The sequence below is a fragment of the Ictalurus furcatus genome, chromosome 9, assembly GCF_023375685.1.
Source record: "Ictalurus furcatus strain D&B chromosome 9, Billie_1.0, whole genome shotgun sequence".
NCBI classification, from domain to species: Eukaryota; Metazoa; Chordata; class Actinopteri; order Siluriformes; family Ictaluridae; genus Ictalurus; species Ictalurus furcatus.
The window spans coordinates 10,686,533-10,747,480 of NC_071263.1; the positions used below are offsets into that span (position 1 = coordinate 10,686,533).

General features: G+C 38.2%; 2 protein-coding genes across 4 annotated transcripts; one reads left to right on the plus strand and one right to left on the minus strand.

The window, feature by feature from the left end:
• Positions 1-33,251: 33,251 nt before the first annotated feature.
• Positions 33,252-37,848, minus strand: eef1akmt2 (EEF1A lysine methyltransferase 2). 2 transcript variants are annotated; one of them, XM_053633827.1, is made up of 6 exons: positions 37,737-37,848; positions 36,533-36,598; positions 36,127-36,241; positions 35,938-36,045; positions 34,469-34,685; positions 33,252-33,465 (listed from the first exon to the last, which is right to left on the minus strand). In XM_053633827.1, the coding sequence occupies exons 1-6, from the start codon at positions 37,832-37,834 to the stop codon at positions 33,368-33,370; spliced, it is 702 nt and encodes a 233-aa protein (XP_053489802.1). In that variant the 5' UTR covers positions 37,835-37,848; the 3' UTR covers positions 33,252-33,367. The 2 variants fall into 2 exon arrangements, with proteins under 2 accessions (XP_053489802.1, XP_053489801.1); XM_053633826.1 differs by lacking the exon at positions 37,737-37,848 and adding an exon at positions 36,763-37,655.
• A 7,903-nt stretch (positions 37,849-45,751) lies between these two features.
• Positions 45,752-56,707, plus strand: abraxas2 (abraxas 2, BRISC complex subunit). Of its 2 annotated transcripts, none has more exons than XM_053633099.1 (9): positions 45,752-46,223; positions 50,367-50,457; positions 51,830-51,866; positions 52,615-52,681; positions 52,903-53,093; positions 53,206-53,325; positions 54,611-54,695; positions 55,437-55,554; positions 55,681-56,707. In XM_053633099.1, the coding sequence occupies exons 1-9, from the start codon at positions 46,152-46,154 to the stop codon at positions 56,145-56,147; spliced, it is 1,248 nt and encodes a 415-aa protein (XP_053489074.1). In that variant the 5' UTR covers positions 45,752-46,151; the 3' UTR covers positions 56,148-56,707. The 2 variants fall into 2 exon arrangements, with proteins under 2 accessions (XP_053489074.1, XP_053489073.1); XM_053633098.1 differs by having other exon boundaries at positions 45,760-46,223; positions 53,203-53,325.
• The last annotated feature ends 4,241 nt before the right edge of the window (positions 56,708-60,948 follow it).

Here is a 60,948-nt window from a genome sequence, read left to right on the forward strand (position 1 = left end):
CTGCACACCAGAAATCTGTAATTCTCAGTTCTTGAAAGGGAACAGGGACTGGCTCATCCTCTGAGACCAACTTATAGCATCCTGACCCAAAAAGAACCTGTTTCATGTGCTGTCTGCAAACAGCAGGGGGAGGGGGCGGGTGTGTGTGTGTGTGTGTGCGTGCGTGTGTGCGTGTGTGCGTGCGTGCATGCGTGTGTGCGCAGAGTAGTGGGAACTCTAAATCAGCTCCTACTTCTGGACAGAGGGAAATGAAGATTATTGATCCAGGAGAAACTTCCCAGTCTGGTAGCCAGCCAGCCAGCACACACACACACACACACACACACACACAAACACACACACAGCAGACGAGCAGTGGAAATTATGAAATTATGAATCATATCTGATTTGTATCTTTCAGTTTATTGTTAAGATTCTGATCCGATCAGTGGGAAAGAGAATTACGTTTGTGTTTCATTCAAGGCCCTTAGTAAATATCTCTAGCAGTGTATCTGCACATTAATTTCACCTCAATTTCATTTGTGTTTCCTTTTGAGTTTATAAGGAACAATAAGTCCTGGGAAACTGCTGTTTTACTGCATTGTATAATTTATTACTATACAATCAAGGGATGGCATAGACTGGAATGAAACCTAAAAAAAAAAAAAAAGATTGGATTTAAAGATTTATACTGTATTAATACATGTAGTATATTATGTATTATATAATATTTATTAAGGAATAAAACATGACAGGGTGGTGTGATGTGGCCTTATGCAAAGCAGAAGGCTGTTACCACCCTGGAGTGGATTATTTTTCTGTAACACAACATCCTGAAATGTTGTATTGTTCTTACCACAGCAATTTGTCAACACTGACATTTTTATCATTTAAAGAATGGCACGTTGTGCATTTGATACATTTATAGTTATATTTACCATTGTAAAACAGCCACAAAACAAGTTCCTGTTATCACTTGCATTATAGCAGCTTTAAACAGTCGCTGCGTCACCAACCTCACTAGCGAAAAAACAAACTTTGACAAAATTCAAGATGGTCAACAGGAAGTACACTTGAATTTAAAAGGTTGGTGTGTGTTCACTTCAGCATACTCCAGGGAATTACAGCAAAAAAGAACTGTGAATTTAGCACAAATTCTTCAAATGATATAAGGAAAAACATTTAAGTTGTTACAGTTCTTGACTACAAGGTGGTGCAGTCACAAATGTTCCTGGGTTACAGGAGAAAGGTTTTGGATACAGGTCTCAAGATGATGCAAGCCAAATTTGGTGAAGATTGGACAAAATTTGGAGGAGGAGTAGCAAAACTGGCAGTTAGATTTTCTTGAATATTAAATTATATTTAACATTATATTGAATATTTAAATTGATATTTAACCCGGGATGGTACAGGCCGCCGGTGTAACTAATGGAGATTGGGTGTAATATGTGCTGATCGCTTAGTGTATGTAAAGACCCTGGCAGCTGAGTTTTGAATAAGTTGCAGTTTATTAATGTTTTTTCCAGATTTACCAATGAAGAGGGAATTACAGTAAGCTAGACATGAAGTAATGAAAGCATGGACCAGGTTTTCGGCTTCTTTCAGACTGAGAAGGGGTCGAAGTCTGGCTAAATTATGCAGCTGAAGAGAAGTGCTGTTAGTTAGAAGCCCAATATGAGGTTCAGAGGGAAGGGTGGAGTCAAAAATAACACCAAGCTTGTGAACACTAGTTGAGGATCAATGGAGAATTCAGGAAGTCTAGTAAGAATAGCTTTGCTACTGACAAGTAAGTTCTATGGGTTTTTTTTTTTTTCTGGATTTATCTTAAGGAAGTTAGCCTCCATGCATGTTTTCGGACCATGGATACATGTGGTTAATGTGATGAGGAGGAGGGGACTACGAACTGAACCTTGAGGGATTCCTTGCGTAACAGGGGCAGTAGAATACTTCTATTTATCAAAAGATACAAAGTGAAGTCTGCCAGAGAGCTAGGACTGATGTACACTGATATTTATGTATATCACAATAATAGCATCTAATCATATTTACAGTAGTTGAAAATTGTTTATGTCCACCAATAATTTATTTTTTTAAGTTTTCACTCAATCGGAGTCAAAACAAAGTGCCAACTTGTCCAAACACCAGAAGAGGTAAGTAAAAGCTTTAATTAAACAAAAAGGAATTACAATTAATAATTTTAATAAGGCATGAATTAGTATCCCTTGGCTTTTAAAAAATGCTTTTTAGTAAATATAATAAGCTTAATATAATCACAACCAGTTATGACTGCTACTTTATAGTATGTTGAGTAATATAGATTAGTTATTTGCCTCATAGCCGGCACTACTGGCATACAAATTGATGTGGGTTTTCCTTTTGTACCTCATGTTTAAGTATGTTTGGCCTATAGTCATGAAACTCTGTGCATACCAAAGATAGCAGGGGAGAAAAGATTTAATTCCCTATAATTGCAACTATATGCTATTTTTTTTTTAAAGTTTAATAATGGAACTGTTACTCAATGCACATGTTTACACCAATTATTATTTAGCCCTTATATTATTGCCATGTTAATTCACTTCAAATTGAATCTGTGTAATCAAACTAATACAAAGAGACTGAATTAGAACATAACTGTAAATGATACTCTTATCTTAGTTGCAGTGCAACAGAAAGAAAATTCTTCTTAAAAGTATAGTGTTGCTTTTTGGCATGTTGTGTCCAGTACAAAAAGTGAATGTCAGCGAGGCCATATCACTCAGGTAGCAAAAGTATTACTCACAGTCTAGATTTACATTCCTGGCCTGAAGGAGCTTCAGAAAAAAATTCCTGTTCAATGTGTAAAAATTGAAAACAAGTTAAAATTAGAAACACTTTATTCAAGGTAAAGAATGGTTGAGGTGGAATGAGTGGTAACCAAAAAAACTTTGCTGTTCCAAACAAACCAATTGGTCTGAAAAGTGAGGCCAACTATTAGCACAGTATATCAAACTCAAGTGCTTAATGGATGTTGAACACTCACTGTTTGTGACTGTGGCATCTTTCCTGCAATACGTATGAGCAGGTAGTGAGTGTGAGATAAAACATAGTGCACAGTGCTTGATGGGGCTTTCAGGACAGTTTAAGACCACTTTAGTTGAGCTGTTGGGTTGGTGAGCGCCTCCACTCCTCATGCCCAACAGCTATGGATTATGAATAGTGTTGGTTTAATCATTAGAGTGAACGCCAGCTTCCTTTGCTTCCTTTTGAAATCAACAATTATGCAAAATGATGATAAAGTGCTTCCTCTTTCAGAGGGGTACCTAATCCTTTATTTCAAAGGAAAAATGAAAATTATTAGATTATTAGATGAGTAAAAATAACATAATTAAGAAGACTTGTTGCTTATTATAACCTGTGCACCACTCTTGATCTGATAAATGCATGTATAGTGTTTTGAATTGCATGTTTTTAATTGTATTGTGTTTGTTTGTGTGTAGATTGTTATGAACCTTTTTGTTTTTCATGTAAACCCCACAAACACACACACATACACACACATCTGTTATATAAAAAAGAATTGCAGCAACACTGTTTAATGATGGTGGCGTAGCAAACTACTTTCCTCTAAGTGAACAACTATTGTGTTATTGTATTATTTGTAATTAGCAGAAGATGTGAATATTAATTAATCATGCATGTAGCTTTAATGAAGTTAAGCTACAAGTGTAGCTACCTGCATTTTTCTTAATGAAAATGTTAATGTGGCAGGGTGGTACAGTGAGCGTTGCCAACTCACAGCTCCCAGTTTGATGCTGAGCTTAGGTTTCTTATGTTGACCATGTGTCTGTGTGGGTTTCCTTTGAGTTCTTTGGTTTCCTCTCACTACTTAAAAACATGGAAATGGGTATGATAAAATGCTGTAGAAGTGTTTTCACAAAATATATTGCAAAAAAAAAAAAATCATTGTCATGATTCATCGGTTTTGTTTGATTATGCTTGTTAGGGAATTTCTTTTGCGTATATATATATATATATAGAGAGAGAGAGAGAGAGAGAGAGAGAGAGTGAGAGAGAGAGAGAGAGATCTTCACTCTGTTTTTCTACCAACCAGAGTATCATCAAGATCAATTACACCATCTTTGTATCTTTTATAAAACATTTGGTTGTATATAGTAAGCTGCTTGTAGGCCAAAAAGCCTCAGCTAAGGGGTGAAGTCTTCAGTGAGTCAGACCGATCTCTGATTAATAATACTGCTATTACACATGCAGGTATTTCAGCAGAATATAGAGGGCAGTTAAATTTTATAATAATTTAGACATTATTGTCCTCTATTCAGTTAAACAGAATATCAGAAGCCCAGTCAGGTACAAAAACCTGCATTAGTAATTTTACAGACAACTTACCACAAGAGAAATGCACCCTCCAACAGTAATTAAGGAACTTTAGTGTTATAAAATGTTCTGTCATTCTGGCATGATAAAGTAAGTTGCCCACTGTGTGTAATTCAGTTCTACTTGATCAAACTGTGGGCTCAAGACAATTAAAAGCTGTGTAGATTGTAATGCTATTCTCAGGGAGGCAAACCTTTTTCCATTTGAAATCCAAAATTCTTATTATTTCTTTTCAGTTAAGGTTTTCTCCCTTAAGACCAAACACCATAATAAGCAATATCAATATTTCTACATGTTTTCTCTCTGGGACAGAGACAGCGTTAGTATGATTTCAACTAGGCACTCAACTACCCAAAATATGATAAGTCCACTTATCTACATGGCAGTGAACCGCCTCCACATTAGTAATTACTACCAATGTTGAGGGCAATCCCATCCATAACCACAGATGTGCTGTGTACAATCATTTTTTTCAAAGAATGTTAAATGGTCTGCACTTATATAGAATCGAACCACCAACCCTACAATTAGTGGACAACCCGCTCTGAAAACTTAAATATAAAGAATATATATAATATATAAAGTGTTAAAGAAAACTTAAAATATACATAGTTTCTGTTGCAGTTGTACATCAGTTTACTCTGAGATATTTCACGTTTACATAGATGATCAAGATGACAAATTGTGCTCATCAGAAATATAGCACAACAAATCAAGCTTGTCTGCTGCTGATGAATTAATGTTTAGATTATAATCAAATTAAACCAGTCACCATGAATGACTTGAGCGTATATAATTTTATTAAGAATACAAACAGCTGAAATAAGGACATGCATTTTAAATGCTTAAATCTACAAATGGAGCTGAATATGATTCAGAATATGATTAAGAAATTGAATTGAATTAAGTCAAATTTATGTTAATTGAGACGTCAAACGTTAACGTTTGACATCAACAGTGGCAAAAGAATATAAGGAACATTAATTTAAAAACAGCTCCCAAATAGCCTTTATTTTTTACTGTATTGTTATATAATTGAGTGCAAAAGTAAGAACCAATAGAAATAATTCCACTTAAAATGTTCACATGTTAATTCTAGATGTTAATTCACGAGTTAATTCTAGATGTGTCATTTTACAATTAGGAAAAATAAGGAATATAAAATTATGGAGCATGCTGTTATAAGAAAAATAACAAATGATGGGGTGCTGTGATACAGAATTACTGACACATAATTATACAAACAAAAAATTATTTACAATAATTAAAAGAATAGGAGAAAACATTGAAAACATTTTTTCTAAGAAAAATCAGTCTCATACATTTTTCAATAATAGCATTTTCTCTAAAAAAAAAAAAAAAAAAAATACAAGGAAAAGCACCTGATTCTGACTGTAAAATTTGGAAGTCAATCATTGATTTTTTTGAGGCTGTTTTGTAGCTGGTGCAGGGGATCTTGTGAAGAATTTATGGCACCATGTTCTCTGCGAATTATCAGGATATTTCAGCCCAAAACCTGGTTGCCTCTGCCAGGAGGTTCAGACTTGGCAGTGATAGATCTTTCAACAAGACATTGAGCCAAACAGGCTTCCAAATCAACACATAAATGCTTAAAGTAAAACAAAAACAGTCTCCCAGATTTGAAACGTACTGAAATCTGTGTTTTGACTTAAATATATAGCTCTCCGGACCTGCCTGATCCATCCTGGTGCCCTACTTATGGTTGGAGTTCTCATCACTTGGAAATCACTTGCTGTTGCTGAGGATGGCCTGCATGGACAGCTAAAGATCAATGAGATTACTGAGGATGGTACCACTTAAAAACCATGAAGATGTTTTTGAACTGCAACTGATATGAACAGTTTTGCTACAATAGCTTTAGGACTGCAATTGCCATAAACAGTTTTGCACTCAAGTCTCCTGGTCATGAATTTCATGGTTACACAACTGCACTTTTTGACCATGTAGTACATGGTTATAAAAGGGCATTATTCATAATTGCACTATCCGGTGTCACCCAGATGTGGATGGATTCCCTTTTGAGTCTGGTTCCTCTAAAGGTTTCTTCCTCATATCATCTCAGGGAGTTTTTCCATGCCACTGTCACCTCTGGCTTGCTCATTAGAGATAAATTTTTTAATTTGTTTCCTAAATTGCCATATGTGTGTGCAGAGTTTGCATGTTCTCCACGTGCTGCGGGGGTTTCCTTCGGGTCCTCCGGTTTCCTCCCCTAGTCCAAAGACATGCATGGTAGGCTGATTGGCATATCTAAAGTGTCCGTAGTGTATGAATGGATGTGTGTGAATGGATCATATCATCTCAGGGAGTTTTTCCTTGCCACTGTCACCTCTGACTTGCTCATTAGAGATAAATTTTTTAATTTGTTTCCTAAATTGCCATGTGTGTGCAGAGTTTGCATGTTCTCCCCGTGCTGTGGGGGTTTCCTTCAGGTACTCCGGTTTCCTCCCCCAGTCCAAAGACATGCATGGTAGGCTGATTGGCATGTCTAAAGTGTCCGTAGTGTATGAATGGATGTGTGTATGTGTTTGTGTGCCCTGCGATGGATTGGCACCCTTTAAGCGGAATAGAAGATGGATGGATGGATGGATTTCCTAAATTTATATATATATATATATATATATATATATATATATATATATATATATATGTGTGTGTGTGTGTGTGTGTGTGTGTGTGTGTATAATATATCTGTAAATCTGCTTTGTGACAATGTCCATTGTTAAAAGCGCTATACAACTAAAATTTAACGGACTTGAATATAGATGTCCACATACATAAACTTAAGAATATAAAGGAGCTTAAAATGTTCTGCATGGATGAGTATACCATGATCCCATTACAAGTGTTTCCTACCTTGTTATACATTACTGGAAAAGACTCTCTTTTGTTATTCACTACAGGGAAAGCGTCACAAACACAAACATTTGGTTGTTTTATTTTTTTCCACTCACCAAGGCTTTAAGAAAAGGGTTCACAGTAGGCGGACTCCAGAACAGTACAATCGGGACAGATAATTAAATCTTTGTTCTAGTTATTTGACGCCTGGCTAAGTGATTGTGTAAACATCAGTGTATACAAGTTTGGTGTGAATGGCCCTTGAAACTAGTGTGTTAAATATCGGCAACAGAATCATATGAACAAGCAAAAAGATAGGCAGTACATTAGTACTTTTCTCTACCTTTTTTTCTAAACTGTTGGCATGTGACAATAATGTCCAATCTGCACAATGTCATCACCATAATAACTTTGTATTTCACTCTCCGGTCATAACGTCACAACAATTGACGTTTTTCACAACACGTTTGTCAGGTAGCTAATTTGTTTTGTCAAGTGGCATTAGCAAATTAGTATATGTCAGAAGAGCTACGAATATGGCCTGTTCCTTAAGTAAAGTCATCAGTCAGACTCAAGCATTATTAGCCATTGCATATGAAAAACTATTAATTTATGAAACACTAATTGAAACACTTTAACACTATAATTGATTTGATCTTATATAATTTATTTATCAACATCAAAACCATTAAACTCTTTTGTCTTGTGAATCTGGATTAGTAAGACTTATTATTCTATTGCTGAGTTTTGTGATATGAATTTGAAAAGAAAGTAAACCTTTATCTCTGTGAGCCTTCACAGAGAGTCAAAGTGCAAAATAGAGTTTGTAGAGATGCTGGTGCTGGTTATGTTTGCGTTATCCCTCTGTCATTGCAGTGACTTCAATGAAAAGAGAGTGGATATTTACAAAGTTCCTCTTTCTTAAGTTAGTTACAAGTCGAATAGGTCAGCAATTTGAGCGTTTATGGGGCTAGGTCTGAGGAAAGAGAAAAAGGTGTAGTAAGGGTTCTCCATTACAATTCACTAATCCCTGCCATGTCAGCTGATCAATTGGGTTTGGGCTCCTAATGCCGCTCTACTGAAGTGGTGTCCCTGGGGAAGGTGAGCGGACTCTAAGTACTGATTATTCACAGTTTGCTTGCTTATGTATCCACTTGGTTCCCTAAATAATGGGACTGTAGTGATTTTAATATAGTTCACCCATTGTATGTGAATATATGTACATTTTATAATGTAATATTCATTGCTTGGGCATAATCCAATAAGTCAGAATACAGAGCCAAAGCACTTTAAATATGTACAGTTTCCATCTACTACATCTTTTCTGAATATGCCAGCTCAGTATTCCATCACTGAGAATCACATTTACAGTTGCATTCAAAATTATTCAACCCCCATTGCAAATCAGGTTTATTGTCAACATGTACAGATGTTCAGCTGTTTACAATGAACAAATCAAACAAAAGCAATTGAAATAGTTCAACACAAAAAATGCCAACAAAAGTGGTTTACCCAAATTCACCTGAAAATGCAACTTATAATGATTTCTCCAGTTTCAAAATTATTCAACCCCCTGAATAGAATCCCTCACAACAGCAAAAAATATGCAAAACAGGTGTTGTCTCAAGCACACCTGATGCAACTAATCAAGGGCTTCATTAGTTGCACCAGGTGTGCTTGAGCTGGAACACATGAAATACCTGAACTGGACAGGGACAGAAAATGTATTAAATACCTGGATGGGGAAGTAAATGGAAGCTATCCATGGCTACAACCAGATTTCTGAGAAGGCAGGTTCTGAAAAACCCTCGAGTGACTGCAAAAGACCTGCAGCAAGACTTGGTGGCAACAGGCAGAGAGGTTTCATTGAGCACAGTAAGGCTAAACACAGAAGGTTTCCATGCCAGAACTCCAAGACGTACACCACTACTGACCCAAAAGCACAAGAAAAGTCAGCTCAAAATCATATAAATAAACCACAGAAGTTTTGGGATTCTGTTCTGTGGAGCAATGAAACAAAACTAGAACTTTTCGGCACGATGGATCAGCGGTGTGTCTGGAGGAAGAAGAATGAAGAAAGAACACTCTGTCCACAGTCAAGCATGGTGGTGGCTCGGTGATGCTCTGGGGCTGATTTGCATCCTCTGGCACTGGAAACCTGCAGCGTATGGACGGCAACATGGATCCATTGAAGTATCAGGAAATCACAGGAGAAAACGTCATGGCGTCTGTGAGGAAGCTGAAACTTGGGCATCATTGGACCTTCGAACAGGACAATGATCCCAAGCATACCTCAAAATCCACTAAGGCTTGGTTGCAGAAGAAGTCCTGGAAGATTATACAGGGCCATCACAGTCACTTGACTTAGAAAATCTCTGGTGAAATTTGTAGAAGGAGTTTGCAGCACACAAACCCAAGAATATTACTGAACTGGAGGTCATTGCTCATGAGGGATGGGCTAAGATTCGACAGGCAGCTATGCAGCAGGCCATAACAGCAAAAGGGTGCACTACTAAGTACTAAAGATGCTTGCCATGAAGGGGTTGAATAATTTTGATTCTGGAGAAGTCATTATAAGTTGCATTTTAGTTGAATTTGGGGAAACTACTTGAAGCATTCGTTGTGTTGAAATTCAATTACTTTTATTTGATTTGTTCATTGCAAACTGTAAATTTTGACAATATACCTGATTTTCAATGGGGGTTGAATAATTTTGATTGCAACTGTATGACACATTTCTGTCTATGTGAAGCAATAATAGGCTTCAACAGCCAAACATGTTTAGTACTAAGATGAAATAGGCAACCCTTCTTTCTTAGAAAGAGCACAGCCTAATATGTTCTGATAGACTCTGAGCTGAGGATGGCAGAGGTGCTGCTAAGTAAAAGCAATCAAATCTAAAAGCACCTTTTTCACATCTTACCATGAATCCAACATATGACCCTGCTGATAGTGTGTCTAAATCCACCAATTCAGTCAGGTACACAAGACAATCTACTATAAGACGTTCTGAGCTGATAAAACAGACAAGAATTCAATTCAGTTCAGCTTTACAGAAACCTGGACATAAAATGTGAATTCATATTTTAAATTAATCCCTAATGAGCAAGCCAGAGGCGACAGTGGCAAAGAAAAACTCCCTGAGCCAACAAGAAGAAGAACCCTTGAGAGGAAACAGACTCAAAAGGGAACTCATCCTACTCTGGTTGACAATGAATAGTAGTAGAGTATGAGCATCATTCGCGTTTTAACTTTAAGTCTATTGTATCAAACTGAAGTTATTAACTGGTCAATGATGGAGACTTGAGTATAAACTGTTCTTAGCAGTTGCAGTCTTTAGACTATCCAAGGAAGAACATCCACAGCCGTCTTTAGGGTTTCTGTGTGGTACCATGTACAGTAATCTCATGGTGATCATTATGATATACATTACTGGGCCAGCTTCAGCAGTAGTGAGTGATTTTCAGGTAATGGATCCTCCAAGCAGAAGTGGTGCATCAGGATGGATCAGGCAGGTCCAGGAGGGTCATAAGCTGAGAACATATGATTAAGATATTGTGTATTCTGATATGCAGATCCAAAGGTCCAATGATAATATGGCCCTATGGGCTGTAATGTCACTGTGAATGGACTGCTGATCTTATTTGAATAAAACAGGGAAGGTATAGCACTGTTTAAAGGCAGGGGTTAAAATGGGGATCAGGGTGGGGGTGGTTAGTTCAGGGGAGCAGCCTACCAATGAATAGAGAAACTGTTTTATTCTAAAATGATAACATGTATTTCTTCAGTCAAGACACAAGCTATTTTTTGGGTATAGACATTTTATCATTAAAGCATGGATCATTAAAGATATATTTTTACTAGTTTGATTGATTTATGGTATCATGTCTTTTCCAAAAATGAATTATGAAAAGATATTCTGATGCCATTTTAATGCCAAACAAGGAATACTGAAAGAATAAGGTCTGACCAGCTGTAGATAGTTCAATTAAGCCCTTAGTACAGACACAGACATCATGAGGACTTGTTTTAATCACATTTCCATCATATCAATTTTGGGAACACAATATATATATATATATATATATATATATATATATATATATATATATATATATATATATAATATACATAAAATTTTAAACAGTACTGTATCCATAATCTTATCATCCATAAAAGAATACCTGACTTCATAAATCCCAGTTCAACATCTGTTTAAAGGGAACATTTGGAATAAACACAGCATTTAGAATTAGTTCAATAGGAAATCTGCATATAAAATATTTGTTGCCACCTGTCTCCACCCATGTCCTGTCACTGACGGTCTCCCTTGTGTGTCTCGATTACTTGCACCTGTTTTCTGTTTGCCCGTCTTTAATACATAATAATAATAATAATAATAATAATAATAATAATAATAATAATAATAATAATAATAACTTTGTATAGCACCTTTCATACATAAAATGCAGCTCAAAGTGATTCACATGTCAACACAAAAAGAAAAAAAAAAAGAAAAAAAAAAGATTTAACAAATCCAGAACAATCAAAATCAACAAAGAAAATAAAAGTGTAAAATTAGTATACAGTAATAATGATGATATTAATAATATAAATAATAAAATACAAAATTGAAATAATAACTAAAAGACTAAATTTAGGCTTTACTATGCCTTCTGTTTCCATTTTCGCTACTTTGGTTTCTTGACTTCTGCTAGTTTCCCATTTTTCTTGTTACGTCTTAGCCCTCCCCTGTTTGTTGACCTTCATCTTGCCGAATGTTATTGGCTTTGTCTGCCTGTCTCTCAGTAAAGATACTACACTTAAACTGCAACTGCATCTATTTCAGTTGGCCTTTTCTGACTATCATTTTTTTTATATCAATTAATTAATTTTAATAATAATTTTTAATAATAATGTCAGAGAGATATCTCCCTGCAGTTCTTGCCTGGTTTCCCACTGAAGCTAAGCAGGGTTGAGCCTGGCCAGTACCTGGATGGGAGACCTCCTAGGGAAAACTAAGGTTGCTGCTGGAAGTGGTATTAGTGAGGCGTTCTCAGGTGGTGCTCACCCTGTGGTCTTTGTGGGGCCCCCAATATAGTGAGGGGGGCACTGTAAAAACATCTTTCGGATGAGACTTTAAACAGAGGTCCTGACTCTCTGTGGTGATTAAAAATCCCAGGACACTTCTTGTAAAAGAGTAGGTGTATAACCCTGGTGTCCTGGTGAAATTCCCCCATTGGCCTTCTCTGTCATGGCCCCCTAATAATCCCCATCTCTGAATTGGCTACATCACTCTCCTCTCCACTAATAGCTGGTGCGTGGTGGGCGTTCTGGTGCAATATGGCTGCTGTCACATCATCCAGGTGGATGCTACACACTAGTGGTGGTTGAGGAGATACCCCTGCACCCCCCATCCCATACCATATAAAGCGCTTTGAGTGTCCAGAAAAGCGCTATATAAATGTAACTGTAACTAACTAGCTAATCATATAAATGGACTTTTATCCCATCCAGAATTTATTAGCCTTTCATGCCCAGTGTTCCCCGGATAGTCTCCAGATCAAACGCAACCCTGATCAGACCTACTGAAAGTGTGTGTATGATTGAGTGTGTGTGAATGAGTGAAAGGTAGCAACTTAAAACTGTTTCTAATATTTACTTAACAGCACATCAATAAATAATAATCATCATTAACATTATTGATGCCGCTTCAATAACCATTGAAGAAAAAGAAGGAAAGAAAGAAAGAAAATAGTGATGGAAACATTAAAATTGTATTTTTTATTTTAATTTTTGCATGGGGAAAAACAGTTATTAGATAAATTGGATAAACATAGTTTACAAATGTCAACACTTATTTATTTACTCTTTTAAATCCCTAATCATCCAAACTTTTGTACTACTACTGCAGACACCTTTACAAATGAAAACTGTTGACCAATGTTCTCCCTCTCTGTTAGGAAAAAGAATGCTAGTTCTGAGTCACCCATTGCAATACATTTCATGATTGAAGTTTTAAAGATCATCCAGTGCTCCTGGCTAAATAGTCATTTTTCAACAACTGCTCATGCCACTGTAAATAAAATGTCTCCTCTAGTTATTGATCAGTCTGTTGCATTGCCTTTGGGAAACTTTGCCTCACTCTGACAGAATCCCCAATATTAGAGGAAACCTATAGCCCTGGTAAACCTTTATGATCTGAGAGGGGGAAAGAGTACTCCTTGTCTTGTCTTGGTTGATATTGAAATTATGGGTTTTTTTTTAAAATACTGGCACTTTACATTTTCTGTAAATGCCTAAGTATTGCACATAAGCCACCTATTTCTATCTGTAACCAATGATTGGAGTTCAGTGTACAGGAACATACAGTACAGCAGTCTCAAAAAAAGGCTCACGCCCAACCCAAATTAACTGCATTTGCTAAAAGTCATATACCAGTTTTTAAGCTGAGAGCGCAGGATTTTCCTAACAGGATAAATGTCAGTGACCATGACCCTTTGAACTAAAAGAGGAGAGAGAAAAAGAGAGAGACTGTGCAGCCTTCAGACCCATTTCAGACCTTCCTTTTATAGGCAAGATTAATGAAAAAGCAGTAGTCCAACAATACAACAACTAGCTGAACTGTAATGACAATTTTGACAACTTTTTTTTGCCAATCTGGGTTTTGGGCTCATCACAGCACAGAGACTTATAAAGGTTATATTGATTTAAATGTAGATTTAAGCAAAATATCAGCACTGGTATTACTTGATCTTCATGCTGCCTTTAGATACTACTGTCTGGAATGGTATGTATTAACTTCAGGTTGTATGAAAAGGGGGACATTTTATTATTTTGTCATTTTGCTACAATTTGAGACAAACTCTCTTACCATGTGGGGTCCCTCAAACCTTGATTGTTGTGGCCCTCCTGTTCAAACAGTACATGCTCCTACTAGGCCTCATACTAGGCCTGTTTGAGCCATATGCAGAGCAATGTTGTAATACCTCACAAGGATGTCATGTATTCATCTGCATTCAGTGCTTGTGCAGGATACATCTTAATGGTGAAACCACCAGACGTTAAAGACAGGCATACGGCCTAGGCCTACCTGTTCATAATCCATTATGTTGGCTAAGGCAAGGCTGTGGAGCCTTACCACAGTATACCAGACGGTCTAAAATTTACTTTAACCCTTTCATGCATAGTGTCCAATTAGCCTTTTTAGGAAAATATATTTTAGCACAATTTAAGATGTAAATTATTGTAAATTAATGTGAACATCTTATTTTAATTTTACAAACATAAAACCAAAACAAAATACATATTTATATTTATATATATATATATATATATATATATATATATATATATATATATATGTATATGTATATGTGTGTGTGTGTGTGTGTGTGTGTGTGTGTGTGTGTGTGTAAAAATGTGTTTGTGGGAGACTCAATTAAAAAAAATGTTTATTTTGTTTCTTTGTTTTTTAACTGGTAGGGTTTTTTGGGGGGTGGGGTTGTGTGTCGGGGGGGGGGGGGCAGGTATTTACTACTTTGTATCATGCAACAGTCCTAAATGGTGTCAATTTGGCATGTTCAGAAATGCTTTTTTTTATTGTCTTTTTCGCATTACATATTTTAGATATGATTGTTGAAAAATATGGACATTGGAAGATTTTATTATTATTATTATTATTATTATTATTATTTCAAGCATACTGTTTAGCTTTTTTCACTCATGGACAATACTTTTACTTTTTAATATTTCATATTTAGACAGACTCAAGATTAATATATCATGCAATTGTAAGTTAAAAAAGAAAGAAAATCTGAAGAATCTGGATATGTGTATAGGTAATTTGTGCATGAAATTTACAAATGAACACTCTCAGCATAGTCTTTACACAGTGCCACAGCAACGTCTTTCCTGACCAGTGCCATGCAGAAGAACACATTCTGTGCTATGAGCTGCACATCAGCAATCAGTCCAATCCAGCAATCAGTCCAATCTGGGCGCACAATTTTGAGGGTGGCTGTCATGGCTTGTTACAAGCTTGCCAGTGGGCTATGCAATCTGGTAGAGGCTAATTCAGATTAATTTCGAGAGGCTGCTGAAGCCAGAGTTGAACAGATTGGTTCAATTGTTGGTTCACTGTCAGATTGAGAAATGTCTGCTAGACATGGGTACAAACATAGTGTTCATTCACTCCTTGGACAAGGATCGGAAGGGGAAATCACTCTTGGCCTGTAAGGAAAACTAAGCTAAAGGGCACATGCTTCTGCTATGAACGGCTTCAGTTCCTGGATCAACAACTTCAGTTGAGCCATGTCTGACACCAGGATTTCTACAAGCCTGAACATTTTCTTTGCTTTGTCATTAGGAAGTTGTTTAGTCAATCTGAGCCAAAGCTGTCTTTAGTGGAAACCAGCTAACTTTATGGATAACCAGGAGGAGTGTGCATTATGATGGAAAAAAGACTCAGCTATACTAGCAGAAAGAAGTCACAGATCCACTAGTTTTTGGACAGTGGGGCATGTGGAAGCTGACAAATTAAAATTGCTGAGGGAGGAAAAACTGGCTCAGCAGAAAGAAAGAGGGGTTAGCAGAGAAAACATGGCTCCAACCCCAATCTGGCTAATGTAGTACACTAGCTATGAGTCTCAACTTTAAGCACATTGCCACAGGCCTGCTGGTTGACTAGGAGTGGGGAAAATAGAGCGGAGGCATCAAAGGAGAGCAGCAGTCAGGTTAAAATAACAAGCTCAACAGTGGACAACAGGGGTACAATATATTGAGGAAGACCACTCAACCATGTTCGACATGTTTCGCGACAGGTTTGATAGTCAGAAGATGCATCAAAATCTAATTCAACAAGGGCAAAACAGAAGGGATAATATTGGGCTCCAAAGATAAAAGACTTAAGATGAATGCCTAGCTCAAATCTGAGGCTCTGAATGCAACAAAGCAAGGGGCTCAGATCCCAGTCTGAAATCTCAGTTTCAGAAGTAATATTAAAGCGACAAGAAAGTAACTTTCTACCACTTCAAAAACATTCATAGGGTTTATATCTGCACAAGGCATAGAAAAATGATCACTGCATTTCTCTGCAGCTGACTGGATTGTTGGCCAGTTTGTACAGAGTTTTTTGTGATTACTGCGGCCAAAAAAGCTAGCTTTTGCTGCCGCTTTTTGAAAATTTGCAATGCAATTTGCAGAGGTTTTTTGTGCTTTTTTGTGGAAAACTACTTGCATTCCCAAATATGCGGAAAATCTGTGGTAATTTTGAAAAATTGATTTTGTGTTCATTTCTGTGGTCGCAAAATCATGAAATCCTGGAGGGACTGAGTGACAGCAAGGTGTCACAATGGGTAGCTTTGCCACCTTATAGCTCCAGAGATCATGTTACTCTCTGCGTGGAGTTTCTCGTGTTCTCCCTATATTCTTGTTGAGTTCCTCTAGGTTCTCTAGTTTCCTTCACTGTCTAAAAATTTGATGCCAATGGACAGGTGTCTCATCTGAAGTCTTGTGCCCAGTGTTCCTAGGATTGGCTCTAGATCCACCACAGCCTTGACCAGGATAAAGCTCATACGACATAGCTCCAGGGTCCCGGGTTTGAATTTGAGCTTTGCTTACTGTCTTTGAATTTCGAATATTTTCCCTATGTTCGCATGGGTTTCCTCTGGATTCTCCTGTTTCCTCCAATTGTCAAAAAGCATGCAGGGAGTCAGACTGGCTATGTTAAAATGCCTATAGGTGTGAATCTGTGTATGTGAAAGGTGCCCTGTGATGAACTGGTGACTGGTGTCACTATCACTGCTGTGCATTTAGCTATACAAATGAATGATAAAATTAATCTGTTCCACGCGTAGGTATGGTGTATGGTTTCAACTTTGTTAAACATCTCTGTTTTCCTTATTAAACCTGTTTATTACCAATTTCTAATTACATCAGTGGTTTCTTTCATTTTCAGTGTGATGCAAAGTATTGATTCTGCACAAAGGCTTGTGCTATTGATTTGACCAAACACAAAACACTGTAATTGTTTGTTTTTCTTTCATAGGCATTTAACGACTACCTGTGTTTGTTTATATTACTCTAGAGGCATATTCAAAAGTTATTAGCCATTTAAATTCAGCTTGCAGAGTGCCTTGAGACTTTTGCTTAGGAATCCAGAAACAGAAAATAATTTTAAGTATCTGAAACAAATTATAATTCTAAATGGTTAAATGCAAGCCCTAAGTACTGGGTCTTAATGTTTTACCCTTCAATGAAAAATGAACTGACTCTCCATATAGCTATTGCTAATCTGTTGAGATCAGTAATGATGCCAGAGAAAATAAAAAGACATCCAGATAATGTCAGATAACACAGACTGGATAAAAGAGTTTGGACTCATGCACACCACACACCTCAGCCAGTCATATGGTGGAGTAAAATTAAAAGTGTTAGGAAACATTTTAGTTTGGCAAAATGTGAGTCTACTTTGATCAGCCATAACTTTAAAACCTCCTGCCTAATATTGTGTAGGTCCCGTTTGTGCCACTAAAGCAGCTCTGACCTCTGACCTTAGCAGCAGATTCTTTAAGTCCTGTAAGTTGTGCGGTTGGGCCACCATTAGGGAATACTGTTGTTAAGAAAGGGTGAACTTGGTATGCCAGGACCCAAGGTTTCCTAGAAGAACATTGCCCATAGCATTACACCGCCTCCTCTGGTTTGTGCATCCTGGGGCCATCTTTTTCCCAGGTAAGCAACACACACGCACCCGGCAGTCAACATGATGTAAAAGAAAACATGATTTATCAGACCAGTCCACCTTCTTCCATTGCTCCATGGTCTGGTTCTGATGCTCACGAGCCCATTGTAGGCACTTTCGGCGGTGAACAAGGGTCAGCATGGGCAAGCTGGCAAGCTGCAATGCATTTTGTGTTCTGACACCTTTCTGTTATAGCCAGCATGAACTTTTTCAGCAATTTGTGCTACTACTATTACAACTGTAGCTCTTGTGGGAGCAGACAGGCTAGCCTTTGCTCTCCAAGCACATCAATGAGCCTTGGGTGCCACTGACCCTATCGCCACAAGACCATTTTGGACATGCTCTGACCCAGTCATCTAGCCATCACAATTTGGCCCTTGTCAAAGTCGCTCAGATCCTTATGCTTGCCTATCTTTCCTGCTTCCAAAAATCAACTTCGAATACGAAATGTTCACTTGCTACCTAATATATCCCACCCCTTAACAGGTGCCATTGTAACAAGATAATGAATGTTATTCATGTCACTTGTTAGTGGCTTTAATGTCATGGCTGATCGGTGTATATTCATGTTTTGGTTCAGCGCATTACACTGAATAACAGTTGGGGAGACAAGAAAAAGCATGGACTGGTAAGTAAGTAAAGGCTTGTGTACCTCATACTGTATATCTCTCAACATTACATGCAAACCACATGCACCATGTTAGCCTAATATTTGGTTCAGTATTGGGTTTGCTTTATTTATTTATTTATTTATTTATTTATTTATTTATTTATTGCAAACACAAATAAGAATTTCCTCTGCTGTATTTTTCAAAACACTATCCATATTTAGCTTGGCCTTGAGGCTTGCAAGATAATGATGTGGTAATAGCTACATAGCCTAACAGGTTTTAGAAAATATGTTCTATCTCTTAGCAAGTGTATGGAATATAAAATAACCTAATAATGGGCTTTTCAGGTTTCTCGTAATTTTGCCAGGTTTCTACTTTCACATGTATATTTGTGCTACCTTTCCTCCTAATTTTACTATTTCAATTATCCTAGTAATAATATCCTGACTGCAAACATATACCACAGTGTGCATCTGACACACAGCAATAACTCGCTAGGGATTCACTGTCATTGTCACTCGTAGTGAATACATGCATAATAAATCAATGCTGTGATGAGGCTTGTTTCCTTCAGATGCTCATTTCGCAGACACTTTTATCCAAAGTAACTTCCATGTGAAGCAAACTCTAATCCTCTCGGATATAGCTGGGCTATTGAGGGTTAAAGGCTCAAGGGCCTAACAGTGGATTTCTGCCAGTCTCTGGATGTTGAAAAACTTTGTGTTCACTAGTGCACATCTTAACTGATGAGCTACTGCTTCCTCATTAAAGCAAAACTGCATTAAATCTTCAATCACAGTAATACTGTATGTGGTCTTACAAAGACAGCGTTTCTAATAACTTGTATCTTTGGCAACATGAATATAACTTACTGTGTGTGCCTAATTAGGCAGAAGCCATGAACAAAATAAATGGTTATGAGAGAGGTAAATCACGGCATCCTTTTGTATTCCATTGCAAGTCTTTGCTTAATTAAGTCTTACAGCTTCACTGAACTAAAATTCACAACTCTGCCATGAAATTGAGTTCGTATACAGTCCCTTCCAAAATTACTGGAACAGCAAAGGCCATTTTAATTGTTTTCGCTATACACTGAAAACATTTGGGTTTGAGATCAAAAAATGAAAATGAGACGATAGATCAGAATTTCAGCTTTCATTTCCTCATATTTACATGGAGAAGTCCCACCGGACCCTTCAGCTGAAGCCCAAGCCTGGTGAACGACCACGAGTTATTGTGTGCAGATTCCACTATCACAGTGACTGTGTTGACATTTTACGCCGTGCGAGAGAGCTCCAGCAGATTAAAGTGAGGGATTTGACCATCTCCGTTTTCCCTGACTACACAGCCAAGACCGCCCGGGCCCGGGCCGCATTTAACGAGGTTCGGCATCAACTTCGTGGTATTGAGGGCGCTCGCTATGGAATACTTCACCCAGCGCGGCTTCGCATTACATATAATGATGTCCAGAAGGACTTTATTTCAGCGGAGGAAGCAGGAGACTTTGTTAAACTTTTGATATCGGGGTGAACTGCATCATCTACCCAGCGGAGTCTTTTTCGCTCTTCTTTTATTTTTATTTTTTGCACTCGGCCTTCCAGCTTTACAGAATTCGGATTTTTATTGAAGATATTGTCGTTGCATTACTCCACCTAGATTTTGTGGACTTACTACTCTTAAAATTTACTTCTGTATTAAAGTGCTTCTCTGTTTTGAGGCTCTGACCGGGTTAGAGTTTCTGTTTATTTAATTTTATTAGTGTTATCTCCTCGGCTTTACGTGCTACACTGTTATATTATTTGTTACAAGTCTTTAAAAGGTAAGGACATTATATTTGTTATTGTGAGACTGTTTATCAGTCTTGGTAATTTTGTTGGTTAGTCCAGCTTACTCTCCGAGTTGTTTTCACATTGTGGACAATGTTCGGTTTTTGTAGGATACACTGCTGTCTCATTTGTTTATGGAGACTTTGGGTGTGGGAGTTCGGAGGACTGTGAGAGTAAGCAGAACATGCCAATGCTTTGAAGGATGTAATGTTATTTAATTGCGTATCTGTTTTTAGAGGATTTAAACCTAACATGGTGAACAAATTATATTATAGAATTCAGGCAATTTTACTGGGGTTATCTCATACAGTGTAGCAAGTAATAATCTGGAAAGACCTTTGTCATATCACAGTCTAAAACTGGATTTAAAGAGAAGCAAATTAGTAAATGAATCACATGTAAATGAATCATACGTAAATGAATCACATGAAAATGTATCACTTGAATATGAATCACATGAAAATGAATCACATGTAAATGAATCATACATAAATGAATCACATGAAAATGTATCACTTGAATATGAATCTCATGAATATGAATCTCATGAACATGAATCATATGTAAATGAATCACATGTAAATGAAATCACATGTAAATGAATCACATGTAAATTAACCATATGAAAATGAATGAATAAATTAAAGACATATTTACAGGGAGATGTGTTAAACAACTTAGAACATGGCAGCTTTTGTTTGAACCCACACATTTTTTTCAAGTGATCAAAAATATTGCAACATGTGACTGATCTGCTCATGATTCAAAACATTGAAGCTCATCAGTCAAGCACGGTGGAGGTGGTGTCATTGCTTGGGCATGCATGGAGACTGAAGGGAGACACCTCAAAACAAACAAAACTGAAAGAAGCTGCAGTACAAGCCTGGAAAAGCATCACAAAAAAAAATGTAAGTTTAAGTGATGTCAGATGTCAGTCTGATCTATCATCACATATTCATCTTTTGATCTCAAACTGAAATGTATTCAGGGTGTAGCAAAAACAATAGAATTGTCCTTGCTGTTCCAATACTTTCAGAGGGGACTGTATATAGTCAGAGAAAAGTGGACCCAATACACAGTAAGGTTACTGTATACTGGGTGCTACTTTATGATGATTTTGGATTTTTGTTGATGTTGTTAGCACAGAAGTGCAGTGCAGATTTCTTTTCTTGACTATCTACATTATATACTTGTTTTGTAGCCTAATTCTCTATAAGCACACAGTGCAAGCTCTAAAAAAAAGGTATAAGGTTAAAGAGTGTATTCACCACATTTTTCTTATGAGTTAATATAATATTTCAACTCTAAATATGAACATAAACCAGTGACTTCCTTTGTGTTTGTATGTACAGTGCTGTATTCATGTATGTCATGTTATCAAATACAGACTATGTTATCAAATACAGACTAAATACAGACTGTATCTATCAAATAGTGAGTGTTACTGATGAGTATGATAATAATTAATATCTATCCCTACCCACTGTATTTATTATATTTAAAAACTGTATTTATGAAAAAAAGGGTCTGTTATTAAAATCTGTAAAGCTCTACATTATTACATAAAGGTTGATTATTATTAGTAGTAGTATTAGTAGTAGTAGTAGTAGTAGTAGTAGTAGTAGTAGTAGTACTACTACTACTACTACTACTACTACGCAACATCAAGATTTTGAAAAGGCTCTATGTAGTGTACCTTGGGTGAAATATATTGAAGCTAGATTTTCATGATAGAATTTATCCTTTTGACTTCCAGCTTTCTACAAGTAATCATTAAGTCTTTAAGTTTTAGGATTTTGGTTTGAAACAGAAGGCATTAACATAACTCTATTGTTAACTACTTTTTTATTTGACAAAATTTGGGTAAATCATTTGACTGATGCTACAGCAGAGACGTGTAGACTCTGTAGCTGTGTTTATTGTTACTCTATAAACTTGAAAATGTAATTTCAGCCTAAATAGGTTTTTCCTTATTTTGAAACATGACCCAAATACACTCCAAGGGGGGAAAAAAGGGTTCCACGTAGATTCTTCAAATGGGTACACTCTTTACAGGGTTCTACATAGTGGTGTTAAAGTTTACTCTGCTTATGTCCTCCAGTGTGTTGGCTATATCATGACATAATTCCAATATTTTCCAAATGAAGCAAAGATTATTTTAACTCAGAATGTCAAAAGTAGTACCACATATGAAGTGTTACACATGGTTCTGAAGGGCATCCCATTTTCTTTTGTGCCCATGATATTGTATTTCAGGCTGAGATCAGAAGATAAGACTCTATACCCAGAGAGCATATGAAACCCACTCCAGCCACTACAAAAGAGGCTAGATCTTTTTGTGCTCATAATATTAAAGACGTTCAAAGTGCTTTATGGTCAGACAGGGTTTCATGTGAATTCACTGAAGGCCATGTGATTAACTATATGAATATACATTCAAGTAAGCTTTCAGAGAGATTGCTCTATTTGAATAACTAGATAATCTGAATAATCTTTGCAGAAGATTAGCATCATCCAAGTTGCACAGTGGAGTTCTGAGTTTACACTCAAAGGTCAGGCTGAACTTTTGTTACTAAAGTGAGTATTGGTATATTGAAAATATTGAGTATTGGGATATTGCAAGAGAAGTTCTATGCTCAAAAGAGTTGTAACTGAAAATGAGTATATTAAACGGAATGGACAGAAAATGTGTTTTAAAGCGATACAAATAAAGATGCGAACGGGGACAAACTATTTGGGGTTGTTGTTATTTGTTTGTTTTTTTTGTTGTTTTTTTAGAATGGTTCCCAGGCAGGGGTGGCTGGTATCAGTAGGCAAGACCTAGGGAAATAATGTATTACTCAACCAAAATAGTTTAATTGACGAGCTATTGATAGATATTAGATTTCACCCCTCCCATCTAATATCACCACTGTTGCCGCTGTTCACAGGGCACCAGGGACAAACAAAACCACGTTCATGGATGCGCAATGCAATTAGGCCTACAGCATTCATCCTTAGTAACGCCTGGTCGGGGTTGTGGTGGTTTAAATCATGCTAATATCCATATCCATATCAGTGTTTACAAGGACATAGTGATAAGGTTCATATTTTATTTGTTATAAAAAGACACACACCCTTTTTTTTGTTCAGGCCACACCCATCTCTAATTTAAATCCAAATACAGATAGTACCTTTGCGTTACACTGCTAATTCCTATAAAGCCAAACTACAGTTTTCCAGTGGAGAGAGATAAATGTTATTGATAAAGGCCCTGAGCTAAACTGTCAGAACTGAACATTAAGGGAACTTTTCTAACCTTTTATTCTTTTTTTGGTAGAAATAGAAGGTCAAATACTGTTTATTCCCTTTATTCACCTGATACCAGAATGTAAATTACTTCACATACAATGCCAAGGCAACTAGTCAGCTCTGTTAAAATAACTAAGAATCAGAAAGATGAAATTGTTAGGCCAGCTTAACAGTTAATAGGGATTAGAGTATATGTATATGAATATAGATGTGATCATATCATTAATCCATGGCAGATTTGAGAGTTTTGTGTGTTTTTGAGACACTCAAGTTTGAAGTCCAGGAGGCTGATTTCTGTAATTGAGACTGAGCTGCCTGTAAGCCGTTAATTCGCAATGTGCCTTAGTGCTGCTGTTCCTAATGAGATTACTTTACTTGCTTAGGGAGATACGAAGGAGGAACACTGGCGAGATTTACATGCTTGCAGGATCAATTAGAGGACCTGCTTTAACAGCCAATTACTCAACAGAGACATACCCTCCACAGAAGAAGTTAAATTGAAGCACTGAATCAGCAGCAATGATAAGGAGGGACCCCAGAAATGGATTTGATGAACCACAGGGCAGCGGTGCTACAGGAGGGAGTGTGATGATCATGTGCAGTGACTGAAAAACTTTGTGTAAAAGTAGAAATGTGCAGTACTCACAATATTGCAAAATATTGCATATTTTCATTCAGTTAATGCAAAGCAAGCTAAGTGAGCCAGAATATAGTCATAGCGTATTAGGATTAGAGATTTTTCCCAAAGTTCCAACACTGGAAGCTCTAAGATTTGAATTTAAAACCTTCCAGTCACTAGGGCCTGAATACTCTCACCCACTAGAGAACAGCTAAGATTAGTTGGCTAATCAACAGTTTTACTTTCTTGTATTTTAATACTTTGTTCATAGCAGCATAAAATATACAGAACATAAAAAGTCCAAGATGATAGCTGTGAAAAATCAGATAGTCAGTAGTTGGATGTACTGCTAATAAACATATAATGAAACATTTTGTCACTGTATGTGTAATCTGCCGTAGAGGATATTACACACACATTTTGTACACAGACACAATTTCACAGTTTAATAGGCTTTTAAGATTTACATTCTAAATAAGTCTTCAGAAAAGTAATAATAATAATATAAGGAAAATATTACTTTATTAATAATGTTTTACTCTTATTTATTTTATTGTTGTTGTTTTTTTTTTTTGTTAGCACATTTGCCTCACACCTCCAGGGTTGGGGGTTCGAGTCCCGCCTATGCCCTGTATGCGCAGAGTTTGTATGTTCTCCCTGTGCATCAGGAGTTTCCTCCAGGTACTCTAGTTTCCTTCCCAAGTCCAAAGATATGTGCAGTAGGCTGATTGGCATTTCCAAATCGTGCGTAGTGTGTGAATGTGAGAGCAATTGTGCCCTCGAGGTGTAGGCACCCCATTCAGGGTGTCCTCTGCTTTGTGCCCCGAGTTCCCTGGAATAAGCTCCAGGCTCCTCACGACCTTGTGTAGGTTACAGGAAATGGATGTATGGATGGATGGTTGGTAATTAGTAAGGTACAAGTTCAGTGTAACCTGGAAGACTGAAATTGTACGTTACTAATCACCAACCAGTTAGTGAAACAAAACCAGAAACCATCATCATCATATTTCACGAGCCCCTGTTCAATGACAGAAAAAAGCCCTGTATTTAATCCACTACTTAATTACAAAACCACTACTAATATTTCACTCAGTTCCATCTCTTTCCTCTTTACATTTCAAGTACTCTTACCAGATGCTTTGTCTAGTGATAGATAAATCATATGGTTGGTGCATGAAATAGTCAGGTTTTGCTACCTTCAGTGTTATTATGCATCAGTGAGGAGCAGAGAGAATATCAAATGTGGGGCATTTTGAGATCTTTGTTTTTCATTTCATTTTTCTGCTGGCAGGGGACAGTGTAATAACATAAGCCATGTGGAGGAATTCCTCCCACTATATGCCAGCACTGCGTTATGGCCCAAAGCCACTCTATTATTGCTCTTTCCCTGTTGCTGTGGTAGCAATCCCCTCAATGCTTGGTCACTGTCTTATCAGGTGCTGCTGTCTAACTGCGTCTTAAAAAATGACCCAGGGAAAGAGAGAAATGAGAGAGGTGATGGTAGTTCTCCTCCGTTTAAGCTGTCAGCTGAGACATTTCTACAACAATGGGACCTTAAATAAGTCCTGGATAAATCATCACTTTGTAGTGCACTTTTTTAATGCACCCATTAAAAAGGAGGTTAGGATTTGGGTTAGTGCATCCAGTCCAGTGTGTGGCAGACTTCTATATCAGCTATTTGATGAGGATGAGACTTAATTGGCTTTTTATCAGAATCAGATGCATAAATACACTATTCAGTCCTCCAAAAGTATTGGATCAGCAAGGCCAATTCTATACATTGAAGATATTTGAGTTTGAGATCAAAAGATGAATATGAGACAATAGATCAGAATTTCAACTTTCATTTCCTCACATTTACATCTAGATGTGTTAAACAACTTAGAACATGGCACCTTTTGTTTGAACCCACCTATTTTTTCAAGTGAACAAAAATGATTGGAACATCTGACTGGTAGGTGTTTCTTGCTGCCCGGGTGTGCCCTGTTAAGCTGATTGTTTAAATAATTAATAGCTCTGAAGGTCTACTCTTGGTTTGAGTCCTAGGTTTCGCCTGTGAAGACTGAATTTGTTGTTAAAAAGGATAAACCAACATGAAGACCAGAGAGTTGTCTATGGGAGAAAAGCAAGCTTTTTTGAAGCTGAGAAAAGAGGGAAAATCTATCTGAACCATTGTACAAGCATTTGGCATAGTTAATACAACAATTTGGAATGTCCTGAAAAAGAAAGAAAACAACAATCGTTGATGACAGAAACAAGTAGAATAGAAATGTTGTGGAAGGACCTGAAGCAAGCAGTTCATGTAAGGAAACCCATCGACATCCCAGAGTTGAGGCTGTTTTGTACTGAGGAATGGGCTAAAATTCCTCCAAGCCGATGTGCAGGACTAATCGACAGTTACTGGAAATGTTTAGTTGCAGTTATTGCTGCACAAGCGGGTCACACCAGATACTGAAAACAAATTTTCACATACTATTGCCACTCACAGATATGTAATATTGGATCATTTTCCTCAATAAATAAATAAACATTTGTTTAATTTGGTTCTCTTCATCTACTTTTAGGATTCTAAAGGATTCACAAACTTTCAAGAACCACTGTACAGAGATGGGTAGTACTGTGTTACATTTACTTCGTTAAATATAATTGAGTAACTTTTTGAGAAAAATTTACTTTTAAGAGTAGGTTTAATGCACCATACTTATACTCTTACTCAAGTTAATTTTTAATCACAGAAATGTACATTAAATTCAATTCAGTTTAATTTGTATAGCCCTTTTAACAATGGACATTGTGCCAAAGCATTCAGTGGAATTACTCTGTTACTGTTAAATGTTAATTAATAATATGCAGTTTAAATAATTAGTTTATATCACGTATAATGAGATCCCGAGTGTCGCGATACGCTGCAGGGGTCTGAATGTGGACGCAACAACAGCTCACTTTTTTAGCGGCTTAATCCTGGAAGATAATGGCCAAAGACGGGGAAGAAGCGAGCATGTCGATGGAGGCAGGACACACACACACACACACACACACACACACATACACACACACACACACATACATGCACACACACACACACACACACACACACACACACAAACATGCTAACACTCACAAACACTCCCATTCTCTTTACACACACTTTCTCTTCTGTTCTGTTCTATAGTCTGTCCTTTTGTTCTCTGTCGTCTTGTTTAAACGCAGATGCTGACAAGTTTGTGTTGTTAACATGTTGGGAAAATGTTTGTTTTTTGGGGTGTGTGTGAGATTTTGTGTTGAAAATGACAGGGTGTGTGTTATTGTACCCATAACAGGACTGGGATAAACTACACAATTGTCTAGAATATCTTTGTATGCTGTAGCATTATGATTTCCCTTCACTGAAATGAAAGGTAACTATGTGCCAGGTTCCTCACCTGACATCAGTGCCGAAGTGAATGGTAAATGGTCTGCACTTATATAGCGCTGTTACCTTTACCTTAGCAGTTTTACAAAGCGCTTTACACTAATTCTCATTCACCCATTCACACACACACCAATGGCTGCAGAGCTGCCATGCAAGGCGCTAGCTCACCATCGGGAGCAACTTGGGTTCAGTGTCGGCATGTGGAGACGGGAATTGAACTGCCAACTCTACGATTAGTGGACAACTCGCTCTACCACCTGAGCTGCCCAACACCACTCGACCACTCTACCAGCCTCCCAAGACCTCAAGTGCTCTTGTGGTTGAATGAGAACAACATCACATCTCATAATCTACTGGAAAACCTTCTTAGAAGAAACGGAGGCTGTTATTGCAGCAAAGGAAGTACCGACTCCATCCCAGGGTGTTAGAATAAGATCTCTGGGAATCTCTGACGCAAATGTGTTCATAAATTCTGAACACATAAATAATTGTCGATTGTCGAAAGTGTAACTGTTTGGATGACAGGGGTCTCATTACATCTGGCGTAAGCCAAACACAGAATACCACAAAAAGAACATCATACCTACAGCATGGTGGTGGAAGTGAGTGAAACATGAATTCTGCTCGCTACAAGAAAATCCTAAAGGAGAACGTCTGGTCTTCAGAATGTAAGTTGAAACTCAAGTGCAAATGGATTATGCAGCAAGAAAATGATCCAAAGCATAGGAGTAAGTCCTAGTCCTACAAGTGAAAGACTGATCTTATCAGAAGCATTTGATTGCAGTTATTGCTGCTAAAGGTGGCACAACCAGATTTTAAGTTTAGGTGGGCAATTAGTTTTTCACATTGGTGATGTGTGTTGGATAATTTTTTTCTGCTTCAATGAAAAAACAATAAATAAAAAGTGTATTGTGTGTTTACTCATGTCACCTTTGTTTTATGATGTATTTCGTTTGAAGATCTAAAACTATTTAGTATGAGATATACACAAAAACAGAAGAAATCAGGAATCAGGCTAATACTTTTTCATAACACTGTATGTACAGTAGGTTACATTTCAAATACTGGTGTTATGCACAGTTTGTCACATAGTTATATGATACGTACGGTCTGTGTCAAAATGTGCCCAGAAAACCAAGGTTAACACACTCTATGATCAGTGTTGTGAGATTGTTTGGTATGATTAGACACAGTGCTTGAGGCTCTCATCATTTTAGTAGGACTTTGGGAGCCATACTGATCACACAATGATTAAACAAGGGAGTTTGAAACGCCTCAACTGCCTCAATTTCATACTGTGCATGCTGTTTGGATTGTAAAAATGTTATTTTGATGCACAATCTCTCTCTATCTCTGTCTCTGTCCATGTCACTAGACTCTTGTATAATATCTAAGCTGTTGAGGCTGTAATATTCAGACTCTCTGGGGATGGAAGATTTAAATAAGCTTTTCTATGTACGGCAGTACTTTATAATTCAGATATATATTTTTTTAATTGCCAAAAAAAGGGGTTAGGAACCAGTGAGAAATGCTAGGGTAATAGCTGATGGTAAACTACAAGCCGATAAACCTTAAACTAAGTGAAGTCACATTCAACAAAGGCTTAAGGAATTGTAATATTTCAGCTAAGGAAATAACAGCATAAACTTAAAAAATGAGATAAGCTTTCACTTTGGAGCCATTTGCATCCTGCCGCAATACACAGCCTCATAAAAACACTCCAGCTTCACACGATGCTCCAGATCCAGAGACTCTAATGAATATTCTACTATAAGTTTTTTATGAACTCTTGATCAAGATCATAAACAGTCTCATGATTAGATGAAAACATTGCAAAACATTGACACATTTTTAACACTGACAGCTGGCTTATTTCACACATATCTCTATCTCCTTACAATTTCACTGTCTAGCTGAGCAGTTGCCTTGCTCAAAGGCGAAACAGTGGTTCACTGTGGTTTCCTCCCACCTTCTAAAAACATGCCAGTAGGTGGATTGGTTATGCAAAATTGCCCGTGGGTGTAAATGAGTGGCTTAGTAGTTAGCCCAACACCGTGCTTCAGGGGTTTCCTCCCCCAGTCCAAAGACATGCCTTGTAGGCTGATTGGCATTTCCAAATTGTCCGTACTGAATGGGTGTGTGATTGTGTGTGTGATTCTGCCCTGTTCAGGGTGTCCCCAGCATTGTGTCCCGAGTTCCCTGGGATCCAGGCTCCCCTCGACCCTGTGTAGGATAAGCAGTATGGAAAATGGTTGGATGTATATGAGTGTGTGCATACTGTATTGCGGTGGACTGGTATCATAATAAGGGTGTAGGCAAGGTAGGTTTGTATGATAAATGTAACTGTGCCTTTTTTTTAATGAGGCCGAATGCCAAAAGTCATAAATATATATCAGCAAAGATATGCTCTGATGTGCTCTGAAGTTTCAGTTATTTCATTTATGGAATGGAGGAAGACTGACTAAATCTCCCTCCCACAATCATTAGAAGAGAAAATGTAGCAGTGATAATATTGCCTCAGTTGAACTTAAGGTCTGTGAGAAACCCCTGAAATGTCCCTGTCACTGGAGCATTGTCACTGTCCCTTATTCCTTTAGTGAAGTGTCATTTGTGGTCCAATCTTAATCCAGACCAATGGTATCTAGTAATTAACATGAATCCAAAATGAGGTAAGGTTTGTATACTGTATATTTCAATAAGTGCAAGAACATTTCGTGCTGCTCATAATACTGACACCATCATAAGCAGTGCACCACTGAGAGGACATGATGAGTAATAGATAAGAGACATATGACAGAATAGGAAATATTACAGACAAAAGTACAGTCAGCTTCATTAAGACTTCACTGTGACTATGGTGAAATATTAAAAATGATCATTGAAAGTGAAATGTCCCAGAACAATGACTGCAGCGACATTAGAGCTACTTCCTGAGCTTCTATGCATTATTAAAGAAGGAAAAGCCTTTCTGATGATCCAGTGATCCAGGCTGGAGTGACAGTCTGATCTAAGTAGGGGCTTCTACAGTACTAGGCTTCTACAAGCTACAGAAAGACACAGGAGCTTGTACATACATATATAAATATACCTCATTTCAAATTGATGATTGCCAGTAAGTGGACATAGTGTTTAAGAATACTGCTGCACCACATACACTCATACCAACAATACACGCACTAGCAGGTCAGTGTCACTGCAGTGCTAAGAACCATTCACTACCCAAATACTCTCATAATATTTTGTGATCATTTCCATTAATGGATGGGGTAGATATAGATATGTTGACACACACACACACAGGATTAAATATTAGAATGAGCTCATTCATATAAACTCATGATTTGAATTAAAGCCAGCACTACTTTCAGAGCGGTGCTGTTATGGAAAATTAATCAACGCTTTCTGACAACCAGAACCAAGAATTTAAGAGCACTGTTTTATAACTACGCATTTATTGCATAATAAACTAAGGATGTGATGTCCATAAATTGTTTTTTTTATTCTTGTGGATGTACAACACTATTTTGACCAGCACACTGGATGTCTACGTGTTTTGTTTTGTTTTGTTTTGGTCTCACTTTATTACGCAAATTCATTAAATATGATCAAATAATTTTCAAAACACTCTGAAATGTCTGTATATTTCTTACATTCTACATTCTACTTTCAGAACATCTTAGTTTGCTGTATTACAATTTCAGTAACTGTGATACTTTTGATACTATAGATCATACTATTCTCCTTGATAGATTAGAAAATGTTGTTGGCATTAAGGGAACATTCCTCTCCTGGCTCAGGTCTTATCTGACCGATCGTTATCAGTTCGTAGATATAAATGAAGACTTCTCCACGCCTACTGAGGTTACCTTTGGAGTTCCACAGGGTTCTGTTTTAGGCCCACTGCTTTTTACTTTATATATGCTACCCCAGGACAAATTATTCGTAAGCATGGAATTAGCTTCCACTGTTATGCTGATGATACACAGTTGTATGTTTCAGCGAAGCCAGAGGACAGACAGAAGCTTAGTAAGGTTGAGGATTGTGTAAAGAACATTAGACGTTGGATGTTAACTAACTTCCTTTTACTTAATTCTGTTAAAACAGAAATACTATTATTAGGATCACGTGTAGCTAGAAAGAATCTTTCTGATCACATGGTTACTCTGGATGGACTTTCTGTTTCAACATGTACAGCAGTTAAAGACCTTAGAGTGATTATTGAGCCTATCATTTGATGCTCATGTAGATAATATTACTAGGATAGCCTTCTTTCATCTCAGAAATATTTCTAAGATAAGAAATATATTGTCACTACATGATGCAGAAATACTAGTTCATGCATTCGTCACCTCTAGATTAGATTACTGTAAAGCCTTACTGTCTGGATGTTCCAGTAGGAATATAAACAAACTCCAGTTAGTCCAGAATGCTGCTGCTAGAGTCCTAACTAGAACTAGAAGATACAACCATATCACACCAATATTATCAATCCCGCATTAACTATAAAATACTTTTATTAGCCTATAAAGCACTAAACGGTCTCGCGCCACAATATCTAAGCGAACTTTTGGTTTTCTATGATCCGCCATGCCTACTTAGATCAAAAGATGCAGGCTATCTGACGGTACCTTGAATAGTGAAGGCTACAGCAGGGGGGGGGAGATTTCGCTTATAGTGCCCCACTGTTATGGAACAGTCTTCCTATTAGTGTTCGGGACTCAGACACAGTCTCAGTGTTTAAGTCTAGGCTTAAAACGTATTTTACTCAAGCCTACCCTGACTAGACTTTCTATTATACTAATTCCCAGTCCTAATAATCTTTTCTCTCCCTCTCTCCTTCTGCCGAGCCACACACGATTTTATGGAGATACTAGAGATCCAGATCCTTTCTGCCTCTGGATGGAGCTCAAATCTTCTCCAATTCCAGACTGCTGGGACTACGGCTGCTCCTAAGGCCACACAGACTTCATATAAGTCAATAATTAACTTTTTCACATTATCTGTTGTTACCCAGATGAGGATGGGTTCCCTTCTGAGTCTGGTTCCTCTCAAGGTTTCTTCCTCTTAAAACATCTTAGGGAGTTTTTCCTTGCCACCATCGCCACTCAGTGGCTTGCTCAGTTGGGATAAATTCACACCTTTAATATCTGTATACCGTGTTGATATTTCTGTAAAGCTGCTTTGAGACAATGTCTATTGTAAAAAGCGCTATACAAATAAAATTGAACTGAATTGAAAAAAATTTATGCAACTGTGGTTTCTACAAGCGGTTGTGGCAGTAAGTTGATGAATAGTGCCCTCAGGTGGTACAGCTTATGTATTAATACTCTACATGCAGTTGGTCAATAACTGAGTATATTAAACAGACTAGTCCTATAAGCATAGATAATGATCTATCTTCATATTAATTAAGTAATAGGATGTCAATAAAGCAAAATATCAGGGGGAAAAAACCTGATATCAGCAAAATACACTTAAAATATTTATAGTATGGATTTGTTCTCCTGGTGAGTGGCTATAAAACAAAATGAGTACAGACCAATTTAAAGTACTTTTTTAATTATTATTATGCATGTGTGGAAGAAACAGAAGGAAAGTGGTAGGACAGTGGGACATTTACAAATAACTTCCAAAGCCACATTAAAACAAAGTTTAACGTCAGCTGAGTCTTTTGAGGACCAAAGCTGTGACGCTGTTCCCGGTCACACCACCAAACTGGAAACGCGGCGTAGGCAGCTCTTGTTGCAACTCAAAGCCTGCAGTAAACACACTTACAGCTGAATATGATAGAACACTGATGGGTGATGATGTGTAGTGATACAAGATGCAAAAATTTTATGAGTTTTTTTGCAGCCAAAAAAAAACCTGAAGTCTTCAAGTCTTTAAATTAACATTGTAGCAGTTTTTGTATGGGTATGCATGGGTACAATGGGGAGCTTGAGCTTTATTTACATATCTCAGCCTCTCTCTCTCTCTCTCTCTCTCTCTATATTATATATATATATATATATATATATATATATATATATATATATATATATATATATATATATATATATATATATATATATATATATATATATATATATATACACATACACACACACACACACACACATTAGAAACAACAGTTCCTAGGGAGCAAGGACACATGGTCCTCAATAATGGTGGTTAAATTGCATGTGTGTGTATGTTTCTAATCCTTGTTCAGGTCTGACAATATACTGGGTCTTAAATGGCTATATCTATAATTTTATTATATATATATATATATATATATATATATATATATATATATATATATATATATATATATATATATATATATATATTATATATATAAAAATACCACAGAAACACAGAAAACAATACGGGATATTAAAAAACAACTTTCTACTTTTGCCAGGATAAAAAAGGGCAATCTGTATCATCGCAGTGTTTTGAAATCAATGACGGATGCTAGTGATCTGTTTTTAAAAAATCCTAAATCTGGCCACATAATTTAATATCTGCACTCCTGCTGCCATGTTATAATACATATCATCCTCTTTAAAAATGTGAAGTTGGAAGCAGAAACCCCAATATACTGAAATAAATTTTTAGACTGTTCCACTCCTAAGTTTTTATTCAGAGTCAATAATGGCTTTCCCTTTGTTTATTTTTTGTTAAAAAATAAACAAGACACACACACACACACACACACACACACACACACACACACACATAAAGTTGCTCTACTTTTCACTTTAGCTCCTGTACCTGGGCTGAAGATCTGCAGCAGCTGCTCTTTGGTCCAGTTACAGGAGGTGATGATGAAATGTCCCTGTGGCTTTAGAGCTGCTCTCAGTGAGGACATGTACTGGAGTTTTGCCATTTCTCTGCCTTCAGGGTTCAAGCTAATGGCATCAAAAGTGCCCTTGTCTATACACAAGTCAAACTCGTTCAGCTCTGGGCTGAGGTTCAGAAAATCCTGCTCCTGTAATTATATAAAGAGAATATACCTAGCACATTAATAGTCATTAAAAACCACAAGTGCAAAAATGTATGGTGACCTGAGAATTAAACCCTTCAGATAGTGCAGAAGTTTTGACAAAATCCAGGTTTTTGTATTGAAGTCTGGTTACTCCCTGGTTAAAGATGAGAGACTCAAACACACTGTCAAAAAAACTGCTATAAATTTATTTAATTCGCATGTAATTGAACAGGTAATAAATAAAATAAAAGAATAAAAGTTACAATTAATTTTTTTTGCAGCCACTTTTGTAAAACTAACTCCTTATCTACTTTATATTACCTTTGCCAAAAGCCTAGACAAAAGTTTAAAAGTTTTAATAAAAACATTTGTATATCATTTTGGTGAAATATATTTATGCTTATGTCAAAGTACATCATAAACATAAAACAACTGTGGCCAAAAGTCAACTTTTCATGATTTTCATCTGTTGCCAGAAGCCACAGTGACATCCAATTTGGCATCCCAAGATGCCACACACACGATATAAGGCCAAAAGACTGTGTACACCTGACCATAACCTATATGTGCTTGTTGAAAATCTCATTCCAGATTTAGTCCTCCTTTGCTGTTATAATAACCTCCACTCTTCTGGGAAGGCTTTCCACTAGATTTTGGAGCGTGGCTGTGGGGATTTGTGTTCATTCAGCCACAAGAGCATTAGTGAGGTCAGGCAATGATGCTGGGTGAGGAGGCCTAGGGTGCAGTCAGTGTTCCAGTACATCCGAAAAGTGTTCAGTAAGGTTGAGGTCTGGGCTCTGTGCAGGCCACTCGAGTTCTTCTGCTCCAACAAAGCATGTCTTCATGGAGCTTGCTTTATGCACAGGGCATTGTCATGCAGTAACAGGTTTCGGCCTGTTAGTTCCAGTGATGGGAAATTGTAATACTACAGTATCCAAAGACATCCTATATACAGTAATTGTGTGGGGAAGTTTGGGGAAGACCCTCATATGCATGTGATGGTCAGGTGTTCAGAAACTATTGGCCATATTAAAGACTTTCATGAATATTTTTTTAAAAACTATTTTTCTCTAAAAACATTATTGATAAAGTCAGACTCATGTTCAACTCTTGTTGGGTTTTTTTTGTTTTTTTTTAAAACATACTTACTAAGGCCAGATTTCATGTCAAACCACTAGAAGAGAATACTGAAACTGTTACAGCATGATTTTTTTTAGAAAGTCATCTAACATGTCAAACAATGAAGACCTCTTACCTGAATTGTAATATTTGTTAAGCCCTCTTCTGCCAGGACATTTGTTGCGAGTTCTACTGACGCACTGGAATAATCTATTCCAGTAAGATTCATAAAACCATGCTTGGCCTTAAGAGAAAGTATTAAAAATTCTTAATAAAAAAAGTTTATATTTTGTTCAATTCACTGCACTGCTATATGGCAACATACCAGTTCTACAAGGAAGACACCATTTCCAGTGCCAATGTCTAGTATGGCAGCATTTTCAGGTGTGTTCTGTTTCTCCATCCACCAGATTACACGGTTCATACTTTCCTCCCCAAACCTTAGGGCAGAGAAAAAGAAAAGCATTAGACTATTGTGAGAGTGTGATCATTTGTAATCAATCCAGTTCTAGTCTATTCTAAACCCAAACCTGCAGCTAGCAAAAAAAAAAAAAAAAAAAAAAGGACTCTTCTAGCACAGAAAGGTCTACCAGACTGACCAGCTGGTACCTGGCTACAGTAGGATGGAGTTTTTAGCAGTGATTCTTAACTACAACATCTGCAATCTCAACCTAAGTCCAATCCATGAAGGTGGAAAAAGAAATAACACATTTCATAAAGGAAGACATTACCATATTTCTCCAACATCTCCAATGTCTCTGTAAGTCTGGAGTTCCCTGCTGTAAGTATTATCCCAGCTAGGAGGAGAAAAACAATGGTCAGCGCTTCATAGTCATATACTGTAGTATTCATCACAGCAGCAATAATAATACTAATACTAATAAATAAATAAATAAATTCATTAATTAAAAAAAACAGGGAGGGGCACAGTGGCTTAGTTGTTTGCACATTTGCCTCACACCTCTGTGGTTGGGGGTTCAATTCCTGCCTACGCCCTGTGCGTGCGGAGTTTGCATGTTCTCCCTGTGCTTCAGGGGGTTCCTCCGGGTACTCTGGTTTCCTCCCCCAGTCCAAAGAAATATGTTCTAAGCTGATTGGCATCTCTAAATTGTGCATAATAGTGTGTGAATGTGTGTGCGATTGTGCCCTGCGATGGGTTGGCACCCCGTCCAGGGTGTCCCCCGCCCTGTGCCCCTGGGATAGACTCCAGGCTCCCCGCGACCCTATGTAGTATAAGTGGTACAGAAAATGGATGGATGGATGGATGTATAATAATATCACTCAGTTTATTGATTCTGATCTACACGATTAAGTGAATCAAACCTTCTAATCTCCACCACTTCACCACACAGACTGGAACTCAGAAATATTGTGTAGGTTACAATTTCAACCTCTGCAATATACCTATGGCATATAATCATATCAAGGTGATCTACTGGTTTAAAACAACAACAACAATAACAACAATAATAACAACAACAACAACTTTTGCTCAGAGACTCAAATGGTTCATTGAAGAGTCGTTCTCAAAGAACCGATTCAATCAAAACCGTTTTCTTTCACATTTGAGTATGCACATTTCACAGCAGCTGTCAAATGAATCAATTTAGTCAATGATCAAGTTACACCAGTTTTTATTATAGAAGGTTCTGCTAAAACCTTCTACAACCCGAAGACTTCACTGACCAGGAAATTACAAAAGCACCAAAGCGAATGTATCGTTAGAAAAGAAAGATTCGCATATGAGATCACGTGATATATTACAGTAAGTATTTACTATTTTTCTTAGACTTTAAGAGTAACATACAGTAGAGTCACATAACAGAGCTGTGTTATTATACAATTCAGAGAAATTAGACAATACAGGAATGTGTTTCTGACACCCAAACGTGCGATTAATGTATAAACCTGAAAAGGTTCATATAAAATGCTCACTATTCTTTTGTTCCGAGTTTTGACGGAGCAAAATCTTCTCCAAAATCGGTGCATGATCCTGAAGAGCTCTCCTGAACATGTGAGCTCTCTGAAGCCATTGCTGAAGTTCCAAACAAGGCACTTCGAATGAACAATTTTCATAATAAAAGTAGCGCGTGTACGTCATATACGGTCTAACGCGTGATTCACGCGTATTCCGCGTGCGGTGAAAACACATTCAGAAAAGGACATGAAGGTGGAGGGTGACAGGAATTTAAATGGAGTTTAGAGCAACACGGTATACAGTATTTCACAGATGTATTCATGTTTCAACACAATAAATATAAACAACGTAATCTTCCATTCATTACTTCTATATATAGGCCTATATTACGTTGCTCAAGTAAATGGAAAAACATTTAAACATGGTACTAATCTTACGTGGAAAGGTAGTATCACAGCATTTTAAATGAAAACCTAGCATCCACACGAACAGCCGAAGAAACTGCCTCCCATGTCTTTTCTTTTGCATTTAAATCTTTATACAAGAAATCCTGCAGGTCATAAACATCTCTCTCTGATGACCAGCCTGTCACGTGATTGCTGCTTTCTGCTGAGGTGCGAATGCCCCCCCCCCAACACACACACACACACACACACACACACACACACACACGCATATATATATATATATATATATATATATATATATATATATATATATATATATATATACACACACACACACACACACACACACACCCCTCACCCCCACACACACACACACACACAATTTAACATGCTGTTAAGTGTATTTCACATTTAACCCTACTATTATGTTATGGGTCAGTTTGACCCATTTCCACATTTGAGATGTCTGAAATACTGGTTCATCTCTCTTTTTTTCTTTGAAATGTTTCGACTTTCCTCATTTACGGTCATGAACTAATATGCAAATATTTCTTCTTATGGCATGTCTTGGCTAAGCCATAATAAAGGTTTACTGTTTTAAGCTGTTCTTTACTGTTTTCTGTGTATTTAATCTGTGGAAGTCATTTTGACCCATAACATAGGCCTAACGGATGTAACTTTTTCCCCAACATAATGGGAGGCTTAAAAAAATAAATACTTTAGATATAGCCTAATTTTGATCGCATTAGTTATTTTTGCAACTCCTGGTAAGTGTTTTAGTTTTCTTTGCTTTACCCCAGGCTTAAAGTATTAAGATGACTGTGAAAAACAGTAGTATACTTTAATTAGGCCAATATGCATTTATGGTGAAATTACTACATTTTCGTGTCAACACTGCTCTTGCACCGCACTGCCCTTGCACCTCTCCTGCACTGCACCGCCCTTGCACCGCACCGCCCGCCCCTGCACCGCACCGCACCGCACCGCACCTGCACCGCACCGCCCCTCTCCTGCACCGCACCGCCCTTGCACTGCACCTGCACCGCACCGCCCCTGCACCGCACTCGAGTGCAGTGTGAATGCTCTAACCTGTTAAAATGGGCACGGAAAAAAATAACGCACCACATACGCACTGCAAATGGAGCATGCGTGAAGCTGGCCTAAGTCCTTTTATTATGTACACACGGATCTTCATCAGATATTCAACAGAAAACATCAGCAAGAGAATTCATTTTCATGATCACAGCCATCAGTATATATATATATATATATATATATATATATATATATATATATATATATATATATATATGTGTGTGTGTGTGTGTGTGTGTGTGTGTGTGTGTGTGTGTGTGTGTATATATATATATATATGAAGCTTTTTTTAGGAAAAGTCCATAATTGAGTGATGAGTGATAATCATTTTCTGCTATTTAAATTGATTATGATAAACACTACTGGTCAAAAGTTTAGATACACTCATTCTTTATTTTCATTTTTTCCCACATTTTAGAATAATAATAATAAAGTCATCAAAACCCTGGAATAACATAAATTGATCTATGGGAATTATGTCATGATAAAAAAAAATCCAAAATAAATCAAAAGAATTTAATATTTTAACACTTGTTATCAGGTTGATATTCTCTTTCTGAGGCACCCAACCGGGTGCTAATGGCTATGCAAACATCAGGTATCATCGCTTTTGGCGGATCATAAAGGCGATAGATCCTTCTCTCTGACAGACTAAGATAATTTTTTTTATTTTTTAAAATTTTTTTATTTATAATACTCATCTCGTTCCTATCATGTAACAATCGTAGCAACAGATTGACCCATTTATTACTGACAGGCAAAGGTAACTCAGATCCCTCTCAGTTAACCCCATTCGATGAAGACTGGCCCCTGAGGGCTCATACAAAAGGCCTCTGTTTGAAAAGATCAACGGGAGTTGTACTATCTCCTTCTCCGTCTCTCTCCATCTTTTCATCGCCTCGATGTTACTTAAAGACCCATATTTCTCAACCTTAAGGTTCCATGTCTCCGTCATATGGCGTCCAGCCACCACCGAAACATCCAATACCGTCAACTTTAGCGGTTCCTCCATCACCAGGTCAGGCTTGATGTATGAGTGTGCAGTTGCAATCACAGGCTCTGTCCATATACTCCGCTTGACCTTCCTAAGCATTTTCTCCGCCAACCACATCACTCTGTTATGGCGGGCACAGCGGGCCTGGTGCGTGACCTCACATACTTGGAGAACATGATTTAATGTCTCCCGCATAGCACAGGCCCCCCGGCATGTGATATCATCTGCCTTGTCAGGTCTACCGCAAGACCCTCGTGCCTTCGTGGACAGAACTCCGCCTCTCAGCTGGATTCCCCTAAGATGTAAACGGGGGAAGACTCTCATTGGTTTCTGTAGCCAGAGCTTGCCTTGTCGATCTTACCAACTGTAAGCTCTCTGCCATCGACAGCGTCATGCAACTGTGAAACCCACGCATGTTGGGCTTCATCCCTTGTTATAACCATTCCAGCCACCCTGCAAGGGATGTTTATAATTCGCTCAATTTTCTTAAATGATTTCTGGCTGACAACGGACGCGCAATATATGCTCTTGCTTGTTAAAAGCTTCTGGAATCTTGATTTCTGGGCTAGAGGGACTGATGAGCTAATGCAGGGAATCCCCAGACCACCATCTTGCACCCTGGCATGTAACTACGCCACCGGGGTGTCATTTGGTAGCCTCAGCCATCTCCGGACACTAGATCTTATTAAAGTGTCCATTCTCTTCATTGTGTTTCTATGTGCGTTCCCCAACACCAGCTCATGAGTTAGTTTTGGCAAGAGGAAAATTTTTAAGATTTCCAGCCTTTGATACTGCTTCAGGGGAGCTTCTGATACTTCTCTCAACATCATCTCCAACCTCCCAGTGTGCTTGGGGGTCACCTTCCCCTTCCAGGTGAACTTCAAACCCAAGTAGCTCTGTACAGATTCTACTCCCATTGGTGCAATTACTCCACCCGTTGTCCTTAGCCTCCACGGGACCCGGGACAGCGGATCTCCTTGTCGAACCCCTCTTTCACACTTTGTTAAGGTCCCATCCAAGTACACAGTCGAATGTCTGTATAGATGTTCGAGATAGTTCAGTAAGGGCAATGGGATGCCACTGGCCTTCGCTGCATCAATGATGGCCTCATGAGCGACCGTATTGAAGGCCTTTGCCAGATCTAAAAAGGCCATTGCAACTGACTGTGTCTTGTTGTGCGCCCTCCTCAAGATAGCATGAAGCAGGGATCTCGCCTCCAGCTCCTCAAGTGCTAGAATCAGGTTAAGGTACCCAGCCAGCGTGGGCTGGTGCCATTGCAGCAAATCCTTTACCTCAACTTTGTCCAGCCCCACCGCCGTGGCACCCATCCCCTGCAGTACCTCAGTTACTTCTCTTTCGGAGGTCGCTGTTAGTATCTCCCACGCCTGCTCTTCCTGATCCACTGCTCCACATCTAAGCTCATTCGGCATCGTTGTAGACTTTCTACTAAAAATCTCTTTCCAGTACTCCTCCCGACCTTCACAGTGAAAATCCTTCTTTCTATGGGCCTCTCTCCAGCATCCGTCGAGCACTGTAGCCGCAGTGTCCCTCTTCCTCAGCTTGTAAAGCCGCTGGATGTTGGCATAGTCAGCCCTCCGAATAAGTCTCCTAGATGTTAAACTTTTGACTTCTGTCCTCCTGATCGGTCTGGAAATCCACTTCGAAGGAAAGTTCCTTTCTGCGTGGACGTTCATGGAAGAGATTGCTTCTTCCCTGCTTAAGTGACCTTGCATAAGGCCCTCCGCAATGTCATTGAGGCAATCAGCCTCCAGCCAAGTGTCTCTGATCTGATCAACTGCTTTCTCCAGCAGCCTTCTCCTCCAATCATCAGAGGTTACAATCGAAGTCTCTTCCACTACTGCAGCCTGGATTAACTCAGTGGGGGTAGCAATTTGTGTTCGTTTTTCTCCTCCTTCTCTTCTCCTCTGCCGTGAGCTGGTCTCCCTCTCTCTCGCTACTTGTCTGGAGTCCCTTGTCATGTGTTCTCCAGCCTCTCTGCAGTCAGCTTCCCCGGGTGGACACGGTGGTAGCCACTCCAGCACCTTTAGCCTCTTCCTAATGGATTCCACTGTGCGGTTTCCCACCAACGTCCTTCCCAGTAGAGCGGCATGGTCTTTTTTCAACATCCCGTGCTTCCACAAGAGGTCCGCCTGGCGCCGAAGCTCTTCGTCTTCCACCCTACTCCATACTCTTCTTCCAGCTGACGCCTTACTTGGAGATGCTGAAACGGGAGGAATCGGTGCAGATAGCACTTTAGATTGCTTCTTCTTTTCTGTAATGCCCGTCCCTTCCCTCTCCTGGGCCAGGCACCAGCCAAGCAGCTTCAGGCACTTTTTCAACGCCTCCGAGGATCTCATGGGGAAATACTGCCGCAACTGCTCCAGGTGCTACTTCTTCATCATTCCTTCTTGCCAGACGTTATTGGCATACCTTTGCAGGGCGCTGTCTTCATCAGCCGACCAGACCAGCTTCCTCGTAGGCATTGACACTAACCTCACAGCATTCCACTCCTCCGGATGTCTGTGGTGCCTATGCATCGCCACGCTCCGCGAGGATGGGAATCTGATGCCACATTCGGGACAGTCATGTATCTTCAGATGAGCGCCCTGACTGTCAGGACTCGTCACTTTCGCCCCTTTGTTTGCATCGCCTCTGCCTTCTACCTGGACTACAGAGGGGCCAGGTTTCTTTCTACTTGTATTTTCTGTAACCAGCAGATTAACCCCCAGTCAGAAGGTTAGCCTGACCGGGGGTTGGCCTGGAACTTAGCTCGGGTGGCTCAACATGAGCCACCGTCTCCAGCGGTCGCCACGAGGAGGCGCCCAGGCCTGTGAATATGGCTCACGCCATACCCATCCCCGCTAAATAAATCAAAATCAAAATCCCCCCAAAATAAATCAAAACAATTTAATATTTTAGCATCTTCAAAGTAGATGCCCTTTTTGCCTAGAATTTCCAGAAATGTATTGTTGGCATTTTCTCAACCGATTTCTTGAGGAATCCCCCTGAGCTGCTTTTTAACAGTATTATAGTTTTTTTTTTGGGGTTTATTTTACAGATTCCTATGACAATTTTTTCAATACTTTTAATAATTTAATAATAACTCTTGATGCACCAACACACCTACAACACACAATTTGCAAAACTGTTCATTTCATGCTCAAAATCACACATTGTAAACTAAACTCCAACACTAATTTTCAAAATACAATAATACACTAACACAATAAACTATGTCTTCCAAAACACTAACACATGTTCTCTTCCAACAGGAACATTTAGTCAATCATAGCACAATGTCATAAAAACACTAACATCAGATGGATTTACAGAAACTGCATTTTTCATAAGTATCAGGTCTGCCCTTATACAATAAACAGTATATTGTATTGATCATAGATTGTGCTTTGCACTGCAGTTTCTTTTGAAGCCTCTCTACATTTTTGTTTTGTTGGGTTTAGTAAATGCATGAATTGTGTTTCTTTTGTTGCAGAAATTCAATACAAAAAATGATTGACCCATCTCAGAGTAGCTTTATAGAATGTACAGTTTATGAGAAAATGAAGACAGAGACAGAATTGCTGCAGTACAGGCTCTATTTGCAACAGAACATTAATGCAAGATAACAAAAATATGCAATATAGCTGCCGTTTATTGTGTAAAAATACAAAATATACTAACAGAAAAAGCCACAGAAGAATAAAAAAAAGGAAAAAGTCATCTTCTAATCTGCCATACAGGAATACAGTCACTGTACATTAATACATGATAAAATTACTGCATTTACACTTTGCAGTGAGAGGAGCCCTTATACAATATCCTACCTGTTGGTTTCTTGAAAAATTCGGACAATGGATGCCACTGTGTCCTAGCTGAGATTTGGTTGTACTCATTCACCTCACTGTTTGATAGCCCATAGTTTATGACATGGTCTATGATAGTAGCTCTTATTTCATCAGGTACTCTAGCTCTGGCCCGGCTTTGAGCGTCACCACACATTCTAACTCCTCTCTCTCTATGTTGTTCTTGTCCAGGCATTCCTCACCCTTGCCCTTGTCCCACTCACCTCCCTTGTCTTGGTACTCGTCATTCTCTCTCTCTTGTAGGCATTTTTCTTACTTTCTTTTTGTTGATCTATACTGTTCATTGTCCACACAAGTTCAGCCCAAAGAGTTCCTCTTTTACTGTATACCATATGGTCATGCGAGTGAAAGAACCTCAACACCTGAGTGTGTTTCCTAGAAGGGAATCAGCCGTGATTGATCTATTTGCATAACTTCAATCAGCTGTTTCTCAGTAGCAATGGATTAAAATACAGGGGATATATATGTGTTTCAATTCACAATATGAACAGCTGTTCACTTTGACTTTAGCCTATAAGTTAGGTTTAGAAAATGATGTTATCTGTTCTAACATACAGTGTGAAAGCATTTGTAAATTTGGCAGTAAAAATCCATTGTTTTGGTCTTAGTTGAATTTGTGTTAACTATGTATTTTGTGTCAAAGCAACAAGAAATATGTTATTTGTATAGCCTACACAGATGGATGTTGTGCTAACTGTGTTAAGAGCTTATAAAAATTGTTAAAAGTGTTTTAAAAATTGTCATAGCAATCGTAAAAAAAAATTGTAAAGGAGTTCCCACCTATGCTGGACACCTACTGGCTGCTTTTTGGAATATTTTGTTCCGAGTCATCCGTTTGAAAAAAACTTTTTATAAATAAAATGTTAGTTTTCGAATGAAAGAAATGAATATGTTGGCACAATTTTTTTTGTTTACAACACCGATTTCAAAAGGTTTTTAGGTTATGAATAAAGGTGAAGGTTTCCGATTTGAAACTATGAGAAATCTCTTTCCTGTTGTATCTGTGACTATTTTTCCATATTTCTGTTTACGTTCAAGAAGTAACTAACAATTTCTCTATAAATATTGGGTGAAAATGACACATTTTTAATAATATCTTTAACAGAATGAGATCATATCCCAGCAAACAAATAACATTTCCCAAGGGTTAGCTTCTGGTTCCCCTTTGGTTATTTTGGGGAACCATTTCATAACATTCTGGGAATGTTTTGCTTTGGTTAACAACTTCAGCACTGTTGCTGAAACACTCAAAACTTTCAGTCACAATGTTCTTTTATAGTGATATGACAACTATGCTGGAAAAACAACAATAAAAACATGCATAGAATTTGTAATGGTTTTAATGGTTATAATGAGAATTGTATTGGTTTTAACGGAAACTCTAATGGTCCATGTGGGTCTCTACTGGTAATGTGTTGCCTTCTATTGGTGGCATGTTATGTCTATTAGATACCATTAAGGACCAATAATGGTAATAGTTTTAATGGTTATAATGGGAATTGTATTGGTTTTAATGGAAACTCTAATGGTCCATGTGGGCCTCTACTGGTAATGTGTTGCCTTCTATTGGTGGCAAGTTATGTCTAGTAGATAACTTTAAGGACCAATAATGGTAATGGATTTAATGGTTATAATGGGAATTGTATTGGTTTTAACGGAAACTCTAATGGTCCATGTGGGCCTCTAATGGTAATGTGTTGCCTTCTGTTGGTGGCATGTTATGTCTAGTAGATACCATTAAGGACCAATAATGGTAATAGTTTTAATGGTTAGCTGATGGTTTGTAATGGTATTTGTAGTGGAAACTATTAGAATTTCTGTGATGGTTTCTATTGTTTTGTTTTGTTTTGAGCAGGGATGAAGGAATTCACCAAAGAATTCGCTTTTAGGTATTTTTTGCTAGGTATTTAGGTATTCGCTTTTTTGTAACTGCAAAGTAACATTCCTTCGTGGTCTTATAACAGGAACTTTGCCCAGTTTTAGCCATAGCATTTAACGCACTGACGTCATTCCAAAACATCGTTGAGGAACGCGTGCGCAAGGGATTGTGGGAGAGTCGGGTATGTTTCCATCATGGCGGCGTCGATTTCGGGTTATACTTTTAGTTCTGTGTGTTATCACAGCGCCAACAGCAACACCGACCATGTAAGTACGGAGCGTGTTTAGCGCAAAACCTGGACGCACAACGCTGTTGTAAAATGCAGGGTCTTTAGCAGGATGTTATTAGCTGGAGTCCAATCTTTCTGGTGTGCCAGCTAACGCTAGCTAGCTAGCGAGCTAACTCTCCCGCTGTTGCTTAAGATAGGCGATGACAGCAGGCTCGCGGCTAACAGCTAGCAACCCCTCCTGCCTGTTGGTTTTAGTATAACCTTTCATACCTTACAGTCATGTGTTATTTAAATATTTATAGACCTTATCTAATATATGTCATGTGAAAGAGTAATCTGGTAACCAATACAGCTGTCTATACTGTATATTGTGCTTGACTAGCCAGCTAACTTTCAAATATAATATCATAAGGGTTTATTTAATACGACTTGTTGAAGGCAAGGTCGCTTTCCTCCTCCTAAAGTATAGCTGCTTGGCATCGTTATTGTTTCATGACCTGTGATAAACGTTTCACATGAGGACAGTTTCAGAAGAAGGAAGTAAACTCCTTGTATTACTTAAATTGCGTAATACACTTTGTCACCTTTGCAACATGACTGATGTGGATCATATGATATGATATGCTCTTTCTGCTCTCCTAATGCCATCCCCTTCATACCAAGTTCTCTTTTCCATTTCAATAGCTGATAGTGAACCTGTTTTTAAAGCAAGGGTTTCATTTTTCACTCTATATTAAGAGAGCGCAACATAATATGGAAGTCTGTTCTGAAAGAAATGCACACACCCCACACCCCAGGTGGCACATTTTATTCCCTGGATAGTGCTCCATAAATCCATCGAACAACCAGAGCATTTCTGCTTTTCCATCAAGTCACACAATGCATGGTGATTTCTTTCTGCTGGAAAAAGATGTGAAACAAATCTCTAAAAGCAGCAGGTACTTGGTGTATACAGTGGTGTATTGAATCCAGGAAATTGCTTTTAATGCTATGTTTTTGTGGTTTCAGGTTGCTAAAGTAAAGCTGGGTCAAGATAACGTTTCAGAAGCTAGAAGTCAGCATGCTGTCTCCCTCACTGCCGCCCTGCCATATAGTGCTCTTTAATAAAACCCTAAATAGGGAGTTCAGAAACTGCGGTGTGGCAGGAAGTGTAACAGGCATACTCGTCAGAAAAAAATGCTGCAGAGCTAGATTTGATTTGGTGAAGTCAGCCATGTTTGAAGTTAGCTCCGTGTCTAGTCCTGAACTGGCAGAGTGACAGTATAGCTTTGATCTCGAATCCTTTATTGTGGTTAACCTTTATTTTAGCACCATGGATGATAAAGGATGATAATGATGTTCCAGGTGGTCTGTTTTAGGATGCACACATACTGTAATCTGTTTTTTAATGGGGACATTGATCACAACCACTTGTCATTGTGTGGATTACGTGTTGTGACATCATCTAGGGGGAGGGGGGGGGGGGTATTATACTGTTATACCATGACAGCCAAAATGTTTAGTAATAATTAATCAGTCCCTCCAGGATTTTTGCGATCGCAGAAATGAACTCAAAATCAAGCAAATGCCGCAATATTCAGAGGGGCTTGCCATTAAAAAAAACAAAGAAAAGAAAATGCGTCATGTGACATAACACTTATTCAGCCTCTTCGATTCACGTGAGTCGAACATGAGGTCTCGTTTCATCCAAGGTTATCGTTTATGAAAACTAAAACTATCAGTGAGAAAAACATTTTCATTAACTGAAATAAAAATTTCCAAATAAATGAAAGCTAAACTGCAGCTGTGATGTCCACCTGCAGTACAAAGGAAAACTAAATAGGATTTTGGAGAATAAAACTTAGGTTTTTGTATTTTAAATTGTTGGGTGGTCTGACTGAAGAACAGAGGTGGAACGGAGTGGATCTATCAATGTTGTCAAGTCATAAATGACCAGTAGATGGCAGTGTAACGTGTATTGGAGTTCCTTGGCACAGCAGCGATTTAGTGTGAATGCTAATGGCGTAATTAATAGGTAGGAAAAGACAGACCAATTTGGGATTTTTATTTTTAATTTTTTTTGAGTACGATTACCATGATATTAAAAACTAAAAGTAATGATTTTCGGAAGATAAAAACGAAATCAAAATTACAGCCAAAATACAAAACGTAATAAAACTAAAAACTAGCAATGTTTTTAAATCTATAATAACCCTGCCAATTCAAGTAGTTTTCTGCAAAAAAGGATAAAAAAACTCTGCAAGTTGCATCGCAAATTTAAAATAAAAACCTGCAGCAAAATCAAGCATTTCTGGCCGCAACAATCACCAAAAAAAGCTCTCCGAAATCCTGTCCAGACTGATTAAACCTGCAGTGTGTAACTAATAATCATGCTGTTAGAGATATGAATTTAAATGCAGAAATCTAAATTTGCATGTTATTTTGAGTTTATATCATTCCATCTGAAATAGGATTTGAACTGAAATTGACTTTTGTGGTTTGCATAAGTGTAATCTACAGGGTGTCAAAAAAAGTCAGGAACCAATGGGAGTGAAACTACATACACAGTATATACACATACTTACATACACGTACCCCTGTATCCGCTGTTTCAGGTGCCGTGGTTTCAGTTAACCCGTGGTTGACCACAGTCTGAAAAAATTCAATATAAAATTCCAGAAATACAGTAAATATTCATAATTTAAAATTGCACGCCATTCTGACTGTGATGAATTCCTGTGCAGTCCCGCCTGGGACGTTAATTGTCCAGCGTAGCAGAAGAATAAGAAGAGTGAGTACAGTGCAATAAATATTTTAGAGCGAGAGAAAAAAAGACCACATTCACATAACCTTTATTATTATAATTGTTCTATTTTATTATTAGTTATTGTGGTTAATGTCTTATTGTGCCTAATTTATTAAATAGACCTGATCATAATAGGTATGTCCAGCATATAGTGTTTGCTACTATGTGGGGTTTCAGGCATCCGCTGGGGGTCTTGGAATCTATCCCCTGCGTATACGATAGAGCGGGCTGTCCACTAATCGTAGGGTTGGCGGTTTGAATTGAACCGGCCCACATGACTCCACATGCTGAAGTGTCCTTGGGCAAGACACTGAACCCCAAGTTGCTCCTAATGGCAAGCTAGCGCCTTGCACGGCAGCTCTGCTACCATTGTGTGTGTGAATGGGTGAATGAGAACCAGTGTAAAACACTTTGTAGAACCACTAAGGTTAAAAAAAAAAAAAAATGCTATATAAATGCAGACCATTTATTTATTATTTATTTACTTATTTTCTTACACTTTATTTTTTTTCCTTAAAATTGAAAAAGGGCATTAACATTGGATGATTGGATTGGATGAAAGATAGATGATTGGAAATTGATTATATAGTTGAAATTGATCAATTAGAAATTTATTATTAGAAAAGCATTCAATAACCTGTATTAAGTCTCATTTTTCACATTTGCTTTTCAAATAACCTGCAGGGAAAAGCAATCAAACAATAGACGTGCTCTCCATTCCGCTTTAATTGGTCTTGTTTAAAATGTTAGAACATTAAAATTCAGATTCAAAATGCAATTATTCTAGCTCTGTACATAGGATTTTTAAGTTAGTAAGTAAACCACTACGAGCCGATGGTCTTGCACTGCTGCAAGTTATTCAGGAAAGCCTAAAATAGTAATTAAACGTCAAAGCTGTCAGAAGGGATTTGACACAAGTACTCTGGACTCATAAATCATTTTGTCGGCACAGATCGACACAACACAACCTTAGGCACGCGCTGATTTGTCCTAGCAATCTAGGGTTCCTGACAGGCAGGCATTTAGCTGCCTTTCTTCCGTTCAATGATGCTTAAACACAAGACCTGTGTTAATGGCTCCCTGTGGTGGAAAAAGAAAGAAAGAACAGTATTCAGCATTTCAAGGTGGTCAGTGCACTTAAAAACATGAAAAGTAGCCTAGAGCATCCATCTGTCCTGCTAGGTTGGATTGCAAAGGTTGGGATTTTTTTAATGTGAATTTTATGTTTTGTTTTTGATTTGTATGTTTGTTTGTTTGTTTGTTTTTCTTTACATTTCATGCTCCCAGTCTGACTGTAACCAAACCAACTGAACACTCCCAGCCAGATGCTGAATATTGCTCTGCCTACGATGACAAAATTCAATTTCATATTCCTTCATATTTGTTTTTTTGCAGGAGGGATTTCTGTTGGGAGAAGTGAGGCAAGAGGAGACTTTAAGCATAAGTGACTCTCAGATTAGTACATCAGAATTCCTGCACATAGTAGGTAAATCAGCACCCTCTTACCTTTTTATAACTGGGCTAAATATCACTGCATCCAGATATATATCTTGTTGTTGCTGTTATTGTTGTTGTTATTCTTCTAAAATCCACATATAAATGCAGAGACTGCAAGAACTATGTACTTAAAGAGCTATTCTTATTTCTAGAGCTCTGTTCACAGTACTTCCTTTTTGCTTGATTCGGATTGGTTTTTGCTCAAATGTTATTTTCACATTTGCATTAGTGATCCGTCACTAGCATGAACAGGCCTTGGTCTATAGATTAAAAAAAAAAATCAGTAATGTGCATTATCAGCTTACGACACACACACAAGTCATAGTTACGAGTCCATCGTCGCAGTAACAATAAAATAAAAATTATAAAACAAACTTCCAACACGCTTTCATAGAGAGACAGTTTACTCTGGTGGTTGCTCATGAGGTTATGAAGATGAAAATGGCTGGAGAAGAGCTTTTACTGTTGTTGCAGCCATTACTGAGAGAGGGAGTGGAGAAAAGCCAACATTGGTACAGAGATATGCACATTCACAATCAGCTTAAATGTTAAACAAAGAAAAAAAGAAGAAAAAAAAGAATGAATTCCAGTCAATACAGTCATGCGCGGAGTGGGTCATGGGTGTGTTCCTGTTCTCCATTAAACTGTCAAACTTTTTTTATTTCCAACTTTATAGAACTGGGTGTGTATTTGTAGAGACACCAACTGTTCAGTGATTTACTGTCAAGATTAAATCAGCCTGATAAAAACTCTCTCTCTCTCTCTCTCACACACACACACACAAACCACACAGCAGTTTGTTGCAGTGTTTTCTCTCGGCATAGCCTTTTAACTGAAATATAACACTAATTACGTTTAAACATTTTTTTCTTACAATAAAGACACAACAAAGAAACCATGGTGTTCTCTGTTTAACAGATATTAAACGACCAAAGTGTGAAGTCTTCTGAACTTAAGCATATTAACAGAGATGCCAGAACGTCCCATTATTATAAAGAAGGTCATTGTGGCTGAAATGTGCAGAAATCCCCACAGCCAGGTTCCAAAATCTAGTGGAAAGCCTTCCCAGAAGAGTGGAGGTTATTATAAGAGCAAAAGGGGATCTTATTATAAAAACTCTGGAGTGGTTGTGATGGTCGGGTGTCCATATACTTTTGCCAATATGGTGTACTTAGTCTAGAACCTGTAGTGTGAATGTAGCCTAAAGAGTTTGTCTGCATTTGTGGTGTTTTATAAGCATTAGGGTTATATCCTATTCATGGGGGGGAGGGGGGCAAATGTATAAAATTGATGCTAATTTTATATGATTATATAAAATTGTACCAAATTGAACCTAGTTTTATGTTGTTCTTGCTTTTCAGAGGTCCATAATCATGAACCATGTGCGCAGCTCTTTAGGTAAGGTTTAAGTCAGTACTATTTATTTTTACTCATTGTATATACAGACAGGTGACAAATTAAAGGAAATTTGTCTGATATAATGAGTGGAGAAATATAAGACAGTTAATGCAAGATACAATTTAGCAATTATAAACATAATACCATGCTCTGAGACGTATAAATATGCGAGCACGAACCTGTTGAACCTGATTTTGGATCAGGATGAGAAGAAGAAAAGGTTTAAGCGTCTTTGATTGGCTCAATATTAGAGTTTCAGTTACAAAGGCTGCTTAACTGGCAATTTTAATAGCAACCGTGACTAAAGCGATATTGGTTTTCTCCATTCATTTATTCAGTTTGAATTCTTTATTTCTTTAATAAATTAAAGGAAACCCCAACATAAAGTGTCTTAGGAAGGTGTTGGGCCAAAACAGTCCCTGTACTGGAGAGATGAACATCATTCTTCCAAAAGATATTCCCTCAATTGGTGTTTTGATGATGATGGTGGTTGAAAGTACCAATATATCCGTCTAAAATCTGCAAAAGCCATAATATATGACTTTCTACAGGCTAATATAGACTGTGATGCTGTTTTAAGCTGAAATTCAAATGTCTTTGTACTACCTGTGGTAAGTTCACCGTATAGGCTATCAAACAACGCCTTCTTGGAGTCAGATAACGGTTTGGAGTTTTAACGTCTAGAGCACTTTGTACGTTCTCTGTCGTTGGAGTTTGATGCAAACAGATACCCTTCTGTATGTTTCAGCTTTTATGACTACGCAGGTAAAGTCAATGAAGAAAATCTCAACCGAATCCTCAAAGACAGAAGAAAAGTAAGCTGTGCTGATGAATGAACAGATGTTTTTATCAGTTCTGTTTTTGACTCAGTGTATTGAGTTTTATTATTGATAAACTTTTTACTCTCTCTAATGTGTAACAGGCCTTTGTTTTTGCTGCATAGAAGTTAGTAAAAGTTAGTCAGATGTTTTGTGATTTATTTTTCTCGTTCTGAATTACTCTGTTGTAAAAATGACCTTTCATATTTGCTCTACAGAATGTTATTGGCTGGTACCGGTTCCGCAGGAACACGCAGCAGCAGATGTCGTTCAGGGAACAGGTGATCCATAAGCAGCTCACGCACATACTGGGCATCCCAGATCTCGTCTTCCTTCTCTTCAGCTTCATCTCAACAGCCAACAGTTCAACACACGCACTAGAGTACGTTCTCTTCAGGCCCAACAGAAGGTAAGGCCACACTCCAAACTTCTCTATCTGCATCTACTACAGTGGCTACACACCTACTCAAGGATTTTAGATTTTTGATGGTGTCTGATAATTTTTATGTGACTTTCAGCAGGTATAATCAGAGGATATCTTTGAGCATCCCAAACCTGGGCAACACGAGTCAGCAGGAATATAAAGTGTCTTCTGTCCCCAACACCTCCAAGAACTACGCCAGTGTTATTAAAGAGCATGGGTGAGAGTGGATTCAGATTTCAGTGCATGGACTGATGGATGTTATGCTAAAGCATGAAAAAAAATAGGCTCATAGTTCAACTGTTGGCCCTGTGTTGTGAGACTAAAGATACAGTCAGGCAGAACATAAATAAAAATCCGTCTGGTGAAAAAGCTTATTAAGTTGAATGGAAGCAAATAAAAAAAGGGGGGATTCACAGTACGTGAAAACGGGGATTTGATTCTTCTTTAATTTCACATTCACCTCATTTGATGTAATTTCCCACTAACTTCATCCAACTTTAACCTATACAAGAACCATCTTGGAAGAGTGGACAGTAGAAACAAAAATGCAGTCCTGGGGTCACATCTTTCTTTAAGACGCAATTTGGAGGAACCTATTATTATCATTTCATACAACATCAGTACATACAGTATTGTGCAAAAGTCGTGGACATCCCATTAATTTAGTCCAAATTTTGTTAAATTTTTTTTTATGACTTCTGCATTACTGAGTCAGCACAAAAGCATTTTATATTTCCAAACATTAATTTCCCAGCAAAAAATGAAATGTTCTAGACAAATGTTTGTATGTCAGTAAAGAACGCAACGTTACATAACAGTCCACTTTTTGGAAAAAAACATAATGAAGGCTACTGAGTTTTGCATGCAAAAAAGAGGCCAGTGTGACAGTGTCTCCAGAACTGTGGCAGATTTTACAAGATGCTCAGTAAAACCTAGCAACTAATGTCCTTATAAAACTGCACAAGTTATACCTGAGACTGGTGGGGTTTTTTTTTTTCCTTAAAGCCAAGGGTTGTCGCACCAAAGATTGACTTTGTTTCGTTTCTTAGTGCACTTTATAGAATTTATTTATTTTTTATGTAGGAACAGTTAATTGTTATTTTTGTTTTACAGCATTTCTTTACAAGTCTTTTTGCACAGTACTCCACCTACATAATTTCAGCAAATGGTCAACAGGCGCTAACAGACTACCACAAACTATCTAAATGAATCTAATAATATTGTTTCACGAGCTAATGTGCAGTCTGCAAAGATTAGTCAACATAATGTCTCATCACTCACAAATGTCAGACTAGCAGCTAGATGACTAAAGTGGTCACTGAACCAGTACTTTCCCTCAGAAACATGTCACACCAGGACTGCTCATGATCGCCTGGTTTAGCTCCACAGGGAAGAAATTCACAGAGCGTAAATCCACTGTGACAGCAGCTTAGGTGGGCCTGGAAAGCCTGTGTTAATCGTGTATATATATATATTTTTTTTTATGTGAATCGCATTTTTAGAGCCGAGTTTTTTGACAAGGATGGAGTGATGAAAGATATTCGAGCCATTTTCCAGGTGTACAGTGCCCTTCAGGAGAAAGTGCAGGTGAGTCAAAACATAACGTAGACCACACTCTACTGCAGAATTCACAGATGATTGCATAGTTTAGGTGCTTACTTGCATACTTATAAACGTTTATATAGGGAATGCCAAGGACGTATTCATATTTTGACATTTCTGGTGGAACATTCTGTAACACCCTTGCACATGTCCAGGTGTGGGACGTTATGGTCAAAAATGGGATTTTATCATGGACTTAAACTTAGTGGTCAGTAAACAGAACCCTAAGCGTTTGATCATTACGAAAGTCACTTACAATTCTAAATGTTTTTTAACGCTTCAAAAAACCAAATCCGTGTCCTACGTTGTTGATGATTATATAGAGACTATGTCTTAGCTACTTATTTAAATGCAGACACAGAGAAGTTCTTGCCATGGGCATGTTTGTCCATTTATTGGCATTGATAACCCCTGCACCCTGTGTAATACCAGTGTCCTGTGTATTTGTTCAAATGTCTTTCAGTTCACTGTAAACTTTAGCTCCGTGCTTCATTTTTTAGTTGTTAGCATGCAGAAATTATACAGATGGTACATCTAGGCATTTTACTTTGGCTGCCTGAGCTAAACAACCTGACTTCTATAGCAACTAACTCATGTCCATGTACCCTAGCTAACAATTGTTTTCTATAAAATTGTGTAGTGGTGGTCTTTATTCCAGCTTGTTTGTAGGCTGTTGGATGGTGTGAGTGAGATATGGTGCTGTAACACTGTTCTGTCTGTTCCTAGGCTGTTTGTGCGGAGGTGGATCAAAGCGAACGAGTGAAGGAGAAAATCCAGGAGGAAGTTAAAAAGCTGAAAGAGGAGATTGCTCTCAGAAAATGTAGCACTGCTGCAGAGGAGAGGAGTACGTCTTTTAGCAGGCATTAGATCGATTTACGATGAACTTAAGTTATTGTATTTTCACTTCTTCAAAAATGTATTTCATTCACTCTTTCCATCATCATTCATTATATGTCCGTTGCTTTCTTAGGAAACCAAGCGTCTCTGAATTCTGATGTCCACTCGATGCAGGGCGACTCGGTTCTGTCTGATCCGTCCCCTCCCTCGCTGACGCGCGTGGCTCTCCAGAGCCCGCCGCTGGAGCCGAGCCTAGATTGGCATGCAAACTCAGAGCCTGTGGCACTTTACACCAATGAGCTGGCACCCGACACACCCAGTGCCATCCTGCTGCCCCGCCCCCAAGCCGTGGGCTCGCCTGGACATCCCTCACCTAGTCCAGGCATAGGCATGGGCAACGGAGACGGCTCCAGCTCCGACTCTCTAAACCGGCACACCATTGGCCAGGAAGACCATGATGACGATGAAGATGAGGACAGTAGTGAATATGAGAACTTGGTTAGCGAGCAGTTTCAATCCCCTCATTTGACTGAATCTTTAGGACGGCCGGCCACACTCTGGCCTGACGGAGACGCTCGTAGCTCCAGTGGCTCGTCCTGATCCAGCACCCGAATCAGGGGAGAAAAGGACAAACGGACAGAGCTAGGCATTATGGTAAAAGTGAGAGAAGGAAGGAGAGGGCTGAGAAAGAGTGGCAGGTGACCACTGTATCTTGCTGCAGGACGGCAGCAGGGGAAAATCCCTTATTCACACCCGCCATTTTGACCACGTTAACTGGCCTCTCTCTCTCTCCTGCTCTCTCTCTCTCTCTCTCTCCCTCTTGATTGCTCGCTCTCTCTCTCTCTCTCTCTCTTTATTTCTCTCTCTTTCTCATCTCCTCACCTCTCCCTGAGAGGAGAGACGTCATCCCACCTATCGATTACTTATAAGCACTGCTACCAACCTTGATCATGCGATTATTAGCATTTACCTCTTGCACTATTTTTGGCCTTCTCTCAATCCACATTCAAGTAGAAAAAGCAAAGGGAACGATGTCGTCTGCGGCCTTCAAACTCCTCTCCATGTGAGCTTTCTTTCCACCGTCATTTGTTTTTCAGTATGACTTCACAAATCTGACTCATTTTATCCCCAACTCATAAAAACTGAACTTTTGCTCTACAGTATCAGGTTGTTGTTCTTTTTGTTGTTGTTTTTTTTTTTGCCTCTATGGAAACTACCAAAAAAAAAGGACACTTTGGCCATTTATGTTACTTTGATTAGGGTTGCTTATATTACTTTTACAAATACAAATTAATAATACCATTTGATTTGATTTCAAGTGAGAACGTTTCCCTAAATGAACAGATCTTTTATGTTCATCTGCACTTTTCATTGTACTTTATAAGAATCCTATCAGTCATATGGTTGGAGTAAACATCTCTCTTCCATGCCACTGAACTCCAGCTTGTTGTGTGTTAAACTGAAGAGGGTGAACACAAAGCCTTCACAAACCTTTCAATCTCAGGATTCTTTTACAGCAGCTTGCTTAATTCCATCTCAGTCCCTGCCCTCATGGCTTTGGTGCAAATACAAAAACTGGACGTGTCAAAGCAGCGGAGTGGTACATTTATCAAGCTCACCTTTATTTTGTGAAGTGAAGCTTCTCAAAGGTGGATGTGAAAGGTTGGTAAACAGTTATCAGAATGTTGAACTTAGATTTACTTCCTTAACATGAAACAAATGCCACATCAACATTGTGCATTTATAAAATGGAAACATGATTTGTTTTTGTTTTTTTTTTGTTTTTTTATTCTGTAAAGTTTAACTTTAAGCTTTTGATTTGCTTAGCCTTACTTGATCTGACAGGAAGTGGCCTGTCTTAACGGTGCATTCGTTCCATGCTTAGGGAATATTGCATAAATTTCTCTTAACAATAAGGAATTACCTATAAAATGAATTTTGTATGGAGTCTACCTTTAACATATGACATCTGAAACAGTTTAGCTGCTTCATACTTATTAATGGCCATGTCATCAGTTCCTTGTGTTTAATCTTGAGATAATATTTTACGTTTTAACATCCAGTGAATTTGGAGATGCTCACCTTTTATCTCTTCCAGTGTTCAGCAGAACAAAGGCACATGACATGGTTTATTCCTACAATATGCATTTAATCCATATATTCAAATAGAGGTTTCTTTGTTTGGTCTTATGTATATTCTTGCAACGACTGTAAGCTTTCAACGTGCAGTCCTGGTTGTGGTCTATGTTTTAGATGCGAAGGTAAAACCCAGTAACGCTTAATGAAGATGCGGTTATAATGTTCATAGATATCTATTTAAATCATGACTGACCTTGAGAATTGCACCACTGTATTATTATGATTAGCAATATTGTTGTAATTGCGTGAAAAATGAAGGCTAGAAACAACACTTACATGATTATACACATACAGTATATAATGTATAAGGCTTGTATATGTCTATTTTGTATACAAGTCTTATACATAGTCAGAGCTGTGAAGAATGTTCCAGAATAATAAAAAGAAAAAAACTATAAACACACAAAAGAGCTTTAGGTTTCACCTTTTACATTTCTTGGATACTTATTTAAAGGCTGGTAGTTCCTGTAAACTGGTTGTCTTAGCTAAGTGTCAATGTTATTTAGCTCAACATCTAGGCTCAGCTAAAGAAATGGTCTTCGGGTTAACAAAAAACACAGAAAGCTTACTTGCATTCTGTGAATTTTTCTTTTTTTAATTTTTTTTATAAGCATTTGAGAAATGTCTTTTTTTTTTTTTTTTTTTTTTAAATTGGTACTCCACTATAGACACATTCAAAATGATATAAACCCAAAACATGAACCTTTTCTCACTGATGAATTCCTTCATATTAAAAACTTTTTTTGTTGTTGCACAAACTAATCTTTCTGCCTTGACAGTTTACACTAGCTTTTTGTATATGACTTATGTTACCTATGTGAACAGACCTCTCTGCTCTGTAATTACCCTCATGCACACATTTTCTAAATCAGTAGCATCGCATCCTTTACACAGATGTGTTATGAACAGCAGTCCAAAAAGAATGAGGTTTTTTGTAGACATCCTTGCAGTGGCAAAAAAAAGAACATATTTGCAGCATTTGTTGCGGAGATAATTTGTTATTTGAGTAAAAAAGTCCAGACAAGTAACATCTGCTATTTTGTGCTGAGAAGCATGGCACTGACAGTGATACTCACATACTGTTCTCATTATGGTCACTAGAGTATATGTGAATACTTTTTTGTGTGTGTGTGAGAAGCTGCAGATTTTTTGACTGTCACAATGTCTGTCAGGTTGGAATTCTTGGCTTCAAGAACATTTGAACATTTGGCTGCATCATTTGCCATTGTCGTGCCATTGTTTCCATCACGGGATCACAAGGACAGTTGAACACTATAAGATACATGAACTTTATTTAACAAGAACGGAGCTACAAGTATCTTGTCTTCCAAAGCTTCCTCTCATCTCTTCTGCCTCAGTCAGTGTATTTTTTTATTTTTTATTTATATGTATTACTAGCACATTTTTTTTGTAGATTGATATGGAATTGTGACATCTGTTAGCTTGGATTCAGCCATCCCTTGTTGGCATTGCCGTCCATCACTGTGCTGTTTGATATGTTTCCTACAAACTTGCACTTTTATTGTTTTTTCTCTCTGCTCATTATGTGGCACTTTCCACTCATTCTCTATACGAGTCAGTTTATCACTTGTAGTTGTCTCTCCATGTATTCCACATCTCCTGCTATCTAGCTGACCAACAAGTCTATGCTTATGTGTAAGATAGCTGTTTCTATATCCTCCGCTGCCTTGCCGACCAACATTATACCAACAATTTTCCCCATGCCATATCACACCCTTTGAGTTTGCCAAGTTAGCTGGATTTCTCAGCTCTGGAGTTGGAGTTGGTTTTCCCCTCTGCACAACAGACCCCTTATTCTCGTTAAAAAAAAATACTATACAGTACAGTGAGTGGTTAGCACAAACAGCCATATTGCAAGGTGCACTCATGCAGCCAGTATCTGAATCCTTGAGAAGGCAAAATCATCCACCATTTATGTGACCATCTGACTTTGACAACCCCATGTGCTGATTGTGCAACATTGCACACTTGGCTAGCAGACCATAATTTCAAGTCAAATCTGACTCAAGTCCAGCAGCCAAGTTGTTCTTACCAGCCCTATCATCACCACATTGGTTCATTCTGACAACGTGGTAACTGTCAGCTACATCAAATGTCAGGTCGCATAAGTTTGGGTAGATCTTTAAACGTTGCACAAAATCTCAGGTGGCCCACCCACGTATGGCCTCACTGAGGGCAACTCCTCTCGTACATCTCATAGTCAACTCTTTGCACTGTTGTTCGGCAAGGTGCAGGTGGACTTGCTTGCCAATGCCGTCAATTTCACCCATGACTGGCCTTACCATTTGCTAATGATGTCTTTATTGGTCACATATACATTACAGTACAGTGAAATGCTTTTTTTCCCCCACATATTTCAGCATGTTAGGAGGTTGGGGTCAGAGCGCAGGGTCAGCCATGATGTAGCACCCCTGGAGCAGAGAAGATTAAGGGCCTTGCTCAAGGGCCCAACAGTGGCAGCTTGGCATATTTATTATATGATTTTTTTTTTTGTCCCTGTGAGTGAACAGTCTAGGAAACACTCCTAAATGCAAGAGAAGCTATTCCAACACTGCTGTGCATCCCATATGCTGGATCCAGTTAGAGTCTCTGAATGCCACTCCTTATGAGCCTTTGCAAGATGTTAAACTGACATGGGTGTCTCTGAAAGCTGCCTTTTTGTTTACTTGAGCAAAAACATTGGGTGAAATGCATGCTGGATCTGGCCTATGTAGTTGGGCTACTTTTCCAGAGAAAGATAGCACTGAGGTGACCATGTAGTTGAATCTGGTATTCCTGCCCAAGCTCACATTACTCAATTTTGTGAATCAGTTGCTTAACCATGAAGCATTTCCTGAAGGCAAACTTGCAGTGCTTTTCTTGCTGTTCCCCTATGAACCCTACTACTTAGACTTGAACCCTACTATTTAGACTCTCGGCAGTAGAAAGGCACATCCCCCTTGTCAAAAGATGATACATCACCATGGCCTACAGGTAACATGCCACTCTACTTGGAGCTTCTCTTTTTCTTTACCATTATTTGCTGCTCCAGGAAGTCTGTGCTCCTGCTACCTGGGGATCACTGTGCACTTTCTCCAGGTTCTACAAGGTTAGCATTGCCCCTCCCTCCCAGTGGTGTGACTGCAGCAGTCATCTCTAATAACACTTCTTGTTTGTCTAAGGTGTGTCAGTTGCTCTTGAAATTGTTGGCATATGCTATCCAGGTGATTCTCACCACCCCTTGTCATTAGTAGGGGTGAAA

Bases quoted from the DNA above. Each gene is read 5' to 3' on its own strand.
- abraxas2 (XM_053633098.1), top strand. From the start codon at position 46,152: ATGGCGGCGTCGATTTCGGGTTATACTTTTAGTTCTGTGTGTTATCAC. The intron at 53,326-54,610 runs GTGAGAGTGGAT...TCGCATTTTTAG, and splicing joins AGTGTTATTAAAGAGCATGG to AGCCGAGTTTTTTGACAAGG. The intron at 55,555-55,680 runs GTACGTCTTTTA...TTGCTTTCTTAG, and splicing joins CACTGCTGCAGAGGAGAGGA to GAAACCAAGCGTCTCTGAAT.
- eef1akmt2 (XM_053633826.1), bottom strand. From the start codon at position 36,917: ATGCACAATTTAGAGATGCCAATCAGCTTAGAACATATTTCTTTGGAC. The intron at 36,046-36,126 runs GTATGTTGCCAT...CTTTCTCTTAAG, and splicing joins GTGTCTTCCTTGTAGAACTG to GCCAAGCATGGTTTTATGAA. The intron at 34,686-35,937 runs GTAAGAGGTCTT...ATATAATTACAG, and splicing joins TAACAAATATTACAATTCAG to GAGCAGGATTTTCTGAACCT.